Source organism: Cucumis melo, chromosome 9 (assembly GCF_025177605.1).
Source record: "Cucumis melo cultivar AY chromosome 9, USDA_Cmelo_AY_1.0, whole genome shotgun sequence".
NCBI classification, from domain to species: Eukaryota; Viridiplantae; Streptophyta; class Magnoliopsida; order Cucurbitales; family Cucurbitaceae; genus Cucumis; species Cucumis melo.
In genome coordinates this window covers 14,255,711-14,327,799 of record NC_066865.1, presented here as the reverse complement: position 1 = coordinate 14,327,799, position 72,089 = coordinate 14,255,711, and the positions used below count along the sequence as shown (strand labels likewise).

The 72,089-nt window shown below is 35.2% G+C and overlaps 2 protein-coding genes across 14 annotated transcripts; both read left to right on the top strand.

The window, feature by feature from the left end:
• The first annotated feature begins 12,527 nt into the window (after nt 1-12,527).
• On the top strand, nt 12,528-13,194 carry LOC127150861 (uncharacterized). The gene is made up of 2 exons (XM_051089551.1): nt 12,528-12,675; nt 12,758-13,194. The coding sequence occupies exons 1-2, from the start codon at nt 12,528-12,530 to the stop codon at nt 13,192-13,194; spliced, it is 585 nt and encodes a 194-aa protein (XP_050945508.1).
• A 2,245-nt stretch (nt 13,195-15,439) lies between these two features.
• LOC103499334 (uncharacterized) lies at nt 15,440-41,578 on the top strand. 13 transcript variants are annotated; one of them, XM_051090253.1, is made up of 13 exons: nt 15,463-15,629; nt 17,214-17,420; nt 18,470-18,586; nt 19,391-19,424; nt 22,376-22,466; nt 24,819-24,870; nt 25,454-26,109; nt 26,213-26,261; nt 26,633-26,758; nt 38,948-39,052; nt 39,206-39,297; nt 39,369-39,522; nt 41,072-41,578. In XM_051090253.1, the coding sequence occupies exons 7-13, from the start codon at nt 25,517-25,519 to the stop codon at nt 41,333-41,335; spliced, it is 1,383 nt and encodes a 460-aa protein (XP_050946210.1). In that variant the 5' UTR covers nt 15,463-15,629; nt 17,214-17,420; nt 18,470-18,586; nt 19,391-19,424; nt 22,376-22,466; nt 24,819-24,870; nt 25,454-25,516; the 3' UTR covers nt 41,336-41,578. The 13 variants fall into 13 exon arrangements, with proteins under 13 accessions (XP_008460549.1, XP_008460542.1, XP_008460540.1 ...); XM_008462320.3 differs by lacking the exons at nt 22,376-22,466; nt 24,819-24,870 and having other exon boundaries at nt 15,460-15,629; nt 18,470-18,725; nt 25,454-25,847; nt 25,935-26,109; XM_008462323.3 differs by lacking the exon at nt 22,376-22,466 and having other exon boundaries at nt 18,470-18,555.
• The last annotated feature ends 30,511 nt before the right edge of the window (nt 41,579-72,089 follow it).

The following is a 72,089-nucleotide window of genomic DNA, read 5'->3' as shown; positions in this document are numbered from 1 at the left end:
ATTCAAATATGATTTGAATTTTAGAAAAATGAATGCGGATTCATACTCGAGAGGTTAGAATTAGTCAAGATGGGTAAAATAGCAAAAAGTCAAAAAGTTGACTTTTGACTAAGAAAAGTCAAAGTTTGACTTTGACTTAATTGGTTAAATGACCAAATTGCCCATTTGACTAATTTCTTGATTAACTAAAAGTTAGTGGGAAATGTGGCAGCTTATTGTGAATTAGAAGCCACTAATTTTATTAAATAGTTAATCGATTAATTAGGTGTTGAGATTATATGAAATAATTTGCATGTAAATTTTATATATAAACTTCTCGTTACAGAATGAGAAGAGGATGATGTTTTCTCATAAATTACCTAAACGATACACCTACCTCTATCCTTTCTCTCTAAAAGTTTTACTTCACAAAAACGAGTCCCACAACTCGATTCTTGATCTTGAGATTAGTAGGTCGACATAGTGGTTGTCCTTGCTCGTGATCTTTAGGCAGAGAAGAAGCTTTGGATCGAAGAAGAAGTTAAGAACTACAAAAGGTAAGCTCATCGTTTACCTTTTACATTCTTCGTTTAAGTCCATCATTTAGTAGTTGCATGTTAATTTCTAAATCATTTAGATGCATATAGAGTAAAGCATGATCCTTTTCTTCCAATGTTGCATGCTTTTTGATGTTTTTCCCTTCACCTTACATCGTCCCTCACATATTTTCCAAAACTATAGGTCGGGAAGTGAGATCGGTTAAGGGAGAACTAAGGTGCAACCCGAAACAATCGAAAAGATGGCTAATGCTCTTGCAACGAGTGGCGAACGCTCGTCCGGTGTCAAAAACCACTAAAAATGCACTTCCAATGAAAGAAACGGGCTAAACTCAAGAACTTTAGGTGTTCATCCCAAGAAAATGCGAACAAGAATGTGTCGGACTCAGTTTTTCTTACTCGGTGTAAAACGCGGTCCTTCAACGATTTCTTTGTTTTGTATTAGTCATAAGTGTTTTGAGCTTCTAGACTCATACTGTGTGGACTATAGTCAACATTCCTGGCATCCTCCCTCACACATTTTCCCAAATTGTAGGTCGGGAAGCAAGCTCGTTGCACGTAGAACTAAGATGAAACTCGAAATGATCGAAAAGATGGCCAATGCTCTTCCAACGAGTGTCGAAGGCTTGTTCGATGTTTACAACCACTGAAATGCACATCCAGTGAAGGAAACGGGCTAAGCTCAAAAACTTCTGAGGTTCGTCCTACGAAAATGAGAACGAGAATGTCCTAGACTCAGTTTTTCTATCTCGGGGTAGAAAGTGATCCTCCAACGGTTTCTTCATTTTCTATTGGTCATAAGTGTTTCAACCTTCAAGACTCATACTCTGAGGACTACAGTCTATATTCCTGGCATTGTCACTTACACATTTTTCCAAAGTATAGGTCGAGAAGTAAGCTCGTTCGAGGGAGAACTAAGGTGCAACTTGAAACGATCGAAAAGATGGCCAATGCTCTTCCAATGAGTGTCGAACGCTTGTCCGGTGTCTGAAACCACTGAAATGTACTTTTAGCGAAGGAAACAGGCTAAGCTCAAGAACTTCTGGTGTCCGTCCCAAGAAAATGAGAACGAGAATGCCCTAGACTCAATTTTTCTATCTCGTGGTAGAAAGTGGTCCTTCAACTGTTTCTTCATTTTCTATTGGTCATAAGTGTTTTGAGCTTTGGGACTCATACTTCGAGGACTACATTCTACGTTCCTGGCATCATCCCTCACACATTTTCACAAAGTATAGGTCGGAAAGCAAGCTCATTTGAGGGAGAACTAAGGTGCAACCCAAAATGATCGAAAAGATGGCCAATGCTCTTCCAACTAGTTGCAAACGCCTGTCCAGTGTCAGAAACAACTGAAAACGCACTTCTAGCGAAGGAAACGGGCTAAGCTAAAAAACTTCAAGTGTTTGTCCCAAGAAAATAGAAACGAGAATGCCCTAGACTCAGTTTTTCTATCTTGAGGTAAAAGGTGACTCTTCAACAGTTTCTTTGTTTTGTAATTGTCATAAGTGTTTCGAGCTTCAAGACTCATACTCCAAAGAATTTAGTCTACGTTCCTAACATCTTCCATCACACATTTTCCCAAGGTATAGGTCAGAAAGGGAGCTCGTTGGAGGGAGAACTAGCGTGTTACCCGGAACGATCGAAAAGATGGTTAACGCTCTTCCAACGAGTGGGGAAAGCTCGTCCGGTGTCAGAAACCACTGAAAATGCATTTCAGCGAAGGAAACGAGCTAAGACAAGAACTTCTGGTGTTCTTCCCAAGAAAATTGGAATGAGAATGCCTCAAACTCAGTTTTTCTATCTCTGGGTAAAAAGTGGTCCTTCAATGGTATCTTTGTTTTTATATTTGTCTTAAGTGTTTCGAGCTTCGGGACTCATACTCCAAGGACTATAGTCTACATTGCCGGCATCGTCCCTCTCACATTTTCCCAAAGAATAGGTCGGAAAGCAATCTCGTTCAAGGGAGAACTAAGGTGTAACCCAAAATGATTGAAAAGATGGCTAATGCTCTTCCAACGAGTGGCGAATGCTTATCCAGTGTCACAAACAACTAAAGATACACTTCTAACGAAGGAAATGGGCTAAGCTCAAGAACTTCAGGTGTTTGTCCCAAGAAAATGCGAACGAGAATGTGTTGAACTCAGTTTTTCTTACTCGGTGTAAAAAGCGATCATTCAACGGTTTCTTTGTTTTGAATTGGTCATAAGTGTTTCGAGCTTCTAGACTCATATTGTGTGGACATCATCCCTCACACATTTTCCCAAAGTGTAGGTCGGGAAGCGAGCTTGTTTCATGAAGAATTAAGGTGAAACTCGAAACGATCAAAAAGATGGCCAATGTTCTTCCAACGAGTGTCGAATGCTTATCCGGTGTCTTAACCATTGAAATGCACTTCCAGCGAAGGAAACGGGTTAAGCTCAAGAACTTATGGGTTCGTCTCAAGAAAATGAGAACGAGAATGCCCCATACTCAGTTTTTCTATCTCGGGGTAGAAAGCGGTCCTTCAACGGTTTCTTTGTTTTCTATTGGTCATAAGTGTTTCAAGATTCGAGACTCATACTCCGAGGACTATACTCTACATTCCTAGCATCGTCTCTCACACATTTTCCCAAAGTATAGGTCGGGAAGCAAGCTCGTTCAAGGGAGAACTAAGGTGCAACCTGAAACGATAAAAAAGATGGCTAATGCTCTTCCAACTAGTGGCAAACGCTTGTCTGGTATCAGAAACAACTGAAGATGCACTTCCAGCGAAGGAAACAGGCTAAGCTCAAGAACTTCAGGTGTTTATCCCAAGAAAATGCAAATGAGAATGCCCTAGACTCTGTTTTTCTATCTTAGGTTAAAAAGCGGTTCTTCAACTGTTTCTTTTTTTTTTTTTCTTTTTTGTATTGGTCATAAATATCTCAAGCTTTGGGACTCATACTCTAAGGAGTTCAGTCTACATTCCTAGCATCGTCCCTCACATGTTTTCCCAAAGTATAGGTCATGCAGCAAGGTCGTTGGAGGGAGAACCAAGGTGCAACCCAAAACGATCGAAAAGATGGCCAATGCTCTTCCAAACAGTGGTGAAGGCTTGTCTGGTGTTAGAAACAACTGAAAATACACTTCTAGTGAATGCAATGGGCTATGCTCAATAACTTCTGGTGTATGTCCCATGAAAATGCGAACAAGAATACCCAGACTCGGTTTTTCTATCTCAGGGTAAAAAGCGGTCTTTCAATGGTTTATTTTTTTATTGGTCTTAAGTGTTTCGAGCTTCGTGACTCATACTCGAAGAACTTCAGTTTACATTCCTAGAATCCTCCCTCACATATTTTCTCAAAGTATAGGTCGGGAAGCAAGCTCGTTGGAGGGAGAACAAAGTTGCAACCCAAAACGATCAAAAAGATGGCCACTGCTTTCGGACTAGTGGTGAACGCTCGTTCGGTGTCAGAAACCACTGAAATGGGCTAAGCGAAAGAACTTCTGGTGTTCGTGCTTAGAAAATACGAACAAGAATACCCCGGTCTCTTGTCTGGTGTCAAAAACAATCAAAAATGAATTTTTAGCGAAGAAAATAGGCCAAGTTCAAGAACTCTTTGAGTTCGTCCCATGAAAACGCGAACGACAAGTCCATAAAGTGATCTTATTAAGCAAAAGAAAAAGGAAATTAAGCAAATTCATGAAACTACAAGCAAAAATTAAGCACTTTTGTTAAAAAAAATTACAAGTCCTTTTGTTATTAAGCAAAAATGACTTGTAGTCCACGAAGACGGAGGGACTAAAACTCATGTTAGGTGGCTACCGCTTGAGAATATCTAGATCCCTGAAAATTATAAAAATATAAATCAAAAAAGAAAAAAAGAGGGAGAAAAAGAAAATTAAATGAAACTTCCGGATGGTATTGTATGAACTACCTTACAAAGGGTGGAGGAAGCAGATTGCAAAAGATGTTGCACCATACATTCCTTACTTCTCAAAAGCTGAAGTAGAACTCAACAAAATGCTATGAAAGGTTCTAATAAATCCATCTGTAGCTGAGTACATTTGAGAATGCAACTTTAATCAAAATTCAGTTAAGATAACTAGATCAACAGTTAAACTTTGAAGTGCTAGAAACAACAGCTCTGTGACCAAGAATGTTGATTAGTGCTTCAATTTTTTTTATTTATGAATGCCAATCGATGAAGTTTATGCCTGTAATGAATTGCCTCAGTAATTTGTAGTGCATCTCTACAATAAACTAAACGAATACAATAAATATTTATTCGATAAAAAGCATGGAATATAATCAAAGAAAATAAGGGAAAACAAAGATGAGTTTGTAATAATAGGCTTATTGGCAAATTTGGTTTTCTTCTTCTTCTTCTTTTCTTAGCAAGAAAATTATGTTTTTTTAAGACCAGAAAGTAATATATGCCCTTTTCCTTTCAAAGTCTTTATCACATCGATCCAAATTAAGCAAATTCTGTTTTATTTTTTAGAACAAAAGGATTGTGCAAAGGAGTACATGAAGAGGCGGTTGTGGGTTCCCAATCCCCTAATACACATAACTCAACAAGAAAGCAAATACGGTATACTTGGAGAAGTACGTTGAAGATTATTAGAAGTTTATTTCCCAAGGTAGATAAAAACAAAACAAACAAAGGAAACACACACTTCCAAGACAGGCATGCATACATCCGTGGAAAGTTGCTTTGGTAATTATTTAGTTTCACTATAAAGTCAATCTTCTCTCCCTATACCAAAGTGCAGATAAAATATAGTTGTATAAAGGTCTAACTTTGAAAGGAACATCATATTTGTAATCCTGTAATATAAATAAAAAATGAAAGAAAAAGGAAAGAAACCATCTTATTTTAGAAGTACGCCCTAGTACAAGGAATAAAAGAAGAATAAGAATAAAATGAACAATAGATTATTACAGCTGACATAAATACTCACCACTAACATTTACTGAGAATAAACCAACAAAAAGTAATATATCTTCGCAAATAGATAAGTATTTAAGGGTGTTCGTACAGTCTCGCTCACCTAGGTGTGCTTCATTGGACACACGATGTTATGATTATGTTCCTAACGGGAAGTTAATAGATCACCTAACAGGACCAGTAATGGATCCCTTATTAGGTATATTTATATATTCACTCTTTTCTATGTTTAATATTTCAGACAAGGATGGAGAACTTGAAAAGCTGGCAAGCGACAGAAAGGATCCGTGACATGCCATATGCGGACATAGTTCAACTTCCACATCTATTTATATGTTTTTCAATATTTTAAATTTTAGACATTTTAACTAAGGTTTTATTTATTTATTTATTTTTATTTTCTTTAAAATTTTTAGAACCTGTGGGTCATGTTTTTACGGTGTCTTATTGAATTTGCAAATTTTATGTTTTACGAAGAGTTACTTGATATTAATTTTATAAAGATTTTAGTTATCATCTTTTCAAGAAAGTGTCTTTTGATATTTATCTTTTGAATAATGACCTTAGCTTAATTTAAAATTGTGGATCGTTACAGTTGGTATCAGAGCCTTAGTTTTTAGGTTCGGTAGACTGACTCATGATGTGAGTCTTTGATTTTTCCCTATGGCTACACAATCCTTCATCACTCACCAGCTAGTATGTTTTATGATACATGATTATGCATAATGTATATAACCTTGCCTAAATTAAACTAGATTAATATGAATGTTATGATTGAATTGTGAAGGACTTTTGATGGTGGAATTTAGGAAAAATGTCGCCAAGCATAAGTGCTCATAGAGGTGGTAAGGGAGATAGAGGAGCTAGGCATAACCAACCTGAAGACCATTCTATCTTACAAACTGTCGACCCCACTGCACCTATCACAAATGCAGACCTTGTTACAATGGAGCAAATGTACCGAGATATGTTAACAGAGGCATTGACACAATTTCAACCTGTCCATAAAACCCAGCCAGCCCTTGTTCAGGCCCTAATGGTACCCAAGAATGTATCGGATGAGCTGTAAGCTGAAGTTAAGCACTTGAGGGATTTCAAGAAGTATAACCCTCGAACTTTCGATGGATCCTTGGAAGACCCTACCAAGGCATAGATTTAGTTGACTTCTGTAAAAACTATTTTTCTTTACATGAGGTTCCCTAACGACCAGAAGGTACAACGCATCGTGTTCTTATTGAGGGAGAAAGGCACAACCTGGTGGGAGTCCATCGAGAGGATGCTAGATGGGGGGTCGTGAATCAGATTACGTGGGAACAATTCAAGGATAATTTTTATGCTAAATTCTTCTCTGCCAACCTAAAGTTGTCAAGCATCAGAAGTTCCTAGAACTGAAGCAAGGCCAGATGACTGTGGAGCAATATGACCAAGAATTTGATATGTTGTCCCATTTTGTTCTGAGTTTTATCGTTTGGTACAATATTGTTTAAATTTGGTACAAAATTATTTAAATTTGATACAAGATTGTTTTATCGTGTGTGTGACTGATTAATCGAGATATGTTTTTGTTATTTTATGTTGTAGGCTTGTGAACTTTTTTATCTTTTAATATTGTTCGACACAATATAAATATTTTCGAGTTTTGTTCTATATTTGAAAAGAACCTTAAAAATAAAGGAAACTTTTATAAATGTAACAGAATACCAAACTATTTACGGCCCGTGTAACGAAGCCCATAAAGTTAGCCATTTTTTAAATGTTCCAGGGTTTGCCCTTCCATCTTTCTTCTTTTCCTCGCGATTTTTTTCATCGTCTTCCTCCTGCGATTTCTTTCATCGTCTTTCTTTTTTCCTTCTTTTTTTTTGTGCTGTGATTTCTTTCGTCTTTCTTCTTTTCTAATTTTTTTATGTCGTTTAATCTTTCTATCATATTTCTTCTTTCCCTTTTTTTTTTCGCTGTGATTTCTTTTTATCGTCTTTCTTCTTTTTCTTTTTTTTTATGTCGTTTAAATTTGGGTAACCAAATCTAAACAACCGTATACAAAAAATAGCAAAATCTAAAAGATCGTGTATAAAGAATTTCGAAAATAAATCATTTAGATTGGAGTAGCCAAATGTAAACGATCGTGTAAAAAAAGTAAACGATTGTGTAAAAGAAATAAAAATTTGTGTATAAAGAATCTTGAAAAAAATCATTTAAATTGGAGTAGTCAAATGTAAACAATCGTGTAAAAAACATAAACAACCGTGTAAAAAAAATAAAAGATAGTGTATAAAGAATCATGAAAAAAATCATTTAGATTGGAGTAGCCAAATGTAAACGATCATGTAGAAAAAGTAAATGAGCGCGTAGGAAAAATAAAAGATCATGTATAAAGAATCTTGAAAAAATCATTTGGATTAGAGTAGCCAAATGTAAACGATCGTGCAGAAAAAGTAAACGATTATATAAAAAAAATAAAACATCGTGTATAAAGAATATTAAAAAATTATTTAGATTGAAGTAGCCAAATATAAATGATCGTGTAGAAAAAGTAAACCATCGTATAGAAAAAAGTAAAAAATCGTGTATAAAGAATCTTGAAAAAAAATCATTTAGATTGGAGTAACAAAATGTAAACGATCGTGTAAAAAAAATAACTTATTGTGTACCAAAGAATTAAAAAAAACGTGTACCAAATTTTGAAAAAAAACAAATCTAAACGGTCAAATTTAAATGATCATGTAACCAAATTTAAATGTAACCAAATTAAACGATCGTGTAACAAAATTAAACGATAGAATTGAAAAGATAAATTGTAGTCATATCTAAACGATCGCGTACCAAATAATAACCAAATATAAACGATCGCAAATATATTACGCGCGTGTTGTTGACAGCTTAGTTGATGGGACATTGGTATTTTACACGATGGGCCTCTAGGCTTTTTCTGTTTTTGGAATTATTCTATATAGTGTAAATATTTTGCCATTTTGTTATATTTTTAAAAAGACCCCTAAAAATAACATATTTTACAAAGGGACATTTTTAAAAATAACAAAATAAATTTAAAATATTTACAAACTACAACAAAATTTTAGATTTTATTAATGATAGAAACTGATAGACTTCTATCTATGAATGTTACTAAAATATCTATTAATATTTATGAATGCTACTGAGATATCTATTAGGGTGTGTTTGGGCCTCGGTTTAAAGGGGAAAAAGAAAAAGATTTTAGGGTTATCCTAATCCCCATTACCCTATATTTCTCTACCCCTCATTCCGTCGTACACCCTTCATAACCCTAGCGATTTGCCGGCTGAAATCCCCGTTTTCTTCTCCATTTCCGTTCCTTTTTCTTCCCTTTCCCTCCCATCATCTTCACCTTTTTTGATCTTTTCTCCTTTCTCTTCAGTCTTAAGCAAAAGGAAACATTCTCCTCCCTTTTTCGAAGCATCGGGTCGTGTTGTTCGTCTTCGACTCACATTCTAATATATCTGATTCTTTTGTCCATGCCCTTGAATCCCATTTTCGTTTTTCGATGGCTGCGTTTCGACACCGCCTCCAAAACGGTTCGATCAATATCCATCTTCTGTTTCGCTGGCCGGTTGCGATACATGTCGTTACCTCCGAAACGTTTCTCATCCTCTCTCGATCCATATGCTTGGTCTTCCAATGAACCCTTGTCGCTTCCCATCCCTTGCTGCTTCCCATCCCTTGGCGATCTTAAAATTACTTTATTGCACTTTTCTTTCCACTGAACGGCCATTAGGGTGACAGATGCTATACTGAAATGGTGAAAGGAAGCGAAGTAGGGGCATGATGGAGCTTGGCAGGGGTCGTCGGTCTACACCGAAGGTATGATCAGCCTATGATGAGTAAATTGGTGGTGTCTCTGATTATTATTTCATATTTGTTTATTGTTTGGGTCCAATATACAAATTTTTGCCCATTGCCAATGATGAGTTTAATGTTGGGCAGTATTTGATATGATTCCATTATTGTGTTCTGAAATATTTTTTCATTTGATTTGCCTCCCTATGTCATAAATTGTGTCCTGCATCCCTGTTGGTTTGTATGAACCTTGCATCTCAAGAACATTTTTTCGTATGCTTGCCGTTGGTTTGTATGAACCTTGCATCTCAAGAACATTTTTTCGTATGCTTGCCGTTGGTTTGTATGAACCTTGCATCTCAAGAACATTTTTTCGTATGCTTATGAACCTTGTTACACTCTGTTTTAATGCTCCCATGTATGGATTTTTTTTAGAAGGTTTTCCATTTCTATGGTTGCATTCACTTGTTGTTACTTGCCTTCTGGTTTGTGATTGAATTTTGTATCCATTGCCATTCTGTTTTTGAAGATGTGTATGTCATGCCTACTGTGTACTTGTGTTGAAAAATATGATCATTGCTACTTTTTTCAAGTTTGATTGTAACTTCTATTCAATTGTCACCCTCGTTTGTCAAATCCCCTATTTTATGGGATTCACTTTCATCTTTAATGCTTGCTGCTCTATTTATTACTATATTCCCTTTACTATATATTTCACCCTTTCCCTTCTTGCATTCCATTCCCGAGTGTGTTCCATATTTGGTCTATTTTCATTGCTCTTTGGTATGCGCATCAAATTTTGCTCTTCTTATTTGTTTTTCACAATATATAATCTGCAATGGCTACTATGTTTTCTTCCTATTCGTATCCATCTCATTCTGTCTAATTTTGCTGTTTTACTTTTTCCTATTACACCATAATCTTTTCTGTCTAAAATGCTCACTAACCATGTAAAGCATCCCATTTCTTACCACTGTTGTGTATGTCTCCTATGCTTAAACACATGTTAATTCATTTTTTGGCAGTGTATTCATTTCTTTGCAACACACTATTTTTTTCCCAATGTTTGCTTGTTATTTTCAATCATCAGCTCTTTTGAACTATCCAGTCCTCTCGATTTGGTCACTGTTTTGTCACAATGGCTACTATTTTCTCACCATGTCTCTGCTGTAATTTTTAATAATCTCGGTTTTCTGACTCTCTTTGCTTGGTCTGCTTCTTCATATGATGTTAAAATTCTACCGCAAATGCATTCTTCTCGAATGTCTTTGCGAGAATTTCTTAACTCTGAGGCTACTTTATTTCCCCTTCATTATGTACTAACGGTTCTGTTATTTATTGGTGCTTTATGTGCATTTCTAAGGTTCTCCTTATAGTTAAGGTATGTTTACTACACTTTTTTCATTCATTTTACATTACGCAACATATATGGCATGCATATGTAATGACTTGAAATTATTTGGGGTGTATTTTCAGGTTCCCGCACGTAAACATTTCGTAAACGAGGTACTACGACTATAAACCTCTTTCATTTATATAGTCCGTTCTTTGTGTGGACTACATTATTGAATTTTGTAATAAATTTCAGTTCTTTCCTTAGTCTTACCGTTTGTTTATTATAAGGTTTGTATACATTATGTAAATTAATTGTTATTTGGTTACTATGTTATTTCCTTTCTATGTTTAATTATACTTTTGTTTATTAATTCATTTCCATTAATTATGTACTGTTTGAAGAAAAAATAATTCCGCGGTCACATGTAGTTTTTTGGAATTTTGTAACCCCCTAGACATAAAACTATTGTTTAGGATTTTTTACTTCCGATATAGAAAATACGTTTTTTACACATTATGGAAAAGTGTAATAAAGGTTGGTCTTTTATAGGTTTTTACGTACAACTCGAACACCTTTTTAGGATTCTTACTAAGTTACGTAAGTTCAATGGATAAAAAATTGAAATAAAAAGCTATTTTTCTTGAAAATGCGCATAGTACCTAAATATGGCTTTTTATAAGTACAGTTACGTTATTTGAAACAAAAATTTTGACACATTGGAAATCAATTGAACCGTTGTTTAAAAAAAAAAAAGAAGGAAAAAGTTTGACAATTTAGTTAACCACGACGCTTAAAAAACTTACAAGATTCGTTAACTCACCAAACTGTTTTTACGCTTAAAAAAATTGCTATATAAAATGTGTGTGAAATTCCATTATTTTGAAAATGGGTTTACAAGAATATGTCGCAACATTTTTTACATGGTTTTTTGTACACCTAAAACAATATTTTGAAAACTTACACATTCTTACGATCTATTTTGAAAAAAAAAATATTTACAAACGCACTTAGTTAATTGTTTTCCAATTCCACGTAATTAGTTTACAAAAATGGGTTTCCAAATATACGTAATGAAATTTGTACAAACGTATTTTCAAAAAAGTAGTAGAAAGTCAATTACTTAAGTATTCTAAGTTAATATGTTTAATTTGTAAACATATTAACTTAGTTTACCTTTGAAGATATTTCCAACATTTCAAAACCTAGATTGGTAGTAGGTGATTAGGTTAACAACATTCGAAATTAACGCGTTGTTAGGATTATTTTTCAACAGGGTGTCAATCTATAATTTATAATAGACGAACACGAGTTGGCGTCTATTATAAATGTGTTCATAGCATCCCAACGTCAGTTGTTACTAATGTTGGAGCTCTTGAAGAACGATGCGAAGAGGATAACGCACATCCCGTATGAAACTAGGCATAGGATTAGACAGTTAGCTTACTTTCGCATGATTCATGGCTCATACCTTGTCTGTCGCCAAAGTACGAGAATGGACTGAAGATGTTTCGCCATTCTGTGTCACCTACCTGACCATTGCTAGACTAACGTCGACGAAAGTCGTCGATGTTGAAGAGATGGTAGCAATGTTCCTCCACATTCTTGCACATGACGTGAAAAATCGTGTCATTCAATGAGAGTTCATGCGGTCGGGTGAGACAATTTCCCGCCATTTCAACATGGTCTTGTTGGCAGTCATTCGACTTCATGAGGAGCTTTTGAAAAAACCACAACCAGTACCTAATGATTGCACATATCAAAGATGGAGGTGGTTTGAAGTACACATTTATCTCGAACTACGTACTTCCAACACAACGACGTTAGTTCTTCTCAATAATTTTTAATTATGCGTTTCAGAATTGCCTAGGTGCATTACATGGAACGTATATAAAAGTCAACGTTCCAACAAGTGACCGGGCTAGGTATAGAACACGCATGGGGAAGGTGGCCACAAATGTACTTGGCGTGTGTGACACGAAAGGAGATTTCGTTTACGTACTTGCCAATTGGGAAGGATCAGCTGCGGACTCACGCATCCTCCTTGATGCCCTTTCAAGACCTAATGGCCTGAAGGTGCCCAGGGGTAACTAACAACGACATTGTACCTATGAATGCAATTTTGCAATTAACAGCTCTGATATTTTAATCGTGCATTGTGATCACAGGCTATTACTACCTGGTTGATGCCGGGTACCCAAATGCGGAGGGTTTCCTGGCACCATACAGAGGCCAACGCTATCACTTGCAAGAATGGTGTAGCCTTGAAAATGCACCTTCAACGTCGAAAGAGGTCTTCAATATGAAGCATTCGTATACTCATAATGTAATTGAAAGAGCATTCGGTGTCTTGAAGGGTCAATGGACGATACTGCAGGGAAAGTCATACTACCTTGTAGAAGTTCAATGTCGCACAATACTTGCATGTTGTTTCCTCCACAACCTTATCAATAGGAAGATGACAAACTTTGATATAGAAGACAACATAGATGAGGTTGATTCCACCCACGCGACTACTGTCGTCGATGACATACATTACATAGAGACGTCGAATGAGTGGAGTCAATGGAGGGACGACCTTGCAGAAGAAATGTTTACTGATTAGGTGTTGCGTAACCAATAGAAAAATTAAATGTTCCCCGTTCATTTTCATACTTAAGTAGTGATTGCAATAGGTCTTATTTTGTCATAGTTTTTAGAATATGATTGTTTTGAATGTATTGGTTACGCAAGTAACTTACTGCCAAACTGTTTTTCAGTAGTAGTTCACTGTACTATGAAACTAATCATATGTATGTTATCTAATCATACGGAAATTAATGAAACTAATATGTTTGCGTTTGACTTCTAGCATGACAAGTTCATTGAGACTACCTAAACATAGTTGGACTAAAGAGGAAGAGGCAGGCCTCGTGGAGTTGGTCAATGCTGGTGGGTGGAGGTCCGAGAACGGGACCTTTCGCCCCGGGTACTTAAATCAGCTGGCGAGAATGATGGCCTTCAAGATCCTAGGTTGTAATATCCATGCTTCAACCATCGATAGCCGAATAAAATTGATGAAGAGAATGTTCCATGCACTTACGGAGATGCGTGGCCCAATGTGTAGTGGTTTTGGGTGGAATGATGAAAAAAAATGCATCGTCGCAGAGAAAGAAGTCTTTGACGATTGGGTAAAGGTGCGTTACTAGTCATTTGAACACTTGTACTATTATTTTAATACATGGACTAACAATTTATTATTGCACTTATACAGAATCATCCGGTGGCGAAAGGCCTCCTTAATAAGTCGTTTGTCCACTATGACGAACTGTCGTACGTGTTTGGCAAAGATCGTGCAACAGGAGGCCGAGCCGAGAGTTTTGCGGACATTGGGTCAAACGATCCTGCTGGGTATGACGCATTTGCCGCTGATGCTGCGCCGGATACGGACTTCCCACCAATGTACAGTCAGGGATTGAACATGTTGCCTAATGATTTGATGGGAACAGGAACCGCTAGGGTCAGTGAATGTAGGTATGTTTCAAGCGGGTCTAAGCGAAAACGTCCAAAACATGCCACAGATAGTAGGGACATAGTTAGTACTGCCATTGAATACGGAAATGAACAACTTCATCGCATTGTTGAATGACCTATCCTACAACGTCAAGACACAAGCCAAACACGTCAAGAGATTGTTCGACAGTTGGAGGCCATCCCTGAGCTGACATTGATGGATAGGTGTGGCTTAATGCATATAATTATGCGTAACGTCGATGACATGAAAGCTTTCCTTGAAGTTTCCGACAATATGAAGTACCCGTACTGTAGCATCATTCTTCAAGAAAACCGATGACTAGTTTGTTTGTTGTATTTGTATTAATGAAACTTTTCTTACTTGGACTATATGTTCTTTTTCTAACTTGTTATGTCTTATTATTTAACGAACTTTAAATTCTGTTGAAGCTAATTAGTTTGTATTTTCATTTCGCTTTCAAATGTAATGGTATCAATTGTTGTATTATCCTATTAATGTAGTGTTTTCGTTGAAGTTTTTTTTTTACAATATTTATAAGTTGCGTATACGTGGAAATAATTTTGTTTAAATGCGCTAATGAACTTACGGATTTACGAATTAATTTTTCACGACATAACATAAGAGAATAAACAAAATTATTAAATGGGACTCAATATAATTATTTTATAAAACAAATATTTGTTACTCACAGGGTCCGTAGTTTTTTTTTTTTGAAAACCTATATACAAAATTATGTTTATGTTATTCTAATTACATAATTGAATATTGATCATGAATGAAAAAAATTAAATTATATATTTTTTATTCTTATATTAACATTCCTTATTTAAAAAAATAACATAAATCTAATTAACGTAATATTTGCCCCAAACAAGTTTTATAATAATACTACACTCATAACTCTTCCTCCAAACACATTTTATAATAATACTATAATAATAATTCTTCCCCCAAACACATATTATAATAATATTATAATAATAATCTTTCCCCCAAACACATATTATAATAATACTACAATAATAATCCTTCCTCAAACACATATAATAATAATACTACAATAATAATTCTTTCCCCAAACACATATTATTATAACACTACTATAATAATCCATTTCCCAATCACATACTATTATAACACTACATTTCATATTTCTTCCCCAAACACATATTATAATAACACTACCAATAATAACTTTCTCCCAAACACATATTATCATAACAGTAGGATTATCATAATTTTTTTTCCGTATAACTCTTTCCCTCTCCCAAACACACCCTTTATTGTCGATAAAATCTAAAATTCTCCGAAGTTGTAAATAATTTTACGTCAAATTTGCTATTTTTTACAAAATCCAGTCATTTTCCTCGCTAATTTTGGCTAACCTCACAAAAACCCCTCTCGATATATTCTGCCACCGTCCGCCGACACCGCTCAGCCGACCACCCGCCTCCACAGCCTAACCCGCTGCCGTCGGCTTCGACGTCCGCCTAGTTCCCCACGCGCCGTGCGAAGGATCGTCGCCGGTGAGTTCTTGATCTTTTCTTCTTTCATTTCTTGTTCGTCTCCCTCTCGATCGGTTGTCTCTCTTTCAGACACTTCTCCATCCGTTTATCACTTTCCCTCGCGCACAGTTCCACCGACCGCCGCACTGAACCCGTAGGTCATCGGAGGATGCTACAGTGGTTGAAGTTTCGAGTTTCTCCCCTTTATTTTCGTTACCATGACCCAATTTGGTTTTACCCACTTCGTTTTGGTGTTGGATATGGTGCTTGAAATATCTCGAACATGGACCAACAAGATTAGTTCACATAGCTTTAGGTTAGGGTATTTTTCCGAGTTTATATTGACTAGGTAAATCGTACTGCATTTTCTATGGATTTTTCGTAAGAATAGCTACCGCATTTTTTTTTTGAGCTTACCGTTTCCTTTTTAAGATTGCTTAGTAAGTACCAAGAAGGATGCAACAATTCAGAACTTGGATTTCTCTGTTTAATGGCTTTTTATTCAAGTATTCCCACGATTACTTAACTTTACATGCTGTGATTCTATTTCATTTGTATTATATATTAATTTCATTTTTTGTTGTATGATCTTGTTGGTTAGGTTGTTTTCATGAAAAAATCATTTTATTGACTTGTATATGCTGTACCATGTTATGATTTTGCGAAAAAGAACTCATTTTAATCTTTTCTACAGCATTTTGGACCCACAATTTAATCAAACCCCCAAACCATTCAACCAATGTTTTCTTAGTTTACATAAATATTGTTGTTGATAATGTAAGTACTTTCCATACTGTTTTAAATTGTTATTTTTATGGTTGCAAAATTATCGTTATTGGATGTTGTTGTTGAGTATGTAAAGTTATCTTTTTTATTAACTATAGTTGCAAAAGTGGCTAAGGAATAAATTATTTTTATAGAACTCAAGGACAAAACAGTTGAACAACCTATAGAAGATATTCGGTTGTATTTATGCATATTTTTTGTATTGATTTTTAGTTTGATTGTGTTGGAACTTGGAAGAATGAAGTTATATTGTCATTTATAAAAAACTGGTTGAATTTCTTCATTCATTGTAAACTTAGAAGGAAAAGAAATAAATGACCCTGTGTATAACTGACAGTATGTGAACAATGACAACCTTATGCATGTGTTTGTAGAATTGTTTTCAAATTGATGACTATAATTTAAAGAGGAGCTGAAGCTGATCTATGGATTATGCTGAGGTTGTTTTGATTATGAGCAGGTGTTGTAATTGGTAATTTAGGGCATTATTTTGTTTTTTTTACTACAACTGATCAGCCTTAATATACCATCTTTTGTTGATACTGTTGCCCACGGTTGCATCTTAGTGAGTTTTTGTGGTGTTGAATTGATTCATTTTCTATTTCTTTGTTTGTTGAAAGAATAAGTATTTATAGGCTTCTTTGTATTATAACTTGTATGTACATACGTTTTTAGAACTTTGTGAGAATGTTAACTTAATGCGTAGATTTGAAATTATACTTATAGTCAACCTATGCCTTGTGATTATCCTATTCTTCCATTCTTTGCTAATTTTCAATTCACATTTTTTTTCTATTTGCACGGTACTTTTGAAAATAGATGTGCAGAAGTTGGTTAATAATTACAGAAAAGTAGCAAAAAAAGAGGTTTGATTGTGAGGAATTTGATCCGAGACGTTTCTACCTTTGGGTCATCTCAACTCCTTAAGGTTGGAAAGGACAAAAGCACTATAGTTAAAGGGAAGTTGGAAACTCTCAATGAGCTTAGTAAAAGTGAGAACACGTTCAACTTTCCCATTAATATGAGGTACTACTAGCTAAATGACTTTCACTTTTCCTCATTATGATCGAATCTTTTATCTGCAGTTGCTTTTGGCAAGCTTGTTTGGGATGAATTATGATGGTATTATAACTTATAAATTCCCGCATATCAAATTTGTGGTATGAAAAAATAGTTCATTTTCTTTTCATTTCTCCCCAAAAGAGTAACAAAAAAGCAAAAAGAAAAAAAAAAGTATTTTGTGATAACTATCTGATTCTTTGTGTCAAATTAGGGTAGTTGATAATAGAAATCATGTGTCACATGTTAAAAAAAATAACTTTCTGTCAATATAATCAGCAAAGTCAGGGATTCATTCTTCCTATCATGTAAGAAATGGTTACTAAACTTTGCTGATTATGTTGATAGAAAGTTATGTTGGGGGGTCTCGTTGTGGTGGAACTTATATAAAATGTTCATGGGTAATGTTTTTGTTTTTTTCTCCACTACATCCACGTGGTGGTTAAAAAGCAGCAAAGTCAGGGAAAATTCACTCTTCCACCACAAATATAGACATTAGATTTATGGAAATGCTCAGTTAGACTTGCAAGGTATCCTTCTTAAAAACTAGATTCGTTCACATAATATTTTATTGTATACCAATACAATGTAGTCACGAATGGAGCAATTTGTGTTTGTGTAGGCATTGTGAGCTAACGCTGCTGTAAGTATTTCTTTTAATGTATTAATAATGTATTAAGTTCACTTATTTGCTTGCAGTTGACGAGACAAACTCACAGTATAGTCGATTGGATTTGGACGAGCTAGAGTTGAATAGTATACGATATATATAATGTTTGTTTGTCAATTATGTATAGAAAATTTGTTTTTTTTTTGGACGGAACCACTTTCATCATCTTGTAATACAACTTGTATCTTTGTTGTTGGTTAATGGAAGTTTATTAGTTTATTATGATGATTTTGTTTTGAAGAAAATGCTGTTGAAAAAATGGAATACTTTTGCTGGTGTGTTCTATGTTGTTTTTGAGATATTCTAATTTCATCCACGTTCATGATATAGTCCTTACTTTATGTAGGTCATCTTATGGACTACGAGGGGGCTCGATTAAATATAGAGAACCTGACTTCTGAGAATCTAATGCCACCTGAATTTCTTGATTGGGTAAGGGTGGAATCGATAAGCAGCTTATCAGGTACCTTGGCAGATGGTGTAGATAACATTGGTTCTGCTGGTGTGGCTGTAACTAAGGTTAAAAATGAGATGTTTGATGACTTTGATGAAGATCTTGATCATGTTTTATTGATAGAGCGACTAAGGATGCTCCTATCAAGGTTCCACATTTTCTTGGTGATCATATTTTCTGTATCTGTAGTTATCTGTTTCTATAGACTTGGTCTTTATGCCTATACTCCTTTCCCTATTCTTAGAAAGGGATTGCATCTGGTTCTTCTTTGGTTGAAATGCTGTTTTAGTCTTTCTATAATAGTTCCTAATTTTTAAATTATTTCAACTTAGTAAGTCAACTAAAATTAATCTTTACCATTAACTTCTTTAATAGAATTTAATAATTAGAATGAACAATATAACTCATATAACCACAACAACTTTGTTCTTAACCACCTACATTTAATTAAACATTGTCTCTAATGAACCTAGTGAAATATGTATATGTTTTTGTGTTAAAAAAAAAAAAAAAGAAAAGAAAAGCAGCTAATGAAATAAAATTTCCACAACAATTTCATTTTTAATTTAGTTGACTACAAAAATGATTTTGTTAATATTTTTTTCCAGATAGAATATTTATACGTCAAGTTTGTAGTTATTTAGCTATATGTTTAAAGTTGAGAGATATAATTGCAAAACTGAAGTTCAGGGATTAATATGAAATCAAGTTGAAGTTGATCATAAAACTTATTTAGATGGTTTCTGAATATCCTTTTTGTGAAAGATTAGACTTTCTAGTTTTGCTGATGTTATTTTTTTGTTCCCATTGTAGGCGAGCATTGGGTTTGACAAATCGACATGTGGAGGTAATTCACTGGTCTTCTGTAATTTTGTAGCCAAAGATTTGTAATTCTAATATATGGGTGAAATTTCACACAGGACCAATGTCTTTGACAACTTGGTTTCTATTGTATGATAGTGAGCAAGATGAAAATGGAATTTTTAGCAATAGAACTTCGGGTTGTGAAATTAGGCGTTGCTAGTTGGTTCTTTGTCAAGCAGATCAAAGTTAGAGGATTTTTTTCTTATAGAGGAATGCCAAGTTCTTTCATAAGAAGAAACTCTCTCTATTTTGTAACATGTTTCCCCTCCTATTTATAGCCCAAAGAAACTTGACCATCAAGCAAATCCAATGATTTCAATTTGTTCTTCATAGATGTGAAGGATTCAATGGCTCCAATTGTCATTGATCAATGTGAAAGAGCTGATGGCCATAAATTGATCTTGGATAGTGTAAGATCCAATGACTCAAAATTGTCTCTAAGAAACTTCTTGAATGATAGGGAAATTTCTCGATAAGTGAAGATTATCCAACAATTTTGTCTCTTTTTTTTTATTTGTTTCTCCAAAATTTTGAACTTTTTCGTTTTGCATAGTTCGAATGGTCTTCTTTCAATTATGGTGGGTCGAAAAACCGAAACGACTGATCGAAACCTACCAAACTGAAGTCGGTTGATTGGATAAATGGCAGAGGCGATCGGGAATCAGTTTTTAAAAATTTAAACCGATCTAAAGTCGGTCGGTTTGAATGGTAGGATTGGTTGGTATAGAAAACTGTTTGAACTGACTTATAATTTTTTTCTTTTAATAAAAAGATATAAGATAGAACTTAAAAAATCATTATCATTTTGTTCTCATGAGTATTTTATTAAACGAACGTGTTGGAAGCTAAACAATCATTCAACCTTTTACACGATCGTTTACCCTCTTACGCAATCGTTGACGTTTACCCTCTTATGCGATCGCTTAGCTTTCTATACAATTGTTTACCCACATTCATGCGATCGCTTAGCTTTCTACACGATCGTTTACCCTTTTACGCGATCGTTTACCAAACGATCGTATAGAAAGCTAAACGATCGTGTAAGAGGATGAACACCCGTATAGAAGGCTAAATGATCGTCTAGGAGATTGTAGGGTAATTCTAATTAAAAAAACTAACAAAAAGTGGTAAGAAGAATTTTTAAAAATCATTCAACAAAGAAAATTTTGCTCCAACAAAAAACGACCAAAATCGACCGACCGCCCGAATCGGTTCGGAGTCGGTTTTGTTGGGAATGGGGGCTGGAGTCGGTTCGCCATTCCCATACCGAATTGTGGTCGGTCAGAGTCGGTTTGGCCGGAAAACTGACTTTGACCGACCGTTGATCTCCCCTACTTTCAATGGTTTCTCTCTCCACTTGCCTTGTCTCTTTCTGCTGGCTTGTTCGTCCTTACTTGTTTCCCCCCCAATTTCTTCACCTTACTCATTTGAATTGTACTGTTAATGATCTTTGAATGACTGTCTTGCCTTTGATCCCCAACTCGACATGCTCATCTCCTTTTTGCTTTTCTTTATGAGTTCGCTGCAATTTCTCCCACCAAACTTGTCATTTTTTCCATTTTGCTTGCTGTTTGTAGTTCAATTTTGCAATTTCCCTGTGGCCATAGAGCTTCTTCTATTTTTGCCAAATTTATTAATTGCTTCCATGACCATCATGTTTCTTCTCCTATTGCCAGAAGCTGTACTCCAGGATGAACTGGTTGATACCAATTTGTGTTAGGATACCACGTAACAAGGAAACTCAAAGAAATACCAAAAACATAGAACACAAAATTAAGTTAACATTGGGAAGGGAATAGTGTTATATTATTTTTCTATATTATGAATCAAATACGAGGTCTTCTTCTGCAGAAGAAAGATCAACTATGAACTACCAATAAGGAAAAATATTACATACATAAATGAGGAAGTGTACATAAGAAACATCCAATATTACAAAAGAAAAAGGAAATCCAACATTCTCTCTCAAGCTGGTTTGTAAATGTTCTCCATAGCCAACTTGTTTAGAAATTTATTAAAGTATCTTTCCGAAAGAGCTTTAGTTAGCATGTCCGCTCTTTGTTCTGTCATTGGAAGATAAGATATGCATATTACACCTACATCAACTTCTGCTTTATGAAATGTTTGTCAACTTCATCATGCTTTGCCCTATCATGTAGAATTTGATTATGAGTTATAGTGATGCTTGTTATCACAATAATCTTGTATAGGTGTCATTTAAGACACTTTTAGTTCTCAAGGATCCTGTTTATCCTAGTACCTTCACAAATTTCATGGGTTAAGACTGTAAATTCTGCTTCAGCACTATTCTTGACTACTGCATTTTGTTTTTTACTATGGTAGGTAACTAAATTTCCTCCAACAAATGAACTATAACTTTCTCTGTGCCTAATTCTTTGTGGCAACCTTGTTATCACAATAAGCTTGTATAGGTGTCATTTAAGACACTTTTAGTTCTTATAAGATCCTGTTTGTCCTCGTACGTTCACGAATTTCATTGGCTAAGATTGTAAATTCCGCTTCAGCACTACTCTTGACTACTTCATTTTGTTTTTTTACTATGGCATGTAACTAAATTTTCTCCAACAAATGAACAATAACTTTCTTTGTGCCTAATTCTTTGTGGCATAAGATCATCGTTAGCAAAGATGACCCATCCTTTCTAGTGATTGTTTAGAGGGGTTAATTGGCAAGTTTTGCTTGGTCGTGTAAATACATTGGATACGGTGGTGAGGAATATGCCCTCGTTAATGCACCCTTTTTGTTGTATCCTTTGTCGGAAAGCAGGGGAAAACCTTGATCACCTTCTATAGTAGTGCCAGTTAGCGGGACCATCTTTTTCTTGTTGGTTAGGCAAAGGGACGTCTGCTTCATAATCGGGGAGTTCCTCCGCCCTTCGCCTTTATAACAGAGGTCATTTTATTTTCTGGGCAGGGGTGTGTGCGATTTTGTGGGATCTTTGGGAGAGAGGAACAATAGAGTGTTTCGTGGTGTGGAGAAGGACCCTTCAGAGGTTTGATCTATGGTAAGGTTTCATGTTTCTTTTTTGGCCTCAGTTTCAAAGACTTCTTGTAATTATGTTATAGGCAGCATCATTCGTAGTTGGAAACCCTTTCTCTATCTAGTGGTTTTTTGTGGGCTTGGTTTTTGTGTGGTATTCTTTCATTTTTTCTCAATAAAAGTTGTATTAAAAAGAAAAGAAAAGGGTACTGATCAGAACTTATGTAAAGACATTTCGAATAAGCTCCCTTTCATCCACCTGGTTCGTTATGTTTTTGGGGAACTGGGAAGGGAATAATTTGTATTTTTCTGGGGGAAAGTAATACGTATTTTTGGGAAGATCACTGGGCGAGGAAGAGACCTCTTTGTAGTTTGTTTCTTCGTTTGTATCATTTGTCTTGTATCATTTGTTGTCTCGTAAAAACCATTATGTTACTGACTTTCTAGTATGGTATGGGAGCGCCTGTTCTTTTTCATTTGGGTTCCATCTTTTTTCTGAAAGAAAAGTGACAAATATGACTGCCCTTCTTTCTTTACTTGAGAGTCGTTCCTTTAGAAGAGGGAGAAGTGATGTCAGATTTTGGATTCCTAATCCTTTGGAAGGGTTGTCGTTCCAATCTTTTTAACTTTTGAAGTATAAAGATCCCTAAGAAGGTGAGGTTTGTTACTTGGCAGGTTCTCCTTGGCCTCCTTGGCCACACTTACATGATGGATAGGCTTGTGAGGAAGATGTCTTTACTTGTTGAACCTTTTTGTTGTATTGTTTTTTCAGAAGGCAGAGGAATATTTGAACCATATCCTCCGGTGCTGTGAGTACACAATTTGGGTTTGGGATTCTTTATTCCAAACATTTGGTGTGTTATCGCTCGACATAGGCATGTTATGCTATGGTTGAGGATTTTCTCCTATGCCTTTTGGGAGGAAAGGCCGTTTTTTATGGTGTCTGGGGTGGGTGTGATTTTATTGGCTCAGTGGGGTAAGCAGAGTAGGAGAGTGTTTAGGGGTTTGGGATAGGGAACCTTTGGATTTTGGTCCCTTGTTTGTTTTCACGTTTTCCTTTGGAGTTCAATTTCAAAGGATTTTTATAATTATTGTGTTGAAATTTTGATACATAGTCCGAGTCCCTTCTTTTAGAGGGAGCTCCCTTTTTTGTAGGCTTTGGTTTTTTGTATGTCCGTGTATTCTTTCACTTTTCTCTGTGAAAGTTGATTTTTTATATATATAAACAATAACTAGAAGTAGATCTTCTATCGGTAGTACTTCTAGGCCAATATGGTGTGTGGGGTGGGTGCGGTTTTATGAGTTCTATGGGGCGACGAAATAGCAGTGTTTAGGGGTTTTGGATAGGGAGCCTTCAGATGTTTGGTCCCTCGTTTATTTTCACGTTTTTGATTGGGCTTCAGTTTTGAAGGATTTTTGTAATTCTCCTATAGGAATTTTGTTACATAGTTGGTGGCCCTTTTTGTAGAGGGAGCTCCTTTTTTGTAGGCTTGGTTTTTTGTATGCCCATGTATTCATTCATTTTTTTCTTAATGAAAGTTGTTTTTTATATTAAATAAAGAACAATAACCAATCTTCAGTTGGTAGTATTTCCAAACCCAATATGCATTACTGTACACTTCAACTTGATAATAATTCTGTTTCTGAAATAATGTATCTTTACCTGGAGTTCGTTTCAAGTATCTCAAGATTCTGTACCCAATATGCATTACTGTACACTTCAACTTGACAATCAAGTAAACTTGTCTCTTGAAGTGAGCGAATAACATATTTCCTATGAAAAAAAATCCTCTGCTTACATCTTGTTAACTCCATCCCTGAAAAATATTTCAAGTCTTTGATTTGAATTTCACATGTTCTTAAGATCAACCAAACCTTTCTCATCATTTCTGGTGAGAATAATATTATCAAGATAGACAGTCATTACTGGTCTTAGAGTATTCACTAAAGATTGATGGTCTGCTTACCTTTACTAGTATTCATAACTAGTGACTACTTTTCCATGGAGTCTGTTTGAGACTATATGATGATTTCTTTAATTTGCAAACTTTGTTTGTTCCAAATTCCATTTCAAGTCGAGAAACCCTGGTGGTAAACACATTAACATTTCATCTTTTTTATTCACCATTGAGAAAAGCGTTCTTAATGTCTAATTGATAAAGAGGACTATGCTAATTAGTTACAAGAGACGAGGAGTTTAATGGAGGATTTCAAAAGTCTTTTGATAATTCATTTTATAGGTCTGAGTAATGCCCCTAGCTACTAATTTGACCTTGTATCTTTCAATACTGCTGTTAGCATTACACTTTACTGTAAACACCCTTTTGCACCCCACAATCTTCTCATCTGCCAATAAGTTTGTTAGTTGCCATTTCAGGGGGCGACTAGGGTTTCGTCGGTATTGATGGTGGTGGCTAGGGTTTCTTAAGGTCAGGGTTCTTTCCCTACTCTTATACCAAGTTAAAATTGGGAACGGAATAGTACATATTATGAATCAAATACAACGTTTTCTTGTATTAGAAGAAAAACCAACTACCAAATATGGAAAAAATATTACATTCATAAATGATGAATAGACACATAATAAACATGTAGCAATAGAAAAATGGATATCCAACATAATATATTGCACAAGTTTTGTTATAGAGGCTTAAAAAAGTTGACTTAAAATTTTCTTTTGGCCCGTTCTTCACTTGCAGGTTGTGTAAATATTGACAAGCTTAGGTTTTTGTTATGGATCCTTGTTTTTATCAACCAAATTGGTCAAAAGCTTCATGTTATGACCCCCAACTTTTGTGATTAATATATCCAAAAAAAAAAAAAAAAAAATTTTGTGGTCGATTATACAACCTTTCTTATTTTATTTATGCTTGTTTGATTGGTGAGCCTTTCGTGTTTCCTTCATGTTTTTTTTCTCATTACTGAAACATTAAGTTTTGTGACGATTTTTCATTGTTTGCTTTTTTGTGGTTTAGAGTTTTTGGTAATTTGATATATTGTTGGACTGTGCAGGGTGGTTTTGGTGTGCCTTCGGGAGAACTTCTCCAATGCTTCTTGAAAAAGAGAGATAAATCCATGTTTGCTAGTGAAGAACTGATGGAAATTGAAAATGTGTTGCATTCTAGAACTGGAAGTCATGCTCCTCGTCCTTGCAGCCCTTCAGAAGTTTGTTCACCTAGTCTAACACTTACAGGATCATATTGCTCAGGCAATCATTGTGTGAACAAGTCAACTGAATCAGGCGATGATATGGAACTGAAAGAAGATAAGATCTGCTCAACAGAGAAGGTAGCTACAGAATTAGATTCACGGCCTTTGACTGATCATGTTCCTAAAGAAAATTTATTGAGTTCCACAACAGTGAAGGATGAACCTTATGATCATGTAGATGACAGCAACATATATGGTAAGGATATGAATAATGTTTTCAGCAACACTGTGTCGATAAAGAGTGAAGCAACCTTTCCTGATGAACATTATGAAAACAAGGTAGACAATATGCGATTGCAAGATCGAATGAAGTTTTTCTCTTCTCGGAAGGATTTTGGTTTTACACCTCTGGATTATGAGCATCCAAAACCTTCTGACCCTGGATGCAGCATTCTTGTTTCAGAACCTGCTAGTTTAACGAACATTAAACGAAGATGCAAACGGAAAAAGACTGTCACGTATGTACTTGGAATTATACATCTGAAAGTTGGTTCTTTGTCCCCCCGAAAAAGTGTTTCCTGTGTTTTCTTAATCTCTTTGTACGTGCGAATTTATTTGCAGGAATTCAGTTGAAACAGCACTAGAGGAAGATGCTCCTGGCCTTCTCCAGGTATTAATATCATGTGTCATTAAACTTTGCTTGCAAATTTGGATTGTATTCTATTGTGATGCAACTTTAGTCTCTTTTCGTTTACTTAATGAAAGTTTCTTATCCTTTTCAAAAAAGTTTTGGTCATATTTGTTAGAAATAATGGGCTTAGGTCATGATGAAAGCCCATGGTATTTAAGATTTTCTTTGTCCTATTTTTTATTCAGGCTCATGTTGCCTATAAATCTTTTCCCTTTTGTACCTTTATGAATTATTAGAAAATAATAAGATCTTCAGCTCCATGGGTTTTCTCCCTGTACTAGGGTTTCCACGTAAGTTTGTGTGTTCTTTATCTCTACTTTCAATAGTATTTATTCTTATTTTATTTGCAGATACTAGTCGACAAAGGTGTACTAGTTGATGAAATCAAGCTTTATGGGGAGACAGAAAGCGATGAAGATCTAGATGAGTCTTTTGGTGAAGACATCTTTGGTGAGCTTGAAGATGTGATATCGAGGGTGAGCATTGACACGTTTATCTATTTTTTTACTTTTTCCAACAAGAAACTGATCTTTCATAAAGGAAAGTCTCATGTATGTCTTTCATGATCTTGTTTCGACCCAAGGTTTTTCCCATATGGGCAATATGCTATAGGCTTTTCTAGCCATAAGCTTTCAGTTTCCTACACCTACAATATTTTTCATGCTTAGGCAATGAAAACTCTAGGATAACGATTAATGCTTCTCGTCTAGGGTTTTTAAACGTATCAAACATATGGTTTTCTAGACCACAAAATACAAGTTTCCTAATCTCATGAAAGTGAGGCTTATATTACTTAATTAACTAATATTTCTTAAGATTCAATATCTGTAATGAACATTGCATTTTTACTTGAGTGGTTATTTCTTGAAGACAAGTTTATTAGCCGGTCAAATTTGAAGGAGAGACTATTAGTCCGTTTTAGATCAAGTAAAGATGGAACAATCTGTGGAAAGTTCTTATGTATCAAACAAGAGTCGACAGTAGAAGAATATAGAAATTTGTTTGATAAACTTGTGGCACCATTATCTGATTTACAAGAAAGAGTGGTAGAAGACAATTTTATGAATGGTTTATTGCCATGGATTAGAGTTGAAGTAGCTTTTTGTCAACCGAAGGGATTGGCTGAGATGATGGAAGTAGCGCAGCTAGTAGAAAACAGAGAAATCTTTAGAAGTGAGGCTAATTTGAATGGGTTTTCTGGCGGGAAATACCCTTCTCAGACTGCCATGAATAATAAAACTGGAGCCAATTATGCAGCGAGCGAAAATAAAGGAAATACTATATTTCCTGTTAGAACTATTACTTTAAGGAGCTCCAACTCTAACAAAAACCGAAGAGAAGGAACATCTAAACGTTTGCCTGATGCAGAATTCCAAGCTTGGAAGGAAAAAGGCTTATGTTTCAGGTGGAAAGAAAAGTACTTAGCAGACCATAAGTGTAAAATGAAAGAACAACGTGAACTACGGATGTTTGTGGTGGTGAATGACACAGAAGAATATGAGATTATTGAGGAAGAAGAGATTGAGAGGAAGGAGATAAACAGATTGGAGGTTAAAGAGGATAACACAACTTATGTTGAATTGTCAATCAATTCCGTAGTAGGCTTAAATGACCTTGGTACCATTAAGGTGAGGGGTAAACTACAAGGAGAGGATGTAGTTATTTTGATTGATTGTGGAGCAACTCACAATTTTGTCTCAGAAAAGTTGGTCAAGAAGCTCCATATACCAACAAAAGAGACAGCTCATTATGGTGTGATATTGGGCTCAGGCGCTGCCGTACAAGGCAAGGGGGTTTGTGAAGATTTGCAAGTACAATTGAAGAACTGGACTGTTAAAGAGGACTTTCTGCCACTTGAACTTGGAGGTGTTGATGTTATACTTGGGATGCAGTGGCTTTACTCCTTAGGAGTGACAACAGTAGATTGGAAAAACCTGTCACTAACATTTTCCTTTGATGGAAAACAAGTGAGTATCAAAGGTGACCCAAGCTTAACAAAAGCAAGGGTGAGCCTCAAGAATATGATCAAGTGCTGGGAAGAGAAGGATGAAAGATTCTTGATTGAATGTCGAGCAATAGAAGTTGAAGGATTGTGCAGAAATGGTTGTTATATGATTAACATGGAAGCTGAGAAAGACAGTCCAATCATTGCAGTTTTGAAACAGTTTGAAGATGTTTTTGAATGGCCAGAAAGACTACGTCCTAGAAGAGATATTGAGCATCAAATACATCTGAAGAAGGGAACTACTCCCATTAATGTGCGACCTTATCATTATGGATATCACGAAAAAGAAGAGATGGAGGAGTTATAAGACCCAGCACCAGACCCTTTTCTAGTCCTGTTTTATTGGTTAGGAAAAAGGATGGTAGCTGATGTTTTTGTGTTGATTACAGAGTTGTTAATAATTTGACTATTCCGGATAAATTTCCAATCCCAGTAGTGGAAGAATTGTTTGATGAACTATGTGGTGCATCCTTATTTTTGAAAATCGATTTGATGTCCGGGTATCATCAAATTAGAATGGCTGATGAAGATAAAGAAAAGACTGCTTTTAGGACTCATGAAAGGCACTATGAGTTCTTAGTTATGCTTTTTGGGTTAACCAATGCACCAGCTACATTTCAAGCTGATGAATGCAATTTTTAAACCATTCTTGAGAAAATTTGTATTAGTATTTTTTGATGATATACTGGCTGATCATATGAACCATATGGGAAAGGTGTTATCTATACTGAGGAAGCATGAGTTATATGCAAATAAAAAAATGCAGCTTCGCTCAACGTAAGATTGAATATTTGGGTCATGTTATATCAGGGGAAGGAGTTGAAGTTGATCTAGAGAAGATCAAATCTTTAGCTGAGTGGCCAAAACCTACAAATATTAGAGAAGTCGGGATTTCTGGGATCGACCGGTTATTATAGGCGTTTTGTGCAAAATTATGGAGCCATTGCGGCACCATTAACACAATTACTCAAGAAGGGAGGATTTAAATGGAATGCAGAAGCCACAGAAACCTTTGACAAACTGAAGCAAGCAATGATATCTCTCCTGTTAACATTGTCGAACTTTAATCAACCGTTTGAAATCATCCTGTTAACAGATGCTTCAGGGTATGGTGTTGGTGCAGTGTTAATTCAGTCCAGGAGACCTGTGGCATACTGCAGTCACACTTTAGCTTTGAGAGATAGGGTTCGACCGATATATGAGAGGGAATTAATGGCTGTGGTATTGGTTGTTCAAAGGTGGAGACCGTATTTGTTCGGAGGCAAATTTCTGGTGAAAACCGATCAGAATTCATTGAAATTTTTGCTGGAACAAAGAGTTATTCAGCCCCATGATAGAACTCCGGCCAAGTAAACTGAATTTATCCTTCTCTTATTACTTTCGGTAACAGTGAACATACAGAATTGATGAGTTATCAATTCTGCCACAAGCTCTTGATCTTGCTTCTCAAGAATCAAGTACAACTTCTCACTAAATTTTTCATATCTTTCTTCTATCATTGAACCTCTATTTATACACATTTTTCTTAACACATTTAACATGTGTTTTCTAACTAATTCTGTTAACCTCTTCCTTAACTAATTCTGTTGTAGTTTGTTTCTTCTTTGGTAAACTAACTTGATTGGAGGTCTAACATTACTCCCCCCTTTGAGATTCACCTTGTCCTCAAGGTGTAGATTAGGATACCGCTGGTTTATCTCATCATAGTCTTCCCACGATGCTTCATAGTCCGGTAAATTCTTCCAGGCAATTAACACTTCCCATTTCCCGGATTTGTCTTGTCTATAATCACGTGCTTCTTCCGGTTGAGATTGCCATTCGAACTTCTCTGTTATGTTTTGTAGTGTGGGCAATATATTTGTCTGCTGACTCACGAACTTCTTTAGTTGCGAAACATGAAAAACAGGATGGATAGCTGCATCCTTTGGTAATTCCCATCTATATGCTACCTCACCAATTCTTTCGAGAATTTTGTAAGGTCCAAAATACCGTGATGATAACTTTTCATTCCTTTTGCTTCTTAAGGTGGTTTGTCGGTATGGACGTATTTTAAGCAACACTAATTCATCAACCTGGAATTCCACATGTCTTCTTTTTTGGTCAGCATATAGTTTCATTTGTTGTTGAGCTAGCAACAAATGTTCTCGTAGTGCGTCTAATGCCACATCTCGTTCTTTCAACTGCTCGTCTATTGAGGAATTTGAGGTTCTTCTTTCTCCATAAGATAGTAGGGTTGGCGGTTTATGTCCATAGACCACTTGGAAGAGTGTTTTTCCTAGCGCCTTTTGATAAGTAGTGTTGTACCAGTACTCGGCCCAAGGTAGCCACAGAATCCATTCCTTTGGGTGTTCACTACAAAAGCATCTGAGATAGGTTTCTAGTCCCCTGTTTACCACCTCTGTTTGTCCGTCGGTCTGTGGGTGGGAAGCTGTGCTTTTATTGAGTTTAGTGCCTGCCATTTTGAACAATTCATTCCAGAAATGGCTGAGAAAAACTGTCTCGGTCGGAGACAATGGAAGTAGGGAAGCCGTGCAGTCGAACTATTTCTTTCACAAAGATTTCTGCTACTGTCTTGGCTGTGTAAGGGTGTTTAAGGGTCAAGAAGTGACTGTATTTGCTGAGCTGATCTACTACCACGAGTATTACATCCCATCCTTTTGCTTTAGGTAGACCATCAATGAAGTCCATAGAGATGTCGCTCCAAATTTGATGCGGTATTTCAAGTGGCATTAATAGTCCGGCTGGTGATAGAGCTAAGCTTTTGTTGCGTTGGCAAGTTATGCAAGATTCACAATGTTTTTTGACATCCGATTTCATCCCCTCCCAATATAGCTCACTTGCTAGTCTTTTATAATTTCTTAGGAACCCGGAGTGTCCTACTACTGAGTCATGAAACGTATTCAATATGACTGGAATTAGGGAGGAAGCTTTTGAGATTACCAGTCTGTTCTTGTAATGCAAGAGGCCATTCTTTAGTGTGAATTTGCTGGTTTGGGTTTCGTCTTCTTTGCTTAAGTTTGCTACTATCTTCTTTAGCTTTTCATCTTTCTCCACTTCTTCCTTTATGGTTTCCAAGTCCATCAAATATGGTACTGAGATGCTGTTTAATTGTATATCTGGTGGTCTTCTTGATAAAGCATCGGCTGCTTTATTTTCTAAGCCCGGTTTGTAAACCACTTCAAATGAGTATCCCAATAGTTTAGATAGCCATTTTTGATATTGTGGTTGGATGAACCTTTGTTCTAGCAAGAATTTCAGCGACTTTTGATCCGTTTTTACTACGAATTTTGCCCCAAGTAAGTATGGTCTCCATCTTTGTACGGATAGTACAACAGCCATCAACTTGCGTTCATATACTGGTCGGGCCCTATCTCTCATGGATAGTGTATGGCTGTAGAAGGCAATGGGTCTCTTTGACTGGATTAATACTGCTCCTACTCCAAAACCGGATGCATCTGTTTCTATTTCAAATGGAAGTGTAAAGTTGGGTAAGGCTAACGTTGGTAGAGACATCATTGCAGATTTCAGCTTTCGAAACGATTCTTCAGCATCTTCGTTCCATTTGAACCCCCCCTTTTTGAGTAGTTGAGTTAGTGGGGCTGCTATTGACCCATAATGTTGGACAAATCTTCTGTAGTAGCCTGTCAATCCAAGGAATCCCTGGACTTCTCTTATATTTGTTGGACATGGCCAATCCGCAACTGCCTTTATTTTCTCAGAGTCTACTTCCACTCCTTCTCCTGATACGATATGTCCCAAGTATTCTACCTTCTTCTGGCCAAAGTTGCACTTTTTTTTATTGGCAAAGAGGGTATGCTTTCTCAATGCAAGGAAGACCTTTTCAATATGCTCTATGTGGTCTTTCTCATTCTTGCTGTAGATCAGGATATCATCGAAGAAGACCAAAACAAACTTTCTCAAAAATGGTCTAAAGATGCTATTCATTAAGGCTTGGAAAGTAGCGGGGGCGTTGGTTAACCCAAACGGCAAAACAAGGAATTCGTAGTGGCCTTCATGAATGCGAAAAGCCGTCTTTGGAATATCCTTATCAATCATTCTTATTTGGTGGTATCCTGACTTGAGGTCTATTTTTGAGAACACCGTTGCGCCATTTAGCTCGTCAAATGTTCTTCAGCCACTGGTATTGGGAACTTTTCTGGAATTGTGGCGTTATTTACTGCTCGGTAATCGACACAGAAGCGCCAGCTGCCATCTTTCTTTTTAACTAATAGTACAGGGCTTGAGAAGGGGCTATTACTTGGTCTGATGATGCCTGAAGTTAGCATTTCCTCCACCAATCTTTCCATTTCTGCTTTTTGTTGAAACCCATATCTACAGGGTCTAACGTTTATTGGGTTGGTTCCTTCTTTGAGGTGTATTTGATGTTCAATTCCTCTTATTGGTGGAAGTTTTTCCGGCCAGTCAAATACGTCCTCGAATTGTTTCAGCACGTTTTGCAGAGGTTCATCTTCACTGGTTGTTGCTGCTGTATTAATCCGTTCATTTTCTTTATGAACTTGTACTGCTCTGCATTCGATTAAGAATCCATCTTGCTCAACCCAAGTCTTGATCATACTTTTGAGGCTAATTCGTGACTTAGTGAGGCTGGGGTCTCCTTTTATTGAGATTTGTTTTCCCTCGCTAGAAAATGTAAGTGTGAGGTTTTTCCAATCAACTACTGTTATTCCGAGCGAATGAAGCCATTGCATACCTAGTACGACATCAACTCCTCCGAGTTCTAATGGTAGAAATTCTTCCTTCACTTTCCAATTCGTTAGTTGAATTTCCACGTTTTCACATATTCCTTTGCCTTGTACTGCTGTTCCGGATCCAAGTATAACACCGTAGTGGGCGGTTTCCTTGACTGGTAATTGTAGTGATTCCACTAATTTTTCGGAAATGAAATTGTGGGTGGCTCCACAATCTATGAGGATGATCACTTCTTTCTCTTGGATTTTTCCTTTGACTTTCATTGTGCCCGGATCGTTCAGTCCAACAACAGAGTTTAGAGATAGTTCGGCAAAGGTCTTTTGCTTTTCTTCTACTTGCGGTGGTGCTAGTGTTTTTTCTTCAGTGGTATTTTCCTCAATTATCTCGTATTCTTCGCCTTCTTTTTTCACACAAACATTTTCAGTTCGCGTAATTCCTTCATTTTGCATCTATGATCAGCTGAGTATTTTTCGTTGCATCTAAAACAGAGTCCTTTTTCTTTTCGGGCTTGGAACTCTGCGTCGGGTAATCTTCTTGAGTTGGTATCTTTACGGATTTCGGCGTTGTTAGAGCTCCTCAAGGTGATAGTTCGCATAGGGAAGGCCGTATTTGTCTTGTTATCGCTGTTGGTGTTTGTCGATGCTCTGTTGTTTGTTGTATTTTGCTGAAAATATTTCCCGCCCGCGAGGTTATTCAAATTTGCTTCGTTTCGCACGATTTCTCTGTTCTCGACTAATTGCGCGAATTCCATCATTTCGGCTAATCCTTTTGGTCGACAGAGTATTACTCCTGCTCTTATCCATGGAAACAAGCCATTCATGAAGGTATTTTCGACAACCGAATCTGGAACATCACTCAATGGTGCGACGAGTTTGTCGAACAAATTCCGGTAATCATCGACTGTAGTTTCTTGCTTAACTCGTAAGAATTTCCCTAATATCGTTCCGTCTCTGCTCGATCTGAATCTTACCAATAGTCTTTTTTTCAAGTTTGACCAGCTGGTGAACTTCTCTCTTTCTTCTTGAGATCGGTACCAATTTAAGGCAGGGCCGTCGAAACTGATCGTGGAGACCAGCATTTTCTCAGAATCAGAGAGTTTATGGATCTGAAAGTACCTTTCGGCTCTGAAGAGCCACGAGTCTGGGTCTTCTCCGGTGAACACGGGCCGACCTTCTTGAATTTATTCCGGTGCGCTGCAGCTTCTTCGATCTCTGTTTTTCCTTAGTTTCGGTCGTCGGAGTTGCTTCGACCCGATACGGCCGATTTGCTGGAGGTTGCTACCTTTTCCTTTCCTTTATTTGTCACAGACATGTGCGCATTGGGTTCTTCATTACGTTCGCCGGTGGTAGTACGATCTTTGGCTATAGTTTCCATTATCATCAGCAGCATCTGCTCCTGTTTGTCCGACTGGGCTCGCATTGTTTGCATATTCTTCGCGATATCGTTTAGGCTTAATTCGATGATCGGCATCTTCCCGAGTTCTTTCTTCATCAGTGCTATTTCTTGATCAATCACTTTAAGTCGCTCTTCAATCCTAGTTTGCACCATTTTGTCGGATTACGGGCTCTGATACCAATTTGATAGAATTCCGGCCAAGTAAACTGAATTTATCCTTCTCTTATTACTTTCGGTAACAGTGAACATACAAAATTGATGAGTTTTCAATTCTGCCACAAGCTCTTGATCTTGCTTCTCAAGAATCAAGTACAACTTCTCACTAAATTTTTCATATCTTTCTTCTATCATTGAACCTCTATTTATACACATTTTTCTTAACACATTTAACATGTGTTTTCTAACTAATTCTGTTAACTAATTCTGTTAACCTCTTCCTTAACTAATTCTGTTGTAGTTTGTTTCTTCTTTGGTAAACTAACTTGATTGGAGGTCTAACACCCCAGTATCAAAAGTGGATAGCAAAGCTTTTGGGTTATTCTTTTGATGTGCTTTACAAATCGGGGTTTGAAAACAAAGCAGCAGATGCTCTCTCAAGAAAGCCATCTGATGTACAGCTATATGGTTTATCTGTGCCGGTAACAGTAGACTTGAAAGTGATTAAAAAAGAAGTGGATAGAGATCCAAAATTCCAGAAAATAATAGTTGAATTGAAGGAGCTGGAAGATCAGAAGGAGAGTAAATACTTTCTACAGAACGGTAAGCTGAAGTACAAAGACTGGTTAATACTCTCAAAGAACTCTACTTTAGTTCCAGCAATTTTGGATACCTATCAAAATTCTGTTGTTGGCGGTCATTCAGGGTTCTTAAGAACCTACAAGAGGGTGTCCAGTGAATTGTATTGGGAAGGAATGAAAGTAGACATTAAAAAACATTGTGACGAGTGTTTAACATGTTAGAAATAAATCGTTGGCATTGTCTCCAGCAGAGTTATTGGTACCGTTAGGGTGTGTTTGGGGGAAGGAAAGAGTTATGGAAGAAAAGGATTATAATAATCCTAGGATTATGATAATTCTAGTATTATGATAATATGTGTTTGAGGAATAGATTATTATTGGTAGTGTTGTGGTAATATGTGTTTGGGAGAGAAAATATGAAAGGTAGTGTTATGATGGTATGTGTTTGGAGGAGGGATTATGATAGTAGTGTTATGGTAATATGTGTTTGGGAGAAGAGTTATGATTGTAGTAATTTAAAAAACAATAATAAATTTTTGATTGGATTGTTTGAGTAGGGTAATGTAGAGTTGTAAAAAAGTAAAAATAGGATAAGATAGGGTTATTTAGGGATTAGGATAACCCTAATCCCCCTTTATCATAATCCTTGGGCCAAACACGGTTTGGCCCAATTTCCTAATCCTTTTCCTCCTAAAACCCCACCCCAAACATACCCTTAGAGATTCCACAAGCCATATGGAGTGATATTTCTATGGACTTTGTGGATGGCTTACCAAAGGCTAGCGGATTTGAAGTCATTTTGGTTGTGGTGGATCGATTGAGCAAATACGGCCACTTCCTACCTCTTAAACACCCCTATTCAGCTAAGGTGGTTGCAAAATTATTTGTGAAAGAAGTTGTTCGACCACACGGATTTCCCCTGTCACTTGTTTCGGATAGGGATAAAATCTTTCTTAGTCATTTTTGGAAGGAACTCTTTCGGCTATCAGGTACGAAACTGAATAAAAATACTGCTTACCACCCCCAATCCGACGACCAAACAGAAGTTGTGAATAGAGGGGTTAAATGGCTAAGGTGCTTCTGTAGTGAAAAGCCTAAGGAATGGGTTAAATGGCTGCCGTGGGCGGAGTATTGGTATAATACCACGTTCCAAAGAGCCCTCGGTGTGTCTCCTTTTCAAGTTGTATATGGTAGAAAACCTCCTGCACTGTTATCTTATGGGGATATTGAATCGAGGAATTCTACGGTGGATGAGATGCTGAAAGAGAGAGATGATGTTTTGAGTGCGTTATGAGAACACTTACGTTTAGCACAAGAGCAAATGAAGAGTTATGCTGACCGTAAAAGAAGAGATGTAGAATATTGTGTGGGCGATTATGTTTTCTTGAAAATTCGTCCTTATAGGCAGTTGGCATTGAGAAGGAAATGTAATGAGAAACTTTCTCCCAGATTTTATGGTCCCTACAAAATCATGGAGAAAGTGGGAACCGTGGCCTACAAACTAGAATTACCGGCCAATACCGCTGTTCATTCTGTGTTCCATGTGTCTTAGTTGAAGAAGTTAGTTGGACAGCATGCAAATGTACAACCCACTATTCAGTATGCTAATGAAAACTACAAGTGGAAATCTAACCCTAAAGAAGTTATGGAATATCAGAAGAATAAGGCTGGTCAGTGGGAAGTATTGGTTAGCTGGGAAGGGTTGCCAAAGCACGAAGCTACTTGGGAGATGTATGAGGAGATGCAATGTTTGTACCCAGCACTTCACCTTGAGGACAAGGTGAATTTGGAAGGAGGGAGTAATGTTAGACCCCTATTAAGTTTGTCTATAGTAGGAAATAGAATTAGAATAAATCACACATTATACGCGTGTGAAATAGAAGTAGGTCGGCAAGCTTTAGTATAAATACTTTTGAGAAGAGTTTTTATGAAAATTCTGTTAGAGAGTTTTATTGTTACTTCTTGAAAGAGAGAAGAACAATAGAGAGAGGAATTGAGTTCTACTCAGTTGATTGTAATACATACATACATCAATAAAGAGAGAATTTCTGTTAAGAGAGTGGAGTTCCATCAAGTATCTTGGGCTGTCAAACAATGGCAGGAAGGGTAAACATGTAGTTCTAATTCTAAATAAAGGGTGGTGATATCCTAGTCCTTGCTCAAGAAGTTTACGAGGAAGCTTTTCTAGTACTCCCAGACCCTTTATTGAGGATGAAGATATGGTGAATTTGTTGTGCATTAAGAATGCTTGTGTCACTTGTAAAGGAGTTGTTATTTTTAACTTTGGAAGGAGAAATGCTAGTGTTCATTGGAGATTCCTTACCGTGACTTGATTAGAGTTAGGAATTTTCTTCTTGATAATTGGAATATTAAACATTTAAGCAATAATCATATATGTGATACATGTGCTGGTTTTGCAACTTTTGCTCGGAAAATGGTTAGCAACACAAAGATGTATTTTATGGAGGATGTCATCAAAGTGAAGGACAGCTACTATGGTTCCACCACACGAGAGGTGTTGGTATTATAGTTGGGTGGTATGGATTGTAGGTCATCCAACGCCTAGTTCGTATGTAGTTGAATCCCAATATTCAAAGTAATCTAAAGGAGGTTTTTTGTGTAGAAAACAAAGTAATCCAAAGAAGGTGGCTAGAGCTTTTGATGAATTCATGTTGTTATTCAGTGGATATTTCGCTAGTGTGAGATTAACTTGTGCATCCTTTCAAGGAAAATGGTTTGATTTTTGAAAGAACTTGAGTTAAGGTTTTTGGATGTAATTGCCTCATGATTTTTTGCTACAATGTTTTTAGTAGTAACTAGTAACATTCTGCGGGGTGGTGTTTCCTTTGCAAACATCAAGTTGGGATATTGATCATCGTTTTTGGGGGTGTTTGTTTTCTTTCTCCCTTTGGAGTTGTTTTAGTTTGTTTGGGGTTCCCCCGTGTGTAATGAACTCTACAGTTGAGGACATGGATGAAATCTTATTTCTGGATAAAGGGAAAAGTCTTGTGGCAGGCTCGTTATTTTACTTTCTTGTGGGAGATGTGGCTCAGGATAAATTGTACAATTTTTAGAGAGAATGAGAGGTATTTGGACGGAGTCTGAGATTTATTGTGGTTTGTGGTATGGGGGTGGGGGGACATAAATATGTCTTTATGCACAACCATTTTGGTATCTTTCTTTTTATATTGGATTCATTCTAAATGAAAGCTCTGTTTCTTACCAAAAAAGAGAGGAATTGTTGTACCAGGAGGAACTCTTTTTTTTTTTTCCATTCCATTATGGTTCTTACCTTACTTTGGATCATCTATGGTTTGAAGTTTGGATGACCATGTCACCGGTTATACAATTATACGAGGGACAGTATATTAACTAACGTGCACCTCGTGCCATTGGAGGATTGCATGTTTGGGGCTCACACATCTGTGGTTTGTTTTATTCCTTAACTGTGTGCTGATGTGCGTGGGCAGAATGGAATTTTGATGGTTTTAGAAGAGTTGTGGAAATTTGGGACAATGCCACCCTCCTTACTTATATTTATTCTCATCCTTATTAAGTTTTTCTGACTACGTTTCTTTGAAATTCCCAACTAGTGTAACTAAGTGTGTTTCGCTTTTGGTCATATGTTGATTTCTCAATGTCAATGATATTGGGTTGTTATCCAAGAAGAGAACTCAAACCTTTTATTTGATAATTTTGTTTGGTTTCTAGCCTTTAGTACTTCTTTGCTTTTTGGTTGATAGTTGAGATTTTTTTGTCAGTTTGTCCTAGTACTCTTATCTATACCCTAAAGTAATTGTTTCACCATGTGCTAACAGCTTTTTTCTCAACGCCATTCCTTTATGAAGTTTCCCTCCATAAGATGCATGAAAAGTTCAAGAGTAAGCTATTGTTTAGCTTGTCTAGTTTCACTTATTGAGCAGGTAATACTTTTTTTTCCCTGTATTGTCCCCATCTTTTGGTCTCTTCTATGTGCAAAAAAGATCTTTTAATTCTCTTTCAACCTCTGTTTAAACCTACTTTCCAGTTTATTCCTCTCTGATGATCTTCATTTGCCGTTTGCCCTTCTTTTTTAGACAAGATATCTTCATTTCCGGAAATGGCCTGTCGAATGGGGGTGGTGCCGGGATCTCCAGTCTTTTATATTTGTATTTGAGAGACATAAAAGGTGCATTTATTTGCATTTCTGTGAACATCAATTGATTACTGAGATATTGATGGTGCTGCATTTGAGTGCAGAATAGTAATGGAACGTCCTGAGTATGGCTATGCGACATATTTTTTTGAGCTTGTGGATTCCTTACCCATCAATTGGCAGATAAAGCGGTTGGTGATTTCCATGAAGCTTACGAGTTGTAGCAGAATTTCATTACTTGAGAACACACCATTATTGGTAACAACTTTAGTAATCGTACTTCATTTTCTCATCTATATTCTTCTTCTTATTATTACTTCAGAGGGAAAAAAAATCATTGAGGAGCGAAATAATATAAATAGGCCACCAAAGCCAACGTGTCAGAATAAGGCTTCCGTTTGGGTTTAAATCATGAGAATAGGACAATTTCTAGAATAAAAAATTGTTCAATTATTTTTTTCCCTTCTTTTGTTTACTGCTGTTTATCATAGTAAAAATTCATTAGTATGAGAGTCCTAAATTTTTGGGGGGACTAGAGAATTAGTGAGATATCCTGGAAAGAAATAGAGTGATGCATCTCTGAGAATTGAGTGAAATGGAATTAGGAGAAAACGAATGTGAAGTGTAGGTGTCATTTAATGATGCACATCAAAGGAAACTTGGCGACAATGTGGACAGTGGAGCACATGTTGCATGACAACAAGAAGAAGATTATTTATTTGTGGCTGCTTGTTTCTCATCAGTCACTTCGTATGACATTTGGTTAGTTGATAGTGGGCGTACCTCTTCGTATGACATTTGGTTAGTTGATAGTGGGTGTACCAAGCACATGACAGGTGACTAAGTCATTTTAAGAGATTGACAAGTATTCAAGTCAAGGATGAAGATAGAGAATGATGAGTATCTAGAAGTGAAGGGGAAGTTCGCAAAATCAGTAGTGAGATGTGCAGAAACCGAGTTGATTCTTGAAGTGTTTTTGGTTCCTAAGATTGATCAAGACCTAAAGTGTTGGTCAACTAGTAGAGGAGAGATTTAGGGGCCCACTAAGTGGAGTTAATAAGTTTGGAGTTCATATGTTGGAGTTGGGAAGTATGTGTTTGGGACATTGACGTTGTAGAGTTGTAAGATGAAGTTGCTTGATAAATGTATAAAGTAGAGAAAGAGGGGAAGACGGAGTTCCTTGGTAAATGTGAAAAGTAGAGAAAGAGGGGAAGACTAAGTTGCGCGATAAATGTGAAAGGTAGAGAAACAGAAGGAGTTACTCGATAAATGTGCGTCAATAGTAAAACTTCAATAGTGTTGACTATTAAAGTTTTCTTGGTGGTCCAAATGGTTCCTTAAAGTGTTGTTGTTTGAACAAGGGGATCGCCTATTTTTTTTTTCCTCTATTTTGGTGGAAGGGGGTTTTTCAAAATAAAGATGCAACAAAGTAGATTCTCATTAGGTCTGCTTGAGAAGATTTTCCCTTGATTAGCTTTGAAGTCCAGAAAAGACCACTCAACATTTGGATCTTGCCTTCGGGGAGAATTTTTCAACTTGGGGTTCTCAAAGTAAATATTTGATTCTTTCACAGAGTTTATTATTTATTATTATTTTTTTTCGGTGACAAGCCATAATCGCTAATCCTTCTTATCGAAGAGGAAGAATACTGTGTTAAAATATGCATCTCCTAGGGATGCTATTAGGAATCCATTCTCTGTTTGTGATTTTCTGGTTAGTCCTTGCCCTTCGAAATAATACATTGAGGTTTTTCTATTAGATGCATTGGCGATGACTTTCTTACACTTCTGTCATTTCTCTTTGCAAGGTTGGGGAAGATTTGACTGAAGGTGAGGCAAGGGTTTTATTGAGCTATGGGTGGATGCCAAATAGTGGCTTGGGTACAATGCTGAACTACCGTGGGAGAGTTGTTCATGACCGGAATAATGAGGACATCTCCGAATGGAAATCGAAAATAGGGAAGCTATTGATGGATGGTTATAATGGCGGAGCTCTTTTGCTAGAAAATACTTCAATGAAGGTTGCAGAATACAGCAGTTCCCAAACCACACAAGTTAAGCTGGAACTCTAATTGCCGTTATTAGTTTCTCAATACTTCACTGTTTCCTTACAATTTGTATAGATAATTTATTTTCCATTTAAGTTTAGAATTATTCTCCTTTTGTATATGCATAAAATGACAGTCATATAGTTGGAAGGTGACTGTTAGGCATGTTAATAACTTCTTAAATGGTCATTCTAAAGTAATTTCAATTCTCTTGTTACGATTCTAAGCATCTGTGTTAGTAAAATTGAAACTGATGGTTATTTTCCATGTCTTTGTATTCAAATCAAACGTCTTTAATTGTGTTGAGCTTGTATTATAAGATTTTTGTTTATCTTCTCTTGCATTGACTTTAAATAACGGCTAAACATAAATAAAAGATTCCTAATCGAGACTTTGATTTTTGATCTTGTGTAGAATTCTCAATCTGGTGGAGCGGATTCCTCTAATAACTTAGACTTGAGTAGAAAATACAAAATTAGACAATTATGGACTTTTTTTTTTTCTTTTAGTAATTTAGGTAATCATTTTGTTGTTTTTACAATTTGTCTATTTCTTCCTATTTTTTTTTGTAAAAATTCGATTGCAAAATTTGGCTTGTTGGAGGTGAAAGTAATGTTCGGAGGTAGAGGTAGTGTTTATAGATTTAAATTTCAAAAACAAAAAGAAAACATTATTTTTTAGTTTTTGACAATTAAGTAACGTCTTTCCATCTTTATTTCTTTTTTTTTTTTATAACTACATTTGGCAAATTTTAAAGCCTTTGTTTGGTGAGCATTTTTTTTTTCTATTTTTTAATTTTGAAAGTTAGTCTATTTTTTCTCACATTCGGTCAATTACACAAAATTCAGAAAAACAAAAAAGTAGCTGAAAATTATTTTTTTTAGTTTTTAAAATTTGCCATAGTTTAAACATCCTAACCTACAAAACTTGAAAACCTGAATCAATGTGGAATCTGTAGGCTTACTTTTTAAAATATCAAAAGTAAAATTTCAAATGAATATAATGGTTTCTAATTTTTTAAAACTTATTATTTTTTTTTTTTTGAAAGTTACTCAGATATTTCATTCTTTTTACTTGATTGAAATTGAGTGAAACTGGAAGTAGGCCTAATTTCTAAAAACCAAAATTAAATGGGCCAAAATTATTGCTTTATTGATTTTTTTTGGGCTCAGAAGTAAAATAGAAGATTTATTTTGGTAAATGACAAATTTTTATTTAAATTAATATAATAGCAAAATCTGAAAATATAGAAAACTGTTTGCTGGAATTATGTCTTAAATGCCCCTATCTAACTGAAAAAATTGAATCCTAAATACAATTATTCAAAAACTACAAATACCCTATAATTAAAATCAAACTTCCAACACATAATTAACACATCAAAATCAAATTTCCATCAGTTGCAGAAACTATTGGAGCTTTCAACTCGTCTCCTTAAAACCTTTTAAAGTCTTCATAATTGGATTTTCTTCTTGTCGGTTCCTCTGACCAGAGACTTTGGGATTTTCGTCTTGCTTGCAGCTAAACCCGTAAAAGTCGACTAAACCCGAATCCGATAGATGTCAAAACGTTAGAACCCGCTACAAACCCACGACCAACGTCGGATGCTATCAAACGTTGCTAAAAAAAGCCTGTTGCCGCTGATGTTGAAACTCCAACATCTTCCTCTAATGGCTAAACCAACCTCTGACGGCTCCGAAACCATGGTTAAACACGTTGCGAAGCTGTTGAAACGAACGTCGAAGCTGCCGTAAACAGCGCAAGACCGTCATCTTCTGTCTGCCTCAAAACCCACGACTAAACCTCTAACGTTTTCCTCTCCATTGACCAACGTCTCTCTTCCTGTTGGAACGCCGGAAACCGTCACACAACACTCTTCTCTATCAATCTTTTTTGCTAGAAAAAACTATCTCTACTGTGTTTTTTCAACTTGCGGCTGCCCCCTCTTCATATTTTTCATGTTTCTTTTCTTTTCTCTAATTTAATTTAAAAGACATAAGGAAGAAGATTCAATTAATTGCAAAAACGCCATTGAGACATATTTAAGGTCATTTAAGAAATGGTAATAATTACCAATATTATTAATAAATTATTTAAAATATAACAAACTCCATAATCTTGTAGATATATTTGCATCATTTTAGGGATAATGTATAAAATTTGAATATAAAATAACAATTGCGTATTGTGTATTATTTATGAAATTATTGTTAAATCTGCAAAATTTGGGGATGAAAATGCTGGAAATAAATTTTGTTATTTTAGCATTATTTTAAGGATGATAATCTAACTAAAATTTAAGTTTAGTATCTTTAGCATAATTTTAGGGATTCAAACTAAGTATTTAAAATTAAAATGTAAAAATTGAATTTAAAAATAAGGTTAAAAATTGAGATTAAAACTAACTATTTTAGGGTGAGATATATATTTCTAAACTCAAAAGGTTAATAAATATCAAATATGTATTATGTATTATTTATGTCTATTTTTTGATAAATAGTTCGAAGAATTAAAAGTACAAAATAGTTGAATTTATCTCTGTGTTATTTTAGTGATACAAGGTAAAATTAGAATTCAAATTGACGATCGTAGGGGATGATATAAATTGTAGATTCAAATTGTTATTAAAATTTTGTAATATGTATTATTTAATAAATTTTTGATAAATAATATGAAATATAAAAAATTGTGAATTAATTGATTTAAGTTCTAATAACTAGGGGATGTTGAAACTAAAGACATATCTTTAGGGATGTTGGTGAAATCTCCTACAACAAGAGAATATTTTTTGATTTAGTTAAGATTTACCAAAAGTGAATGTTTTTACAATTATACTGTATTCGTACTCTGTGATATTTTGTTTGATTTTTTGACCTATACAAATACACTGTATTTGTATGTGAGGAATTGCCCTTTGCAAAGGGTATACTCAGGAAAAAAAATTGAAAAAAAAATCCAGCAGACGGTTTTGCCATAAATCAAAATATTTTTGGGATATGTTATCTTTCTATTTGCAATGAAATATTTTGCTATTTTGACGGAAATAGCAAATTGAAACTAATGTCATATGTTTAGGGATGGTTGGACGAATATAATATCTTTTTGATTTAGTTAAGAATTATCATAAGTGAGTGTGTTTACAAATAATCTGTATTTTGATATTTTGCTTGATTTTTTTGATCTCATACAAATAAACTATATTTGTATATGGACAATTGTCATCCGTGGAGGGGATAAATTCGAAAAAAAAATGAAAAAATTATTCTGGTAGTTAGTTTTGCCATAAATCAAAATAATTTAACAGTTTGCTATTTTTCCTTTTTCTATCCACAATGCAATATTTTTCCTTTTTCCATCTCTTTCATGTTCTATACCTACTACTTCATTCATGTTAACAAAACTATAATCTAATGATCTAATGATCAAGGTGGTTTCTATTCAACAAACTTTACCGGAAAAAATTGATATAATGAATGTAAGGTTGAGGAGGGTCTTATAAATAAAAGCAAGAACAGTTGGAGAATTACCATAAATATTATGGACTATCTGACATATCAACACTTTATTATTAACAATGGTATTAGAAATAATCCATTGGTAAACCATCCACAAAATATGACATGAAGTAGTATCCATTGTATTCATGATCCACCCCAATTCCAACAAATGTCTACCCCACTTGTGGCTTTTCAAGGGATTTCCAACCTCTCTCAAAGGCTTCTCCATAGAAAAAAAAGGAAAAAGAAAAAGAAAAAAAAAAGTGATTTTGAAGAAGTGTGTTTTGTTGAACTTGGAAGACACGTGAATGAACCCTAGAGATTATGAAAAATGCAGGAGTATATTAATAAATAACATAGTCATGATTTTAGAGTTTTATCATAGTTTCAATTTCTTACTCAAGTTTCATGGAACTTTTTTGTTATTTGATCATTCGAGATGTTTAACAAAACACACAAACATTAAAGTTTCATCGATATACGTCTATCAATATTTTTATAAACGTTTATCTTAGCTATCAGTAACTACCAATATCTATATTTTGTAACATTCTCAATTAATTGGATATGAAACTTTCATTTTACTTTATTTAAAAATGTCACTACAATAATCCGGTTTTTTACTACATTTTTATCATCATTTATAGTACAAATAGGAGATGAGAGGATTTAAATACGGAATTTCTTATCCTCAAGTACATACAGATACCAGTTGGAGTTAAGTTCTACTTGGTTTATTTTTATCATTTTATATAGACAATACTTCAAAACATATTTTATAATTTATAGATAAAACTTTAGATTTCTTACTAAACAAGCAAGATTCTTGGCAATAGAATTTTACTTTTACTCACAAAAGAGGGCTTAACATTAACAATAAACCTAGACTTTTTTCCTCTAATAACTATATATTTGTAGACATGACATCACAAATTAGGGTACCATTGTAATAATTTGCTATAAAACATTTATCTATATTAATACCAAAAATTAGCATTGAAACAAAGTGGGGCTGCCGACAAACCCAATTGATTAAAAGAAATACTAAAGTTTAATAAGTGTAGAGATTGGATTAAGTGATTCGTTCTAATTTATTTTATCATTTGATAATGGAAAAGAGATTGCAATTGATTGTCAAAATGGACAATCTCTCCCTTTACACCTAAAAGAAAAGAGAGAGAGAGAGAGAGAAAGAAAAAGAGAGAGAACTTTACAATGTTCAAGAACATTGTAGAAGAAATGTTTTTCAATTTTGTGGGTCAATTAATTTTCTTTTTCTAATTTCAAGCCTCATCATTAAACTTTTAAAGTGCTCAACACTATATATTGTTACAACTTTTCTTCATTACCTATTATTTAAATTCATAAAATATTAATTCTTGATCACTTTTAAAACTTTTACTAGGTGTGCGTCAATTTTTATTCTAAACTAGATTTGAGTTTTTACATTTTGTTCAATTGTTTTTCTCTGTTTATATCGTTAAAAGAAAAAGTAAAAAACTCTACAAAATAAATCAATACTCAAAATTCACAAAATTAAATTTAGAAAAATATTTAGCTTTTTCCTATGTTAGTTTCATGCGAGACATATTTTCTAAATCATATATATATTTCTCAATGATTCATCAAACAAAGCATAACACATAAGATAAAATTCAAATACTTTATCAACCTTAATTTTAAGGAGCGACAAGAAAAATAACAAAATATAAGATTTACTTTAAATGAATGATACTTTTATTTTAAATTAAAATAGCAAAACAATTAATTTCTACATGATAAATGGAACAACTATGCCTTAAATGTCCCTACCTAATTGACAATATAGATTCCTAAATACAATAGTAAGAAAAACCACAAATACACTATAATTAATACATACTATGCACTCCCTTCAATATTCTAATTTCTCCCCCAAAAAAAGAAACCATGTGTAAAACATTACATCTTCTGCATCCAACCACTCCACTTCTCCAAAAGAACCCTAATTTTTCCTTCCCTTTTCCTTCTTAAAATACAATCGCTTTCTCTTCCGTTTTTTAAACCCTTTCCACCGTCGCTCCAGATACGCGCGACCTTCCTTTTTTAATCAGTTTGTACTACCAATTGCTTTTCACCGGAACTTTTAAAATTGCTCCCCACTTAATCGCTTTGCACCACCTATTGCTTTTCACCGGAACCGTTCCCAGATCTCTTTCCACCGATCTTCAACCTTCTGATCGTTTGGACCATTGTGTTCGTTCTTCAACCTTCCGTTGGATTTCTGCAGTTAAAATTTTGAAAACAATATCCTTTGCTACGTTCTTCGTTCAAATTTACATTTCTGCATTCATGAGCGTTCCGGTTGATTGTCAATATGGTCTTTCGGCGAATCTTTTAATTTCGTTTCCCTTAATTCCACATTTTTTCCCTAGATAATTAATATTTGCATTGTATTTGACATGATTTTAGGGAAGGTTGAGATTTGAATCTAAACTTAACTATTTGCATTATATTTGCCATAATTTTAGGGAATGATTGGTATTTACGTGTGATTTGAAATTTGAATCTTTTAAATGATTTTTCGTTACTTTTTTTTTAATGTTTTCGTTAATAATTAATTATTGCATTATCTTTGCAATTATTTTAGGATGTATTTACTTTCGAATGTATAATTCCAAAATTTCAAAAATGAAGATTTGAATATCTTTTTCGTTAGTTTCTTATTTTTTTTATGATAATAAATAATTAATGCATTATATAGTTTTGAATCTATAATAGTTTGAATCTATAATTATTGCATTAAAAAATAGAATATTTGAAGTTATTTTTCATTAATTTGAAGGTAAAAATTGAAATAATTAGAGAATATTAAAACCTATGTTTATGGATCTCTGAAAGAATATAATAATTTTTTGATTTAGTTAATAATTATTATAAGTGGGTGTGTTATACAAATACACTCTAATTTGTTACGTTCTTCGTTCAAATTTACGTTTCTGCGGCCATGAGCGTTCCGGTTGATTGTCAATATGGTCTTATGGTGAATCTTTTAATTTCGTTTCCCTTAATTCCGCATTTTTCTGTAGATAATTAATATTTGCATTGTATTTGGCATGACTTTAGGGTGGGTTGAGATTTGAATCTAAACTTAACTAGTTGCACTATATTTGCCATAATTTTAGAGAATAATTGGTATTTATGTTCGGTTTGAAATTTGAATCTTTTAAATGATTTTTTGTTACTTTTTTAACGTTTTTGTTAATAATTAATTATTGCATTATCTTTGCGGACGTATTCACTTTCGAATGTATAATTCCAAAATTTCAAAAATGAAGATTTGAATATCTTTTTCGTTAATTTCTTATTTTTTATAATAATAAATAATTACTGCATTACATAGTTTTGAATCTATGATAATTTGAATCTACAATTATTGTATTAAAAAATTAAATATTTAAATTTATTTTTCATTTATTTGAAGGTAAAAATCGAAATAATTAGGAGATATTGAAACCAATTGAATATGTTTAGAGATTTCTGAAAGAATATAATAATTTTTGATTTAGTTAAGAATTATCATAAGTGGGTGTGTTTACAAATATACTGTAATCGGATATGTGACATTTTATTTGATTTTTCGATTTCATGAAATACACTGTATTTGTATCTGGACAGTTCTTATCCGTGAAAGTAGAAAAATATTTAAGGCAATTAGTTTTGCCATAATTAAAAAAAAAATTGTGACTATTTTCCTTAATTTTAAACCTATATAAATAGCCGTTATAACGCTTTTGGAAAATTGTGACTATTTTCCTTAATTTAAAATAAATATTACCAAGGAAGAAAATAAGTTCTTCACAATAGGAAATGCATAAATAGTCAACATCATAGACAAAAAAACGTAAAGAAATAATAAGCAACCCAGGTCAGTAATAACATAAACTATCTCTCTATGTCTCGTAGGAGGACTCTACAAAATCCCTCCCTCTCATCCTTAGGCATGAGTACGAAACCCCAAAGGTCGTCCATACGAGACAAAAGATGCCTTTGCAATAACGCCCTATCCAAACTCGTAAGTTCTGGCATCTCATGCAATATGCGGAAAAATTCCGTGCGCACGTGGTTGTCATTTGCAAGGTTGTGTGCTGGCCACTCCGCAATCTGCTTAAGTTGCTCGTTTGTTTGGTCGAGCGCCAGATGTATCGCTTCAACATCGAAGTCTCGCTGACTTCCCCTCTTCCTCTTCGATCCACTCGATCCGGTCCTACCCTCTGAAGCGCGAGAAGGTCGGGATGCACGTAAATCGTCCTGCGAGAGGTCAATTCCCTGGCTGTACACGGGCTGGAAGTCCTCGTTTCCATCCCCCATATCAAATCTGTCATATCCGCCACCAGGCTCGTTAGACCCCACGTCCGCGAATGTCTCAGCGAACCGACCGGTCGCCCTATCGCGATCGAAGACATATGTAAGTTCGTCGTAATACGAGAATGATTCGTTTAGGAGTCCGACTGCGGGCAAAAAAAAAAAAATCACGTATGAGTACTGATTGAAAAATTGTTAACTAAATGTACATTGTGAACGTTGTGTGACGTTTAAATTATATTCCATACCCTAACCCAATTATCAAATAATTCCTTCTCCGCAATGATACATTTCTCTTCATCGTTCCACCCAAAGCCACTGCACGCTGAGCCCCGCATTTCGACAATGGCCTGGAACGTTCGATTTAGTGTCTTGATCCTACAATCAATTACAGTTGTTGCTCGTACCTGACATCCAGATAGTTTCTCTCCCATCATGCGTACCAACTGCGCAAGGTATCCTGGGCGGAACGTACCATTATCTGATTTCCATCCCCCCATTGACACCAGCTCCATTTAACATTCCACAAGAGTCCCCTCCTCCTCCTTCGTCCAAACATGTCTCGGGGCACGATTTGAGGTTGATATACTGAGAATGAGAAATTAGAAAAAATACATTGAGTACGTAAGTAATTTCACAATTCAACTCAAAAAAAAAAAAAAAAATAGGCATGATACAAATTCATGGCACGCGTACATTTCATATGCAACAACCCATATTGCTTTTTACAGTACATTTTAGACATGATAGAATTGCGACCTTCCAATCGAAAACTTGTAATGTAAAATTGTCTTAGCTAAGCGTTACGCAACTGCCATTCGGTGAACATCGATTCGGCTAGGTCGTCGCGCCACTGAGACCACTCGTTTGTTGTCTCAATGTACTGAATGTCTTCTGAAGCGGTGGTCGTCGCGTACGTGGAGTCCCCCTCGTCCTCGTCGTCAATGTCGTCGCAATATGTCATTTCTCTGTTGATCAAATTGTGAAGCAAGGCACATGCTAGAATGGTGAGACATTGGACTTGCAGGGGATAGTACGACTTTCCATGAAGAATGGCCCAACGACCCTTGAGAACACCAAACGCGCGCTCAATAACATTCCTTGCCGAGGAGTGCTTCATGTTGAAGTACTCCTTTGCATTTGTTGGCGCATTTGCAGCACCACGTCACTCTTGCAAATGGTACCGTTGGCCTCTGTACTGGGCGAGAAACCCCTCCACGTTTGGATATCCCGCATCGCACAGATAATAATATCCTGTTATTAAATGGTTTGTTTATGACCTTAAAATAGGTAAGTAGAAAGCGACGGTGTTTTATTATAAAGAAGATATACCCTTTGGCACTTGTAGTCCATTTTCTCGTGAAATCGCATCACGTAGGATCCGCGAGTCTGCTGCGGATCCTTCCCAACCGGTGAGGACATAAACGAAATCCCCTTTCATATCACAGACCCCTAGAACGTTTGTGGCGCGTTCTGAATGTAGGCCGATCTCCTGCGGGGACGTTGACCTTTATGTACGTCCCGTCTAACGCGCCAAGGCAGTTCTGCAGGTTGAAATAAACACGTTCAAATAAGTGTGACGTACGTAAAGGTGAAATATAGTGAACTTCTATGATGCCCACCTCGAAACACTTCCAACGTTGATCATTGCAGTTACTTGTTACCGGAACAGGTCTCTTTTATCAACTCCTCGTACAGTCGAAGAACAGCCAACAATACGATGTTAAAATGTCGAGATACTGTCTCACCGGACCGTACAAATTCCCGTTGGATGACGCGGTTCTTCACGTCATGAGCGAGGATGTGCAAGAACATTGCTACCATTTCCTCAACATCGACAATCTCAGTCGACGAAAGACCAGCCACATTTCTAAGTAAATGGCATAGAATTGCGAATGTTCGCCTATCCATCCGCATGCTCTGCCGACACACAAGATCTGACTCGTGTATCATGCGAAAGTAAGCAAGCTCCCTAATTCTATGGCGTGTATCGGGCGGTGTATGTGGGAGACGCTTATTGTTGTTCATTAATAGCTCCAACGTTAGTAAAATTTGACGTTAGGCCAACGTGAATGCAGTTAGGACTCCAATAAGTGTTTGTTCATCCATTACAATGTATGTAAAGTTTCCTAAAAAATATGTACTAAGTGAATTAGTACAATATCAATATATATTGTGAAAAGATCCATAACTTAGTCATATCCGTATTTACTAAAACCATAAACATAGAACAAAAAAAAAATAGATTATGAGTGACTACAACATTTACTAAAAAACATGTACTAAGTTAAAATTATACATAAAATTAAAGATGTTGAAAATTAAAGGCATGTAATTAACTATTTTCATGATACCTAGCGTACGTACTCGTGACTATAGTATTTAAACAAACCGAACAATAGTACTTAAACACATATTTTCGAAGTTTATGAAATGTGTATTCCCTTAATATAATTTAATTAGTATCAAAATTTGTGATTATATTGAAAAAAACACTATTACTAAAAAGTTGTTCATATTTAAATTTATGATGATATTCAAAAAACACTATTAGGGAAGGATTGTTTATATGGAGTTTTATGATCATATTGAAAAACACTATTACTAAAAAATTGATATGGAAATTTATTATGATATTGAAAAACAGTATTAGTAAAAATGTTTTTGATATGTATTACTAAAATTTTTACCGAATTCTGATATTACCGAATTACGGAATTATTTTTACCGAATTAAAGACTTGTTTTCAAAAATCGATAACATTACTAAAATTAATAACTTTTTTACTAATAATTATTGGTAATAAAGTTAAAACTTTCTACTTTTCAAAAACATTGTTAAATGTACTTATTAGGTAGTAGAAAAGATGTTATATTTTTTAAATTACGAATTGTTGTTAATTAGTTTAATAGTTAATACGAATTGTTGTTAATATTTAATTGGACAATTAATTCAATTTTTGTAAATAAATAGTTAAAAACGAGGAAATTAAATAGAAAATGTTGTTAATTAATTGCATATTTCGTAAATACAAATTGTTCTTACTATATACAAAAAAAAATAGTTAAAAAAGAGGAAATTAATAATATACAATATTTAACAAAATTAAACTCTATGTTCTATATACATATTATAAACCAAAAAAAAATGTTCATTATAAAATTATACAAAACCGAAAATAAATAAATAAATAAATAAATAAATACACTATAGAAAGCCTACAAACGGCCATTACAATAGTACCTCTTCAAATAGTAAACTCGTGAATCGCAACGTCCTACATAAGACAACAACATGGTTAATATTTGTACATAACACAGAATATAGAAGGTATGAAAAATAAATATTACATATACATACCTTTTATGACGACAAATGTTACTTGAAATGAAGATTGAATCGGGAAACCGAAAGAAGAAGTTTATTTTTAAATTAACAGCCTCAACATTTTGATTCCATTCAAAATAATGAATGGAATTCCATCATAGTTATAGATAAAAAAATAAAGGACAGAAATGTATACAAAACATACCACAAAAACATAACAGAAAAGGAGGACAGCAACCTAAAAGAAAAGTTATGCATAAACATACGAAAAGGAGAACAGAATGATATAGGAAAAGGGAAATTACAACATATATGCTAACAGTAATGAAGAATCAGCAAACAGAGAAAAAGAAAAAGAGAACTTACAAAAGATAAGTTAGAACCACAGAGAGGATACAAAGAGAGACAAGAATGCAGTGAATCAAAAGAGGAAACGTGGTAATATATAGGGGAAAGATGGGGCAAGTTGAGAGGACTTGAAGGGAGGTAAACCAAAAAATAAAGACCAAAGTAATGGACTGCAACCTATCTATCAATAAAAGACAGGGAATCTCTTTGCTACAACTGACATAAAGCATAGCAAAGTCCAAAGAGTCAAAGGCTATATACTGAAACCTATACCAAAACCATACACTAAAAACAGATGGAAGAGACAACACTGGACAGAAAGGAAGACCAATACAATATGAAAGTAAATGAAGAATGTAACAATACAGAGAGATAAGAATAGAAGAATTGTAACAAAATTTGTAAGCAAATATGAAGTCAAAACCATACAATAAAAACATATGGAAGAGACAACACTGGAAGGTTAAAGCAATAAAGACATGGCAACAATACAGAGAGATAAGAATACACTATGAAAATAATAGAAGAATCTAACAATACAGAGAGATAAGAATAGAAGAAACATAACAAAATTTGTAAGAAAATAATATGTAACAAAAGAATACAGAGAAGACATAGAAGAATTGTATAGAGAGATAAGAATAGAAGAATTGTAAAAAAATAGAAGAATTGTAACAAAATTGGTAAGAAAAGAATAGAAGAATTGTAAGACATGGCCGGAAAGGCTAAAGCAATAAAAGAGAAGACATGACAACAATACAGAAGACATGGCCGTAAAAGGTAAAGCAATAACAGAGAGAAGACATCACAAGAATACAGAACACATGACCGGAGAAGGTGAAGAAATAACACAGAAGACATAGCCGCAATAATTTAGAACACATGGCCGGAGAAGGTAAAGCAATAACACAGAAGACATGGATGCAATAATACAGAACACATGGCCGGAGAAATTTAACCAATAACACAGAACACATGGGTGCAATAATACAGAAGACATGGCCGCCAAAGGTAAAGCAATAACACAGACGACATGGCCGGAATAATACAGAACACATGGCCGGAAAATGTAAACAAATAAGACAGAAGACACAACAGAATGCAAACAAATACATACATTACAAAAGAATTAAGTTTTACACAAAATTCGAACTCATCATCGACTTTTAAAAAAAAGTGGATTCAAAACTCCAATACCTCCCTACCAAGCTCCATCGGCATCCAATGGCAGAGTAAAGTATCTGTCTTATTGCCAAGCGAAAGATCGGACAACATAATGGAACCGCGAGCGGCAAGGAGTAAAGAATGAGCCAAAACCCACGATTCCAAAAGGAAATCGTGTTCGGAGCCAACGAAATCGTCGGCTTCAACAAACACAGAAGTCCTTTCGGGAGTGAGAGAGACGGATGAGAGAGATGCAGAGAGAGATTCGGCGTAACGAAATCCGGTTTCATCGCGAAAATGCAACGGCGGAATGGATTAAAGGATGAAGACGAAAAAAAACGAAATCGAGCAGACAACACAGAACGAACAGAAACCCTAGATTCGTTGAGGGAGAAGACGAAAGAAAACAACACGCAGTCGATTCCTTAAGGGAGATGAAACAAATGGACAAAACGATACAAAAGGAAGGAATGGATTAAAGGATAAAGAGGAAACAAAACGATATGGAGCAGACAACAAAGAACGAACAGAAACCCTCGATTCGTTGAAGGAGAAGACGAAACGAAACAACACGAAGTCGATTCGTTGAGGGAGATGACAGAAAGAAGAGAAAAACGAAAATATTTTCGATGAAGAAGGGTTGAGGTGAAGATTGAAATCAGTTTCAACGCGGAAATGGAACACGGATTGAGGGAAACGACGAAACCGAATTAACGAAAACGGGGGAAGACGCGAATCGGCGTTGGAAGCGGTAGACGAAAACGGGTTAAGGAAACCCTAAAACTAGGGTTTCCTTAACCTTGGGCCCAAACGATGGTTAGGGTTGGGCTAACCTAAGCCCACAGTCCCAACCCTAACCCCAAACGGGCCCTTAATTTTTAGTTGGATTATATGCTTTAACTTGAACTATATATATAAATTGAAACATTAAGAGAGAAAAAAAATGTAAGAGAGTTTGTTGTTTATTTTGAGTGGAAATGGAAACCAATGATAAAGATTCAATTGTTGTTTTGTGGGGAAAGAGTAATTCAATTCAAAGTACAAAAGGAAGCTTAAAACCGCGTAGAGATGAAGATTATCAAACTGCACTTTTCTTTTAATTTTTTAATTCGAGTCTTGTGGGACCCCTCACTCTTTTAAAAAAAAAAAGAGACAAAATTAAAATACCTTTTCCCCTCCAACCTTTGTGTTGATTTCAAGATGTTATGTTTTTTGTCGTTACATTTTTTCATTGAGACATTTTAGTTCTTTAAGTTGTTGAAGTTTAATTGTTGTGAATTGGCTTTTAGATTTCAAAGGTTATGCATTTTCACTTTTTAAAACACATTACTAACTTTACAACTGAAATAAATGGATGAGCGATTATTAACTTCCTCAAATACCAAATAAAATAAACATAATAGAATAAAAAAAATTATTGAGTATAAAATCAAGGAATAAGACTTAAGAGTCTTAAAATCAAACCAAATATTAGAAAATAAGTTGATTTTAACCAACAACTAAGTAGTAAAATATCCAATACTTTATGAAAGAAAAAAATAATAGAAACCCAACCAAGGGAAGATACAGATTCCATCCCATTATAGAGTAATTTCATTATAAAAACTAAAAATTAAAATCCTATGTCACCTACAAAAGTAAAAATAATTTCTAAAAAATAAAGAAAACTTGCATTGCCATCGTTTTTGAGCCGACTTATACCTGTACAATTCAATTATTTGAATCCTAAATATTATAAAGCAAATGATTGCAAGTTTTAAAAGTCAAATATTGAATTGTAAATTAAGCAAAGCTAATAATTTAACGGCTCAAAAATTAATTCTTAAACATTGACAACAACATTTTACAATATATATATGTCATTGTGACCACTTGATTAACAAAGAAATATATATGGTCATCTAAGAAGGTATAAATTCATTCATTTCAGAATTGATTTTACTCAGTTCATCATGAAATTCAGGTGTGCGTGTGTGTATATATTAAGTACAATTTTCTTTAAATAAATAAAGAAAAGAGAATTGAAGGGGGCACCATAGGGTCCCAAAGTCCATTATGAGTGCCATTAAAATCAGTACACGTGGGGGACAACTGACCAATGAGAACCGCCCCAACGAAGAATAAGAAGGAGAAAGTGGGTGACAAATAATGATAAAACCATTTTGATTTTGGGGTGTGTGTGTGTGTGTGGTTGCTTTGAGAAAGCCAATGGATGTTCCAAATTCTTCTGTCTCCTTTCAGTACTATATCAAAATTTCCCAACTCCTCGTTGCAACAAAATTTCTGGTCCTCACTCTATTTATTATAATTACATTTTATCCTATCAATATACTGTCGCACTAATTAACATTCACCAACTTAAATTTATAGTATCAAAAATGAAAAATATGAAATAAATACTTAACTTAATATTAATTGATATGATTTTACATTCTACGATTGAAATGTTTGATTTCTCATCCTCTCCATATTTTTTACTAAAAAGATAAATATTTTTCTTCCAAATGTTTCTTTAATAGTTATTCTACTACCAAACTTCTATCAACAGATGTGGCTTCACTTTTATATGATCATCTCTTTTCTTTCTTTATTTAATTCCTTTTTGCTTTTTTCCATTACCATTTGTCTAAGTTTTGGTATGTGCTTTGAGTTGATCTGGACTATTTTTTTTATTAATTTTTTTTGTGTGGAATAAAATGATAGTTTTGTTAGTGGAGGGTTTTATAAGATGTCGTTGCTTTTTCCTTTGTCTTCTTCACATGTTTATACAAATGAAAAAGAATATGGTGTAATAGAATTAGTTTTTCCATAATTCCTTTGACAACAAACACATATGATTCTAAACTATATTATTGGTTTCTAATGATTATATATGTTGATATGGAAAAACCTTTTTGCTTTTTCTAAAATATTTAAATTTACATATAATATTTAGATAATAAAGACACGATATATAATTACAACTCAATTAGGAAAGGATAATTAAAATAGGGAAGTTTGTATATATAAAAGAAAGAGAGTAGTATCTATACCTACCCCTTAATTATATATATATAGTTGACATATTCAATTATATATAGATATTATATATATAGAAAGAGAAGGGGGGAAGGTTTAGCAATGTGGTGGAGTAGTATATATGGACTAGTTCATTAGTATTCATAGTGGTAGAATATTTAATGACTTGACTTGTGGAGAGATGGAGAGATTTGGAGTGATGATTATAATTATATATGATTGAAGCAATAATTTAGTATATCAACAATTGGATTCAATTTTTGAGAATTTGGGTGGGGTTGTTTGAAACTTCCTCATTCAATAATACAGAAACCTAAATTAAACTTTAAAATATGAACCTCTCTTCTCTTATGTATTCCTACCTTCAAATCGTAAAGAAAGGCATGTGTATATATATATAGTATTTGAGTATGAAAATCACTCTTTTATCGTTAGGTTAAAGTTATACATTTGATCTTTAAATGTCTAAATTTATTCAAGTAGGATTTTTAAACTTTGAATAATATCTAAGAGCTCATTGAAGGTAAATTTTTTCGCAAGAAAGCGACGAAACATGCGAAACCCACTTTATTTCACTATTTTTAACATTTTACGTAGGAATAAGCAATTCTTTGCCTTCCTTTTTTCATAGATAAGAGCTTTCTTTTTCCATTCCAAAACTGTGAATTTTCCTCTTTCCCCCACTTTCAATTTTATACATCATACGTGATGGAAATATAATAATGGAAATTATGAATATAGTTAATTAGCTAATTGATTGATATAATTAATTAAAAAAACTAATATAAATATTGTTAATTTTCATAAATGTAACAAAACATCATACTATTTATGACTCGTGTAACAAAGCCCATGAAATTAGCAATTTTTTAAATATTCTAGGTTTGCCTTCTATATTTTTTTTCCTTCTCGCTGCAATTTCTTTCATAAAACAATCTTGTATTGCCGACTCCACCATGGAAGCTAAATATGCTGCTGCCTGTGAAGCAGCAAAAGAAACAGTATGGCTTAAAAAGTTCTTAACAGATTTGGAAGTTGTTCCAAATATGCAATTGCCAATCACCTTATACTGTGACAACAGTTGCGTAGGCAATACAAGATTGTTTTATGCTTCTCCATACTACCGCTCCTCCGTTCAAAGTGAAAACTGATCTTGATGTAGACTTTCTATCATCTTTATCAGTTTGAAAATTGGAGTCAGTGTATCCAGTAAGGATCAGATTCTTAGAACCATACGCGAGCATGTAGTCTTTTGTTCTTCTAAGATATTTTAGAATATTCTTAACGGCTGTCCAATGATCACGTCCAGGATTGGACTTATATCTACTAACAATCCCCACTCAATAGCAAATGTCAGGTCGAGTACATAACGTTGCATACATCAGGCTCCCAACAGCAAAAACATAGGGAATGTTACTCATATCCTCAACTTCTTGAGGTGTCTTTGGACATTAGTCTTTTGATAAATGAATTCCATATCTGTACGGCAGCAGACCTTTTTTGGAATTCTTGATCTTATATCTTGACAACATTTTCTCTATATAAGATGTTTGAGACATGACTAGTGTTTTGTTCTTACGATTCCGAACTATTTGGATACCAAGAACATATTGTGCATTTCCCAAATCTTTCATTTGGAATCGCGTAGCTAGCCATTCCTTAATATCAGTTAGATGACCTACATCATTCCTAATGAGCAGAATGTCATCTACATACAGAACTAAGAATGCTACAGTAGAATTGATGATCCTTTTGTAAACACAGGGTTCATCAACCAACTGTTCAAAACCATAAGATTTGATCACAGTATCAAATCTTATATTCCAGGATCTAGAAGCTTGTTTTAAAACATAAATGGATTTTTTAAGCTTACAAACCTTTTGTTCTTGACCCTTTTGCATAAACCCCTCTGGTTGGACCATATAAATACTCTCTTCAAGATTGCCGTTCAAAAAGGCTGTCTTGACATCCATCTGCCAAATTTCATAATCATAAAAAGTGGTGATGGATAAGAGTATTCTAATCGACTTTATCATGACAACAGGAGAGAGTTTCTTTATAATCTATTTCCTCCTTTTGTGTATAACCTTTTGCCACAAGTCGGGCTTTGAAAGTCTGTACTTTTCCAACTTGGTCTCGTTTTCTCTTGTAGATCCATTTACAACCAATAGGTCTTACATCATTTGGTTGATCTACTAGAGTCCAGACAGAGTTGGAATACATAGATTCCATTTCGAGGTCCATGACTTTAATCCATTGGTCAGAATCTACATCATTCATTGCCTGTTTGAAGGTCAATGGATCCTCTATCCCATCATCAGTTATGATGATTTGAGTTTCACTTAAACCCAAATAGCGATCAGGCTGTCGTACAACCCTCCCACTACGACGAGGCTCTCTCAACTCTTGAGAAGGATGTGTTTGACGAATATTCCTAGTTTTATCTACTACTTTAGTAGATGAACTAGGTTTATCTGTAGAATTCTTGGAAATTTCTTCTAATACTAGTTTACTGCGAGTTTGATGATTTCTTATGTGGTCTTCCTCTAAGAACTTAGCATTTGTCGATACAAATACTTTATTTTCTTAAGGGTCATAAAATAAACCACCTTTTGATTCTTTTGGATAACCTACAAATAGGCATAATTTTGAACGATGTTCCAATTTTTTAGGATTTTGTACCAACACGTGTGCTGGACATCCTCAAATCCTAAAGTGACGTAAACTTCCTTTACTCCCTTTTCATAGCTCATAAGGTGTTTCAGAAACACTTTTAGAGGGAACATTCTTCAAAATATAGATAGCTATTTCTAAAGCATATCCCTAGAAAGAATCTGGCAACTGAGCAAAACCCATCATAGAGCAAACCATGTCTAACAAAGTTCGGTTTCTTCTTTCTGATATACCATTGTGTTGAGGCGTATTAGGTGCAAAGAGTTGTGATTGGATTCCATGTTCTATCAAATAGTCTTGGAATCGCAAATCCATATACTCTCCACCTCGATCTGATCGAAGTGTCTTTATTGTTTTACCTGATTCATTTTCAACTTCAGCCTTCTATTCTTTGAACTTTTCAAAAGAATCAGACTTGTTCTGAATTAGGTAAACATGACCGTACCTCGAATAATCATCAATAAAACTAATAAAATATTCGTCGTATCCTCCTCGAGCTTTAACATTCATTGGTCCACAAAGGTCCGAATGTACGAGCTCTAAAGGTGTTTTGGCTCTAAGACTTTTTCCAGTAAAAGATCTCTTGGTCATTTTTCCTTCAAGAAAGGAATCACAAGAAGGTAAAGAGTTATCTTCTAACTGACTTAGAAGTCCACTTTTAACCAATCTCCCAATCCTATTGAGATTAATGTGACCGAGTCTTAAGTTCCATAAGAAGGCATTGGAAGAAACTTTTTGTCTTTTATTCTGAGTTTCAGCTATTCTAAACATCTCAATATTTAAGACAAAATTTGCGCGTGTTGGTCTTAACTTATATAAGTTGTTTTTAAGTATAGTAGAACAAATATGAATACCTTTTCAGAAAGTGAACGCTTCATTAATTTCAAAAGATATTTTATACATATGTTCTAATAAACAAGAGATAGATATCAAATTTCTCTTCATTTGAGATGCATACAAGACATTCTTGAGTAAGATATATCTATCATTAAAAAAACAACTTTAAATCTCCCACTGCTTTAGCCGAGACCATTTCTCCAGTTCCAACCTTGAGAGTGATCTCGCCCTCAGAAAGCCTTTTCCAAGAACTAGTTTCCTGAAATGAGAAACAAATATGATTAGTGGCTTCTGAATCTAATATCCAGGTGGAATTTTCATTTTCCACTAAACATGTTTCAAGAACAAGTAAATCATATTTAGCTTGTGCTTCTTTCTCTGCTTTTTTTCTTAGCAAGGTATTTTAGGCAGTTTCTCAACCAGTGCCCATTTTCACCACAGTGGTAATACTTACCTTTTTCTGTAGTCTTTTTACCCTTGGTCTGCTTGGGAGTCTTCCCTTTTCCCTTCTTTTCAATCTTTCGATTGAGTTTTAAGGGTCCAACTTTGGTTATAGAGGACGATCCTCTTTTGAATTTTCCTTTTGTAGTAGCAACATTTGCTTCTACTTCTTTTCCTTTACCTTTTGTAAGATTTTGGAAACGCTGGAGCTCATTCAGAAGGGTTGTCAGGTTAAACTCTATCTTATTCAGGGACACATTCGTTTGGAATGGTATGAAGCTCTTCGGAAGAGACTCTAAGATAAAGCTAACTTGATTAGCCTCATCGATGGCACCACCATTTACTTCAGCAATATTGAAGTGCGTCATCATGTCCAGGACATGTTCTCTAACAGAGGTCCCTTCCTTCATACGCTTAGTGTAAATATATTTGATTGCCTCATGTCTTAGGGACTATTCTGGTTGCCCAAACATTCCTTTTAATGAATCCATAATCTCTTTAGCCGTGGCTAAGGACTCATGTTTCTTTGCTAAAACATCTGACATGCTAGCAAGGATGTAGACACGGGCTTTCTCATCTGCTTTTATCCATTGATCATATGCTTTTCGACTAGCTCAGTTCGTATTTGAGGCATGGGTTTAAGGAAATTCCTCAGTTAGTACAAATCTTAAATCATCAACAAATAGTATTGTGTTAAGGTTTGATTTTCATGCCGCATAGTTATTGCCGTTAAGTTTTTTGGAAGCTAATAATTAAACTATCGAGCTATTCATGCTGAAAAACAAACATAATTCGTTTAGAAACTATAATCTGAATAAACCAATCATTTTAAAAAAACTGTAAATAGTATACCCTTTTATCATGTTTTGCAACGATAATTCAAAGGTTAAGAATAACCTCTACCGAGGTGTAGCCGATTACTCGTCCTTTGAATCAAGACAATCTTGACCAAATGCTAACTCACAAATATCTTATATTTACTTAGCATTTAGTTACGTTTACTTCAGTTAAGAATATACTAACTAACTTAGTAATTCTTGTAAGTGTAACCCTCTATTTTCGGTCCTTAGAGATGAGAATCATTATGCTCTCGAAGGTGGAAAGACAATATGAAAACTTATCTAAGAGAAACTATCCAAGTATGGAGTTCGCGGTGTTTCGAATCCTATAATACAGCTCTCTGTTGCTCCAGGGCAGACAAGCAGGTGCATTATAGGAATCTCACAGTGCGACCCAATGGAAGAGACCATTCACCTTGTTCATAGCTCATGAAAACATTCTCCGAATTGAGTTCACTCCTAGCACGGCCGCCCAAAGCCCTGCATGAACCTCATGGTGTGAACTCTTGGGGACGCTAGAGCTAAAAGTACGATACTTTTCTCCAGCTGAAGTGTTCTAAAAAGATTTCGAGTAAAAAAAAATTATTCACGATTTAATTTAGACTAACTTAAACAAATTCTAAATCTAGGTAAAACATCCAAGTTTAACATTTATACTGGATTTAACCTACGATGTCTAGGTGATAAACCAATTTTATGACCTTACATCTCTCACGCATGCTCATAAAACTAGGTTAACTAGGCTCAAGAAACTGAATACGATCTCCAGGTAGGAGGTGTTCCATAAACCGTCAACTTAAAAACCCCCCGTCCTTAGTCATCTTATCTGACTTGTTGACAAGATCGAATCAGGTGAGCATGGTATTAACCTCATAACTTAGTTTTACAAGATATCGACCTAAATCTAATTTTGGAAGATATGGTATTAACCTAGGTGAGCATGCATCTTATCTTTGTTATAGATTTTAATGTCTAATTCATTTTATACCAATTATAAAACTCTTAGACTAACCTATAACCATTCATCTAGAAAAACAACAAATTAATATGACATTTTGCTATATTTACAATTTTTTTAAATGTTGTTAAATACTTAATTATTATTTCTATAATTGCCACCACTTATAATTATTTTTTTTAAGTGGATTTTATATTTTTCTTTATCTTAATATTTCTTTTTGTTATAAGAAGTAGTGGACACAAGTCCAAGGAAAGTTTAAACCTAATATTCTTTTCTTTTTTATCTTAAGCTTATTATTTATTTATCTTTACCTCATTGTACTGGCTCTAAGTTTGCGACTCGATTAGGTGACTACGATAGGTTCATGCTAAAGGTGTTAACGTCTACCTAAGCATTGGTAATTCAAAAGATATGTCGTGTACGTACAAGTTTTCCTCTCTCTAGTCCAAGTGTAAGTAAAAAAAGAGGTTTCCCGTATAGCCAAAGTCGAACACAGGGAATTAATGCACTTAAGGTTTTAATTATGTGATCTAATTCATGTGGTATCTGTATAGTATAATTTTATGGAAATATTATCTAACCTACGTATACCTATACTACGTGCGTTGGAGAAACAAGATGGACATGGCTTTAGTGATTTGTGGAATGTGAACTTAATTATATTTGGGTGATGTAGATGCAAGAATATCTAAGTAATCAGACGCAATACAAGGGTTCTTAGTCCATCAAAGCGATACAAAGCATTCATTAACTTCAAATTTTAAGGCAAATAACCTTTCAATGCTTTCGCCTTACTTGCTTGCCTCTTAGGATTCAAGTGCTTGAAGTTAATAGATGATTTATATCTAATCCATTTGACTAAATTATATGCAACTCATCCTATATCACTCTCAGTGCCATACCAACACACGCATTCATATTTTTTATATATATGTTAAGGAGGAATTTAATGACTAAAATGTATTACTACATTCTTTTCACCACATGTTTAGTTAAATCCAAGTCTTCACTTTGTCGAGTGAAAACATTTATTACTTCATTCTTTCTCTCAAATAGAGTAAAGTATTGATTGCAACATTTGACTGAAGAAGATCACAACTAATATAGCCATTCAAATTCTCAAGTACTAATTACACTTTAAGTCATATCCTTTTTACATATAAGCAATAACATGAAGAGATAAAGAAACAGGAGAAAGAAATAGAAGGAAATTGCATCCAAAACTAAAACTTTAAGCCTTTCGACCATGAAGTTCAAATTACAAATACAACATAGAAAATTACAACTAGAAGAAAAAGGATGTGAGTTGAGCCTCTGAGTATAATTTCTCATACTCATCGGCTTTGTTTTCTGCCTATTACACTGAGAGGAAGTGTGGCTGGGGATTTTTGTCAACTTTGTTCCGAGCTCTCATCTAAAACATAGAAGGAAGATGAAGGATGAAGTGAGCTTGTTCTCCAAAATTGCGAACCTTTGTTCTGAAGAGACAATCTTCTATTTATAAGCGAGGACTGATGGGACTTAACATCCTATTGGCTCCATTAATTGTCTAATAAAGTTGCTCAGTGTAGCAAACACTCCTTTCGTCCCTTTCGTCATTTTCTGACATTCGCGCCAACATTGTCTTCTAGTGATGTGAATTGCCTAGCTTCACTTCTTTGATCGCTTGGTGGTCGAGTGTCTCATTGTCTGACGTTTATTGCTCACTACTTTTCCTTTTCACCTAAAACACTAAATTAAGACATAAAAACCATGATAAAAATGGACATAAAACTCTTTTGCTACTTGTAACGTAACTGTTTTATTTCATCTATTTAGCTACGCATTTTCTTCATTTCCTCGCATTGAGACTTCATTTCCTCGCATTGTCTATGCATTCCAAGAAACCAGTAACTTTGTTTCCTACTTTGTCGTCAAATTATATAACAAGTTCTCTAGCACTATTTACAGGTGTCTTTCCAGGAGAGAAGCTGAATAGCTAGAACTATGTTTCGTAGTCACAACCGGTCAAGATGTTTCTTGAGGGATGCCACCAATTTGGTTTTTGTGACAGAGGAGATCTTTGTCCCCTACTTGGTGATTCCCAGGAATAATTTTGAAGAGGGAGGGATTCTCTTATTCGGTCCATGTTGGTTAATAGTATGAAACCACAAATTGACAAGATTTTGGTTTATATATCAACTACAAAGGACCTATAGGATATTACTCAGAAACTCAGAACATCCCTCGTATGTACACTGAGGAAACAAGTCCATGATTGCAAGCAAGGAACTTTGGATGTAATCTCCTACTTCAACAAACATTCCATAATTTGGGATGGACTTGTGTAGAGAGATAGTTTAGGATACTTTGAATGATGGCATATAGTATGCTAGACTTGAAGAAGCTAACTAGATTGATGACTTCCTTGCATGTCTCAACGCCTAGTTTGACATAGTTTGTGGTGGTGTACTTGGCAAGAGACCCATTTCCTCCTTAATGGAAGTGTGTTATGAAGTCCATCTTGAAGAAGATCGTACAAGTGTCATGAGTGCTTTGACTACTCTTGCTACCGACTCCATTGCCTTGAGTGCTAGATCCTCTACCCATTATAGTGAGAAGAACAACGAAAAATCAATTCCTATCTACAACATTGTAAGAAATAGTGGCAGACTAAGGATCAATATTGAAAATTACATGGTCGTTCTTTAGTAGGTAAGAAACATTCTTCAAATGATAAACAAAATTCAGGGCATGCTTATATGAGTGAGTCTGCTGGAACCTCTCAATCATATGATCCTAAACTAGAACGGTTCCAGTTCAACCTTCACTATATGAGTCATTGCTTAGTTAGGTATGCCTAAGTCTCTTAGTCTTATCAGTCAGTGGGAAGAATCCTTGGATCTTAAACTCGGATGCTACAAATCATGACCTAATAGATTCCTCTGAGAATTTTGTTTCTTATATTCCATGTGTTGGTAATGAGAAGATCATAATAGTCGATGGTTCCTTGGCTTCAATTGTTGGAAAGGGACAAATTTTTCCCTTTGAGGGGCTATCCCTTCAGAATGTGTTGCATGTGTCTCCAATTTCATATAAATTACTATCTATAAGCAAGATCATCGTGAGCTGAACTGCAAAGCTACTTTCTTATTTGATTTTGTTTCTTTTCAGGACTTGAGTTCGAGAAGGATGATTGGCACTACCCGACATAGCAAAGGACTTTATCTCCTTGGTAATGATACCTTTGCTAGTAGTAACTCGATGACTTATTATCTTCATGTTTTACTATTTGTGAACAAGATATGTTGTGGCATTTTCGATTGGGCCACCCCAAATTTCAATATATTAAGTATTTATTTCCCCATATATTCTCTAAAGCCGATGTCTCCTTTTTATCTTGTGATTTGTGTATTAGGATTGAACAACATCGATTTTCCTCGTAGCTATACAAACCAATATGACTGTTCACCCTTACCCATAGTGATGCATAGGGTCCATCAAAGGTTACTACTTCTTTTAAAAAACTGTTGTTTGTAATCTTTATTGATGATCATGTCCATCTTACCTAGGTCTTCCTTATCATTTATAAATTCAAGGTCACTTTGTATTCTAGAACTTTTATCACACTGTAACGTAGTTCAATACAAAAATTACAATTTTTTAGAGTAATAATGATTGTGAGTTTCACAACCATACCCTTGAGTTTCTGTTCTCCAAAATGATTGTTCATCGGAGTTCTTATGCTCACACCCCTCATCAAAATGGGGTTGCCGAGTGAAGAAACCTTCTTTTGAAAGGAGTCTATTCCCTTATGTTGTCTACTTCCCTCTTTTCTTATTTAGATTCCCTTAGATTGTCTCAAAAAGTCGTATCCCTTCACCCACATCACTTTTGAGGTTCCCTTTCGAGTGTTTGGGTGTATAACCTATATTCGTGCCTTTGACCAAATACACCCCTCGGGCTCAAGCATGTGTATTTGTTGGGTATCCTCTTCATCAATGAGCTATAAATGTTTTCGTCCTTCTTCTCATAAGTACACTACAAGAAAAGGAGGATCTTCTGATGCAAAAAGTCGTCAAGAGATATATGAAAATGCGTTGGAAAAGGATCTCTCGATGCATAAATGTCCACCGGGGTTGGGGTTGGGCAAAATAATGCATTGGGAGAGGATCTCCCGATGCACAACATGTAGCGTCGAGAGATCCAGACATCTCTCGATGCCTACGCCATCCATAAGGCGTTAGAAGATATCTGGATCTCTCGACATTGCATGTTGTGCATCAGGAGATCCTCTATTTTAAAAAAAGAAATACCTAATAATGGAAGGTATATATTGTAAGTGTTTGAACCATGTGGATGCCACTTTTTTGCAGAAAGAACTCTCTTTCATCCTAAAGCAATAAATTTTGGGTGATGTTGTAACCATTGAACCTATATATTTGATACTACTAGAGAACTTGAATAATATTCGATTTGCCAGATGGGAAAACACCTATTTTGAACCCATAACTTAGGTTTTTGTTTACTAGGCAAATCACCTAAACTAACAGAATCAGAAGTATTAGCATTATGAATGTCAGAAAAGTAGGCAGTAAAAACAACAGGTCTTTAGAAAATGGTTGAGCATGTAGTAGAACTTGAGCAATCCCTTTTGAAAATTTTAAGATTTCACATACAACACATAGTCAACAACTACTTCCCAAGGTTTTGGAAACTCTGAGTCCAAAGTTCATCTCATCACAAGAAATTAGTAAACTAATAGTTTTTCATTGTCTTCTAATTGCCATAATCAAGTGATTTCATAAGAAGATTTGACAAGTTTACCAAAAATGGTGAATAAAACCCACATTGACAAAAGCGATAGTGCTTTCAATTGAATTTAGTTCACAATCTGGATGAAACATAGAAGTTGTAGCAAAATACTACTAAACTGTATAAGCAAAAATCTATCAAACTAATCATCCTATTTTGTATAAAATTTATTAAGTTCCTATTTGATCTTTTATTTCTAGACATTTCACATCCAGAATGTTAATTACCTAAGAAAAATAGTGAGGAAGAGGAGGGTAATTGAACCTCGGTCATGTGGCTATTTTTCAAAATATTGCTAGCCAAGATGATATTTAGATCGATTTTTTAAAACTAGAAAAAGAGGAAACAAGCGTATTAGTAGGATTAAGAGAAGACATGACATCTTGAATATTCATAAGTCAAAACTAGATTCACATATTACCTAGTTGACGTACCATGCTAGATCTCGTATTAACCTATGAGTATGGAAGTAACACTCACTGTATTGTTATGCAAAATTTCAGTAGCAAAATATTAATGAAGGTGTGCCAGGATTATGCAAAATTGAGGAAATTAAGCTTTTGGAATGGTTTAAAGCATTTTTAGCCATTATACCCTTTAGTTAAACTTTACGGTGCTTTCAAGAGAAATAATCAATCAGTGTTTCTTTCTTCATAAAAAAGTGAAGAAGGGTGCTACAGGCCGTGTGAGGCAGCTATATACAAATTTCCAAATTCTACACATTAAAAATAAAACAAACAAACAAATAAGACATAAAAGAACATCAAGAAACTAAGCTCTGAAATATTTAACACACTGATTTTAAGAAAAGAAGGTTTAGGGGAAAACATGTTTGAAGAGACATATGATTTAAAAATGGATGGGGACATCATTTATGGCTTCATTGGAGTAAGTAACTCGAACACCACAACCTAAACAAAGGAAAAAAAAAAACAAAAAAACAAAGAAAGCCCTCAAGGTTGTCATTGCTATTGCTATTTGATGGACTAGCACGCAACTGTTCTTTCTTTTAAGATTTAACCTTCATGTAACATTTTTATCAACATAAGCAAAGAAACAACCTAAAAAACTACAATATTTGTGAGGCCCTAATTTGAAGAAAAGGGAGTTATCGTGATAAGTATGACATTCCGCGAAGAAAGGATGTGAAAGAGAAAAGTGGCACACAAAGAAATACTTAAGTCTAAGTTCTATCGCGAGAAGGCAAGCAACACGATAGGAGTAAGACAGCTGGGAAGGAGCCTGAGGTGAATGCATAGAGTTAGGTGTCTGGTAAGGCGAGAAGTAGTGTCTACTCCTAAGGAAGTGGAGGCAAGAAAGTGTCTTGTCAAGATGACTAGACAACTTGCTGGGTGTAGATAAATGTTTGTTGCTTCCCGAAGATAGGAGGGTCAGGCGATTAAAGAGTTTGACTTTCCAAGGGGATAAGGTGTGCATCTCGAGGGAAAGTAAAATTGCTGTTGACGGATAGTTTACATTTCGAGTTTGGGTTGGCTGCATGACACAACGATTTAAGTAATGGTGGCAAGTGTAAAGCGTGGAAGTGACCCTTGAGTGTGGGAGATCACTATAAATAGAACAAAAGTCCAAAAGGAAAAAGGTTGTTGTTCAGAAGTGTTAAATTCCTCTGACGAAGATGCAAGGAGGAACTCCAAGTGCTGAGCGGCCGACTGAAACAACCGCCTGACAAAAAGAGGCATCTAATAGCAAAAAGGGAAGGAGTGGAAGCAAGTGATTGGGTGCGTGATCCTTATGAATGCATGAATGTGGTGAGTGACAAACACATTCTCAGTGTGAATTTCTACACTGTTATCTATGGTTAAATGTTTCCCATGCTTGAATTCAAATTATGACTATATGTTCTATGAGTAATCTGTCATAAATAGTTGATGTTGTGTTGGTAAGCTTGCTACGTGATTTATGTATTCTATTGTTGTTAATATGAGGGTATTCTTTCGGTGATACACATTTCATAACATTCCCTTTACTATGATGTGATGTATGGAAGAATAGCTAGGAAGTTAACCCTTCAGTTATAGTGATGGAACGACACAATGCAAGAAGTTGAGATCTATAGTGAAACGCGGGTGGAAATCCCAGGTAACTTGCATGATGCTGGTTGATTGTGAATCCCAGATATTGGCGAGGGGAGAATCCTCGATCTAAGAAAGAGTGAATGTGTCGAGATGTTGGTGGAGCCTTTAGGAATCTCGTGTAATGCTAAGTCTGGTGAGGGACAATTTCAGGTCTCAATGATGAATGGGAATTATGAAATGGTCTAAGGGCGTGGTGCTTGCAACATCCACTGTACTGATGATTGATTTCTATGGCTCTGATGCAATGAAATTTATATGTTACGATTTGATCTTATTAGTATTAATCCTACAGCATTTTCTCTTCAGAAAGGTTTTTCTCAAATCCATCACTCACTAAGTTCGTTTGACTTATGTTTCAAGTTTTTCCCTCCCTAGGTTGTTAGACATTGAAGTCAAGCAAAGGAGGGATCCCAGTGTCGTAGCATAGATAAGAAAGGAAGGCAGAGTCATTCTGTAATCCTACATGGCGTGCTAACCATGACATCTCATCATACGCCTGAGGAACTAGTTGGTAAGCGCATGGCTTCTTAGTATGGATGAACCAGCTCAGAAGGAAAGTGAGTGCAATACCCAAGTTGGTGAAGTCTAACCTAGTGCGCCAGAGAGTCGAAGGGATGAGTCAGAGAAAGAAAGGCCTAAACACTACCCGCAAGGTTGATGGTGGATGGGTGTGTGAGGTGGAGGACAAAGTGCAACTTACACTTCCAAGGATTGTTTCAAGAAACAACATTTAGCGGCGAAGAAAGAAAAGGAAGAACCCGAAGATTGTCCTTGAGTTGGATTGTCGATGGTTCAAGGATAAGAGAGTTTTGGGAGTTCTTATATACCTAAAAGCCCCGCTACAGAGAGCAAAATTAGGCGGTGGATGAGGAAGGAAGAGCAGCACCTTGGTAAAAAAAGAAGGACGCGAGAAGAACATACTAGGTTTTATTTTATGCAAAGTAAAGCTTATGGGTTGTAATTTTTAATGTATGAACTCTGTAAGTGTTAAGTTAATAAATAAAAGAAATTTAGTTATTTACGATGTTGTTATATCTCTTTTAGTTGTCGCTTAGGAGTTAAAAGTCTTAAGTTGTACTATATTTAAATTATTAGGCGACATAGTACAGTTCAGAGGTTGTAAATTGATTTTCTGCTAAAGAAAGTTGTTAAGGTCGTTAAGGCTTAATGGAAGAATTTTGTTATAGAGATAAGAGTAAGAGTTGTTCCGCTTACTAGGCGTTTAGAGCATCATTTCACGGAGAGATACACGATGGATTTCTAGGCGAGACGTCCTCATCTAGTTGCATGGAGTGACATTTGGGGTGGGGCGAGACAATATTCATCTTATTTTAATAGACAAACTAATATTAAAAGCAAAAGAATAACCTAATTAAGCATCACCAGAAACATACAACTTCATTCAGATGGGAGCATTAGATGCAAACATTTGCAAGTGAATTTTTCAAACTTTCTATTCAAGAATCATGGATATGAAATTCCAGCATATCGCAATGTTGGTCTTCTATTTCTAAATATTTTACATCAAGAATTGTAAATACCTACTTGGGTTTTTTTTTTATAAAAAAAAACCTATTTATTCCTTCAAACAAATTTCTTGCTCAATAACAGTTTCAATTCTCCACAGTTGCCTAAATATTGTGGCTTCAAGTTAAACAAAAATAGAATAACATCAATTTTAACAAGAAGAAAAGAAAATTTCATAGATTAAACCAAGAGAAAGCTTACCACAGAGATTAGTAATGAATTTAAGATGGCCAATGTAGTTGAAACCCTTTCCCAAAACCCCAAAATTTTCATAAGTTCCATCTTTATCAAAAAAATTTAAACAAAAAAATCTCAAAATTAAAATGGGTCGTCGTAAAAATACTAAGGAATGATAAATTAAATCAAACTAACCAGAAACTTTAGTGACCATTTTGCTTGGCTTTGAATCATTGGAACTAGGTTTTTGTTCAACTTCACGAATTGAGAGTTTGAACATTTGCGAAGGTGAGCTTTGTGAATTGAAGAACGATGAAAAGAGCGAAGGGAGAACAATGAAGAGAACGAAGAGAGTGAAGGGAGAATAGAGAGAGCTGGAGTGGAACGAAGAGCACAAGGAACGAAATAAATATCAATCTCTCGATTTCCTAACCTAAATCAGATTGGCCAACTCCCTGTGCATACTCACAAGAGTCAGGAGTTCCAAACAACTATTGATGCCTTTATGACATCTTTGGCAGTTCTTTAGCAACTCTCTATGCCTTAGTAGCAGCGCTGGGAGTTGTCCCCTATCTTCTGACACTTACACAACACGACGTTGGGAGGTTCTTACTAAATGTCGATGCCCTTTTGATTCGTCGAAAGATGCTATATCTTCAAACGCTTCAACTATTGCATCGAAAGATGCCGTATCTCCTGACGCCTTTTTTCCTGACATAGCTTTACACCATCGAG

What these genes read in the sequence shown, in the direction of transcription:
- LOC127150861 (XM_051089551.1), top strand. Translation starts at nt 12,528, where the DNA reads ATGGGGAAGGTGGCCACAAATGTACTTGGCGTGTGTGACACGAAAGGA. An exon ending in TGGCCTGAAGGTGCCCAGGG is followed by an intron (nt 12,676 to 12,757) that starts GTAACTAACAAC and finishes TTGTGATCACAG; the next exon opens with GCTATTACTACCTGGTTGAT.
- LOC103499334 (XM_008462318.3), top strand. Translation starts at nt 18,478, where the DNA reads ATGGACTACGAGGGGGCTCGATTAAATATAGAGAACCTGACTTCTGAG. An exon ending in TTGAAGATGTGATATCGAGG is followed by an intron (nt 26,759 to 38,947) that starts GTGAGCATTGAC and finishes ATGTGCTAACAG; the next exon opens with CTTTTTTCTCAACGCCATTC. An exon ending in TAGTTTCACTTATTGAGCAG is followed by an intron (nt 39,053 to 39,205) that starts GTAATACTTTTT and finishes CTTCTTTTTTAG; the next exon opens with ACAAGATATCTTCATTTCCG.